The sequence below is a fragment of the Gigantopelta aegis genome, chromosome 9 (genome assembly GCF_016097555.1).
Source record: "Gigantopelta aegis isolate Gae_Host chromosome 9, Gae_host_genome, whole genome shotgun sequence".
NCBI classification, from domain to species: domain Eukaryota; kingdom Metazoa; phylum Mollusca; class Gastropoda; order Neomphalida; family Peltospiridae; genus Gigantopelta; species Gigantopelta aegis.
Window position 1 is genome coordinate 29,679,454 of NC_054707.1, and position 63,257 is coordinate 29,742,710.

General features: G+C 36.7%; 2 protein-coding genes and 1 long non-coding RNA gene across 3 annotated transcripts; 2 read left to right on the forward strand and 1 right to left on the reverse strand.

The window, feature by feature from the left end:
• The first annotated feature begins 1,320 nt into the window (after positions 1-1,320).
• On the forward strand, positions 1,321-25,593 carry LOC121380597 (apoptosis regulator BAX-like). The gene is made up of 6 exons (XM_041509485.1): positions 1,321-1,453; positions 20,148-20,300; positions 21,817-21,901; positions 23,169-23,304; positions 24,034-24,132; positions 24,832-25,593. Exons 1-6 carry the CDS (start codon positions 1,420-1,422, stop codon positions 24,940-24,942), a joined length of 618 nt encoding a protein of 205 aa, XP_041365419.1. The 5' UTR covers positions 1,321-1,419; the 3' UTR covers positions 24,943-25,593.
• A 7,038-nt stretch (positions 25,594-32,631) lies between these two features.
• LOC121380770 lies at positions 32,632-39,804 on the reverse strand. Its single transcript, XR_005958998.1, has 2 exons — positions 39,744-39,804; positions 32,632-33,185 (listed from the first exon to the last, which is right to left on the reverse strand). It is a non-coding gene; the product is annotated as an uncharacterized LOC121380770 (long non-coding RNA).
• Positions 39,805-39,910: 106 nt separating this feature from the next.
• On the forward strand, positions 39,911-56,204 carry LOC121380768. Its single transcript, XM_041509737.1, has 5 exons — positions 39,911-40,134; positions 46,769-46,880; positions 49,818-49,931; positions 52,079-52,157; positions 54,779-56,204. Exons 1-5 carry the CDS (start codon positions 39,926-39,928, stop codon positions 54,868-54,870), a joined length of 606 nt encoding a protein of 201 aa, XP_041365671.1. The 5' UTR covers positions 39,911-39,925; the 3' UTR covers positions 54,871-56,204.
• Positions 56,205-63,257: the final 7,053 nt, after the last annotated feature.

Consider the following 63,257-nt stretch of genomic DNA (forward strand, 5'->3'; position numbering starts at 1 on the left):
ATCTGGAGACAATCTCACTGTTCCATACCAGAACTTCTTTCGCCAGTTAACATGAGGTGGCAATACTTTGAATCAAGTGCCTATTTTGATGTCCCGGAGTCCCATTCCAGCAGCTTGCTTGGAAATAATATGTTGCTCATGCAATATGCAATGTAGGACCCTCCGATGCAAATGCAGAAAATCTGGATTAATTTGTACAACACTGTATGGCTGCAAAAGTCACAGTGAAGACCAGGACACATGTATGAATACCATATAAATTGCAGTGACACATAAATGGACATGCCACATAACAAACGTTTTCAATGATCATTTGAGCGATGGGACAGAAAGATATTCTTACTTTGTAAGTGACATTTCTATATAGCATTAATTATGCATTAGCAATGTGGACCAAAGGTACCTTAAATAGCAGCTTAAATGTGACATTTTTGGGTTTAGTAACAATATGGTGGCCATCTAGAAATTTTCAATGAAATATCACAGAAATATGCAATATCAATTCTAGGACACAAAAGAGATAAGAATAGCTAATAATATCATACCTTTACTCATTCAAATGCCGAAATATTACATTATTTTATTTTAGTAAAAATATAGCGGCCATTTTTGTTTTGCCATTTTTATTTTGTTTGGTGATAAAGATTTAGTAGGTCAAAGACATAAAATTCAGCTTGGGAACGACTATTTTTTAAATCAGCATGTTCAAATTGTCTTAGGAACCCATATTTCCCACTTTTAATTAACAATGCTCCTAAATATTATTTTTTCGGAAATTTAATCTGGTGGCCATCTTGGAATTTTCATAATGTTACTAATTAAAACATTACATAAATATCAAATAATAATTAGATGACATAAAATAGCCACCAATGTAGCAAAAGTACCTGAATTAAAAGCCCAGATGTTATATTTTCAGTTTTAGTAAACAAATGGCGGCCATCTTGAAATTATTGATAAAACATTAAAGTAATATCAAATATCAATTTTTTTGACCTAAATTGCTTAGGAATAGCCACCAATATCATAAATATACTCATTTATAAGACAAAATATTACATTATTTTATTTTAGTTACCATATGGCGTCCATTTTTGTTTGGCCATTTTGAAGGTAAACGACTCAAAATCCTGCTTGAGAACCGACAAATTTGGATTCAGCATATCCAAATTATGTTTAAAAGTTTGGTTCCCAACTTTTACCTAAAAATGCTCCCAAGAGTCACGTTTTGAGATTTCTCGTCTTGACTGTAATGAAGTTTGATGCTCTATCCTTTTGGAGAAAATTATTAACCAAAAAAGAAACTGTTAAACGCAACACATTAAAGGAAACGGTTGAGTATTTGGAGTTAATGGTTTTGATTTTGTGTATTAAATTCTAAAATAAAGAGCCGATTACTGCATTATAGATAGAAACAACATGAGACAAGAAAGCAGACATCCTCTTTCTACAAGTAGGTGTAGTTAAACTGATTATCTTAACGATCAGTGTTGAGTCAGCTGCATACAAATTACATCCTTGTATCGAAAGTTGTCTGGTTGATCACAGCTATCGTCAACGTCCCTAACTGCGTTATGCTTGAAACTCTGTTCGGTTTGTTTTGTCGTTCTCGGTTTACGCTGTCACAGTTTGGGAACATGTCCATTAACAATGAAGTTTAAACACGTATCATGAAAAACCATGTACCGGACTACACTGGTGGCACCTAAGTCTGCGCACCTAAGCATTTGTGTTCTGTTTTAAAGTTAAAATATTTCTTTAAAAATATTTGTTTCACCGCCACAGTACAATGGAACAATAAACGTTTTACAACTAAAGTTATTTTAAGTTTAATGTTTTTTAAACTCGTGTAATGAGCGCATTTTTAGTGGGACCACCCCCCCCCCCCCCCCCCCCCCAGTATTTACTGGCCTGCATGACGGCACATAAGTCTGCACAGCAAACATTAAAACAACCACTTCTGTCGCTAATGTTTACATAAAACAGCAACAAACAATGGATCCGACTTTTATAAGTTCTAAATGACAAACACTTCCTGTTATAGTCTGTTTCAGAAACATTTAGATTGTGCAAATGAGATAAATATAAATGGTGTTCCATGCTCCTTAGTTTGGACAACACAAAATGACAATATAAAAAAAAAGCCAATGTAAAAAATATTTGATCATTATTAAAAAAAAATTGTGTAAATGAGCACAAATAGTGTTCGTTAGACATATTCTCGGAACCGAACATACAGGTACTTCGACCCCTGGCCGCCATTGTTTATCACGTGACGCGGTGAAGCTTCTTCTTAGTTACGTATGGTTTGATAGTGAAATGAGGCAACTTTGGTCGATCATTTACAACAGTTAACGGTCACGATGCCTAACACATGTTGCACAGTTGGCTGCATAAACCATAACATGATGTTAAAAAAATATCGTTTGACAAATTTCCAAAAGAAGAGACTAGGCGCCGCTTGTGGGTAGGGTCATTAAAACGACAAACCTGATGGAATTCCATGGCTTCCCTCACAGAATGTGACTACGTTGACTTTAATGTTGTTGCTTGTTGACACCAACAGAGATTAATTTAGCAAACAAAATGGTTAAAGCATGTGCAGTAATAAAAATCCCACATTATACTGTAAATAAAATACACAATTCCATCATCTTCCATGCCCCCCCCCCCCCCCCCCCCCCCCCCCCAAACAAAACGATGCATCCAGTTCTTGAATAAAGAGTATATTCCTTTATCATTACATTTGTGTGGTCTTTATTTTTCATTTAATCTTACTTGCTTGGATATTATCTATAGATACTTGTATTTATTGTGCCATACCACAGCTACTACGTCTTATTTATTTATTTTTTAATTTTAAAATAAAAGTTTATACTGCTAAATTACACACATATAATAATTATAACATAGGCCTAAATTCTTGTTTAGACTTTATTTTTTTTTGGCAAATGTGTCTGCAGTTCTTGCCTGCAGTAAGAAAATATAGGTCGTTCCCCTCCCCCTATCAAAGTTCACAGCATATTCCAAAGGCAAGTTATGTTTATTGTTAGAGTTGACAGCTCGCAGAACGGTATCGCCAATCCGACGATTCCGCTGTAAGGAAATCTTATCTCTTGAAGAGGAGTGGACAGGTCACATAACGGCATCGTTTCCCCCGACTCCGACTCACGAAAACTAACGATTTCACCCGAATGATATTTGACGACTCCGTTGAACGAATACACTCACGAAATCACCTCACGATATCACTGAGCGAACTCATCGCTGACGGTTCCGTTAATCAAACGGTCTCGTCAAACGAACCACTCCATTAAGAAATGGCTTCGTCACACAAACGGTCATATCAAACGAACAACTTCGTAGAATCACGAATCAAACACATTTCTCATCAAACGACGTCGTCCGACGACTCCGTGGAACGAACAATTTAGGAAAACGAAACAGAAACTATTTGCACACTTATATCCAATTTGACGTGAGGAGAAGAAGCGTAGTTCTCCTCCCTGAATCACAATATTGTTGGTCTTTATATAACCTCTACCAGGATTGGAATCTTGTTGACCAGTAAGAATTAACTACGCATTGGAAATAAACTGCGTCTTGAAAACCACGTGTATTTTAGGAATGTCGGTAAACACAATTAGTTCAGACAGAAATATAGCCTTGTTTTCAAAATACAGTTCCACCTGGTATCCATAAAACTTTACGCCCACACCAACATAAAATACAAATAAGCTAATTAAATTGGTATCAACATGGGTTCGTTTCATTACCCACGCCTTCGACTATATCTCGTCCCCGAGATAAATAATGTCACGCTACCAAATTCTTATTAAATGTTTAATCAAATAAACTGCTGTAAAGCTTACAATTAAAATACAAATATTTAGTAAATGATAAATTAATCAAATTTATCACTGAATATAATCCATGAAATAGAAAAGTACAAAACACGACACGACACCACAAAACGCTAATTACACCGTTCTATGCTTATAAGAAAAACAAAAAAATCTATCATTATAAAAACTAATAAAAGAAATATCTATGGTTATAAGAACTAATTAAAAAGTACAACGTAATATGAAAAAAATACACTTCTATAAGTCTGGATGGAATGTCCACCATGTCTGGGTGTGGGTGTGCTTTATCCACGTCCCTGGTGTTGGGATCTCGGCTGGTGTTGGGATCTCAATTGGTGTTGGGATTTTGGCTGGTGTTGGGATCTTAGGGCTGTCATCGGTCTGCGTATCAGCTGGTGTCGTGACTATGTCCAACGTTTGGGTTTCCACTGAAATCCCACTAACCTCCGCTTCTGACGAAATGTCACTGAACCAATTACTTCCTGCACCCGTTTTGGCATTTCGTGGATAGGAATCGGTTGGGACTATACTAGGAGATCCAGATGAACTAGGACTGTTGGACGAAGTATTAAAGTATTTTTCTCAGTGGTCTCGGATTTTTTTGAATTTGATGAAGATGACGAAATCAATGGCACCACCTGACTACATACAACACCCGAAATTGGTGATGCGGTGTCCTCCAAAATTTCAGGAACCGCAGACGTCACCGTTGCGGGCGCATTGGAAATGCGGGCCACAGTGACAGTTCGCGGCCCTGCCCACAACGGAGAACGTCTTCTCACCTCCCGTTCTACGACTTGGTTAGGAGAACGGCTCTGATGTCTAGAACTTCGGAGTGGCTCGCGACGTCCAACAGTCATCGGTGTTAATTCCAACGAGGGCATAACTCCATGGCTATTTTTACAATGTTTCCTCACCATTCTGCTCTTGTGACAATACTGCACCTATTCCACGATCACAGGCATCGGTATCCAATATAAATGGCAACCCAAAATCAGGATGTGTCAAAATAGGAACTGAAGTCAACAAATGTTTTAGTTGATCAAATGATTCCTGATTCTGCTCAGTCCAATTAAACAATCTTCCCTTTTCTGTCAACCTATGTAATGATGATGCTATTGCTGCAAAATTCTTTACATACTTTCGATAATACGAACACAAACCAAGGAATTGACGTACTTCGGTCACTGAAGTTGGTTGGGGCCAATCTCTTACACATTGAATTTTAGCACTATCTGTAGCTATCCCCTCACTAGAAATAACATGTCCCAAAAACGAGACTTCCTTGGCAAACAAATGACATTTGCTTGGTTTCAGTTTTAAACCAGCAGACTTCAGTCGCAAAAACACTTCTTCCAAACGTTTTAAATGTTCATCGAATGTTTTTGCAAATACGATAATATCGTCCAGGTAAACCAAACAAATTTCCCATCGTAAACCAGCACAAACAGCCTCCATTAATCTCTCAAAAGTTGCTGGAGCATTGCAAAGTCCAAATGGCATCTTTTTGAACTGAAACAATCCCTGGTGAGTAGAGAATTCTGTTTTGTTACGATCTGTTTCATCCATTTCCACTTGTAAATATCCACTGACCAAATCCAAAGTAGAATACCACACCGAACCTGCCAACGAATCCAAAGAATCATCAATACGAGGAAGTGGATATGCATCTTTAATAGTGATGTCATTTAATCGTCTGTAATCTATACAAAATCGAAGACTCCCATCTTTTTTCTTAACTAAAACCACCGGACTTGCCCAAGGACTTGTAGATGGCTCTATAATATCCCGTTGTAACATTTTCTTAACCTGGTCAGCAATTTCTGCACGAGCCCATCCCGACACTCTTCTGGGATTTTGTTTTATCGGGCGTGCTACTCCTGTGTCAATCTTGTGCTTCACCACAGTTGTTTTTCCAAGATCAGCATCAGTTTCAGCAAACAGATCTGAATATTTCGATAGGAAACAAGTAGCTTTCGTATAGTGTTCTTCATTCAGTACTTCCTGTAGATTGTTCAACAGTGGAATCAAATGTTTAGGCACTTCGTCCGTTCTCTATGTATTTTTGTATAGTGTTCTTCATTCAGTACTTCCTGTAGATTGTTCAACAGTGGAATCAAATGTTTAGGCACTTCGTCCGTTCTCTCTGTATTTTTGTATAGTGTTCTTCATTCAGTACTTCCTGTAGATTGTTCAACAGTGGAATCAAATGTTTAGGCACTTCGTCCGTTCTCTCTGTATTTTTGTATAGTGTTCTTCATTCAGTACTTCCTGTAGATTGTTCAACAGTGGAATCAAATGTTTAGGCACTTCGTCCGTTCTCTCTGTATTTTTGTATAGTGTTCTTCTTCATACTCAGTACTTCCTGTAGATTGTTCAACAGTTGGAATCAAATGTTTAGGCACTTCGTCCGTTCTCTCTGTATTTTTGTATAGTGTTCTTCATTCAGTACTTCCTGTAGATTGTTCAACAGTGGAATCAAATGTTTAGGCACTTCGTCCGTTCTCTCTGTATTTTTGTATAGTGTTCTTCATTCAGTACTTCCTGTAGATTGTTCAACAGTGGAATCAAATGTTTAGGCACTTCGTCCGTTCTCTCTGTATTTTTGTATAGTGTTCTTCATTCAGTACTTCCTGTAGATTGTTCAACAGTGGAATCAAATGTTTAGGCACTTCGTCCGTTCTCTCTGTATTTTTGTATAGTGTTCTTCATTCAGTACTTCCTGTAGATTGTTCAACAGTGGAATCAAATGTTTAGGCACTTCGTCCGTTCTCTCTGTATTTTTGTATAGTGTTCTTCATTCAGTACTTCCTGTAGATTGTTCAACAGTGGAATCAAATGTTTAGGCACTTCGTCCGTTCTCTCTGTATTTTTGTATAGTGTTCTTCATTCAGTACTTCCTGTAGATTGTTCAACAGTGGAATCAAATGTTTAGGCACTTCGTCCGTTCTCTCTGTATTTTTGTATAGTGTTCTTCATTCAGTACTTCCTGTAGATTGTTCAACAGTGGAATCAAATGTTTAGGCACTTCGTCCGTTCTCTCTGTATTTTTGTATAGTGTTCTTCATTCAGTACTTCCTGTAGATTGTTCAACAGTGGAATCAAATGTTTAGGCACTTCGTCCGTTCTCTCTGTATTTTTGTATAGTGTTCTTCATTCAGTACTTCCTGTAGATTGTTCAACAGTGGAATCAAATGTTTAGGCACTTCGTCCGTTCTCTCTGTATTTTTGTATAGTGTTCTTCATTTTTGTTCAACAGTGGAATCAAATGTTTAGGCACTTCGTATTCATTCAGTACTTCCTGTAGATTGTTCAACAGTGGAATCAAATGTTTAGGCACTTCGTCCGTTCTCTCTGTATTTTTGTATAGTGTTCTTCATTCAGTACTTCCTGTAGATTGTTCAACAGTGGAATCAAATGTTTAGGCACTTCGTCCGTTCTCTCTGTATTTTCGTATAGTGTTCTTCATTCAGTACTTCCTGTAGATTGTTCCGTTCAAATCTCCGTTCTCTCTGTATTTTTGTATAGTGTTCTTCATTCAGTACTTCCTGTAGATTGTTCAACAGTGGAATCAAATGTTTAGGCACTTCGTCCGTTCTCTCTGTATTTTTGTATAGTGTTCTTCATTCAGTACTTCCTGTAGATTGTTCAACAGTGGAATCAAATGTTTAGGCACTTCGTCCGTTCTCTCTGTATTTTTGTATAGTGTTCTTCATTCAGTACTTCCTGTAGATTGTTCAACAGTGGAATCAAATGTTTAGGCACTTCGTCCGTTCTCTCTGTATTTTTGAGTTCTTCAACCAAAGACTTTGAATCTACTGGCTCTAATTTCCCAATAACACTTCCCTTTTTTAATATCTGAATATCTTCACACAGATTCATAACTCGTACTGGAATCAGTCCATTTTTAGGCATGTTAACCAACGTTCTTGCAATAAAACACTTTTTTTTAATTATTTTCCCCATGAATCAACTGGTTCTACTATTCCCCATGAATCAACTGGTTCTACTATTCCCAGTGTAAGACAATCATGATTTTCATTTGATGATCTAAGTTCACAAAGAATCGTGGCTTCACTTCCAGCGGGTATTACAACATCTTGACCAGTTGTCACACGATAACATGTGGGTTTAACACACATTTTCAATGAAAGTTCTACACCATTCATCTTCATGATACCAGTACTAATATCCAGTACACAATTCTCATCTCTCATGAAATCCAACCCAAGAAATCCACTTCCTTCAATATCAGCTACAACAACATCTCGAGTGAAAGAAAGATTACCTATTCTTATAGAAAATAGTCCCACACCATCAGTATCCAAAGTTGATCCATTTGCTTGTGTAAGTCTTTGGTATGAACTTAATTTTGGTCGTTTTAATTCTGGAATCTTTTTGAAAAAATTTCTTGATATCAGTGTCACTGCTGCCCCTGTATCAATCACAAAATCAATTCCTACTCCATTAATTTCACTTCCAATATACATGTCACAAACAGTTAATCGCCTCAGTGAATCAGAAACAATGCCATCTGTCTTCCCTACTGGTAGATCATTCTGGCGTCAGAGCTTTTGTGGATCAATCTGCTGTCGCGGCTCGGGACATTGCCTGGACATGTGTCCCTTCTGTTGACAGTTGTAGCAAACAATCTCTGTTCCGTTTGTTCTCCTATAAGGTGCACTTCTTTGTTCCTTTTTTCATCTTTCTCTCTCTTTATTTAATTCCAGACGATATCGTTTTTCCTGCTCCTCAACCTTATTCAGCATTTCTTTCATGTATCTTCTTATCTCGTCCATCTCACTCTCGTTATCAGACGACTTAATATCAACACCTCGAATTTTAGTCCTGTTGTAACGACGAGCTTCGGCCGTGGTACAAGCATCCAGAGATACAGCAGCTTGAATAGTTTCATCAAACGTCTTAGGTCGACCAAGTAAAACTTTCAGTCTCATCTCCGAATCTGTCAAAGATTCCAAGAAATTATCTTTGGAAAGAGTATCCATAACATCCTGGGGTGCAGAAGGATATGCTAAGAAAACCAAACGCTGTATTGCTTGCCCTAATTCCAACAATGACTCCCCTGGTTGTCTTCGTCTCATTCTCAACTCTGATTTATAAAGTTCTTCAATATTTGCGGGAGCAAATCGCTTCTCAAGTACCTTCAGTATGTCCACATACTTGGCCCTTGATCCACCAGGAACATGACTCAACATCTGTTGTGCCGACCCACGTAATGCAACAGCTAAGTACTTCGCTTTCTCTTCATCAGTCCAGCCATTGATATCAGAACAAGCTTCAAAATTAGTTTTATAATCAATCCAGGGAGTTTTTCCATCATAAACAGCCGGGTTCACAAGTGCCTTACGTAATCCTTTCTGCCGACCTACAGAAGTAACTACTTCACTATGTGTTCCCTTCTGTGGTAATTCCACATTTTTGCTTTCATTCTCTACTACCAATGGGCCTGGTGTAGAAGTATAGTGATCATGGTCTCCCATCTGCAACCTACTAATCTCCATCTGCAATTTGGCAATATCCCCCTGCGCATCAACAACTCCTCGTTGCATTTGTCGCACCTCATCTAAAGTAATGTCGTCTTCAGAATAATTTAACGGTCTTCTAAAAGTGACTCTTCAGTCCACTTCTCTCCAGTCAAAGTCGGCGTAAGCTGAATATCGTCAGGTTTCTCCTCGACAGACAACCCCAACCCTGATTCAGATCTTCGAGGCGGTCGGTCATCCATCTCAATCGTAGCAGATAATTCAGCTGCAGCTCTTTTCCTTCTCTCTCTTCGTTTCCCCATTTCCAAATAGAATCACAACACAAAAACACAAACTGCTTCAGCTATCGTTTCGACAACTATCTCTAAACTATAATTCTTCAAATTGTCAAAACTATCTCCACTTCAGAATGTTCCCAACTGTGCTCCTTTAACAAACACAAAGTGAAGCTTTGAATCAATAAACGAACAACAAACACACAGACACGATCTCATATAAAAAAAAACCCACACTTTATCTTTATAACAAAATAGAACTCCTGCCGTTTTCAAACTGCTTTTGTAATCCCACCGCTGCCACCATAATTTTTGTAACGGGCCTTCCCTTATCCAACAACACTGAATAATACAAGTAGCGTGTGTTCAGTAAATTAAAGTTGGCCTCATCACAATAGATACACACTTCGGATCTAAGGCGTTGTTAACCCGGTATAAAGTTAACTTAAGATTCCATCAAGAAAACAGCGAAGACAAATATTGAATCTAAATAAAAGAATAAGTCATGTGAACACATAAGATCTTTTATTTATAAGTAGAAAGAAGAAACCAAATGATAATCCAAAAGAAATGTTCAATCACCAAACAGATGCGAATGTTTAGAATTGGCTGTTTATTTAATCCATAGAAGAAAATATCAAAGTTCACAGCATATTCCAAAGGCAAGTTATGTTTATTGTTAGAGTTGACAGCTCGCAGAACGGTATCGCCAATCCGACGATTCCGCTGTAAGGAAATCTTATCTCTTGAAGAGGAGTGGACAGGTCACATTACAGCATCGTTTCCCCCGACTCCGACTCACGAAAACGAACGACTTCACCCGAATGATATTTGACGACTCCGTTGAACGGCTTCGTTGAGCGAAATCACCTCACAATATCACTGAGCGAACTCATCGCTGACGGTTCCGTTAACCAAACGGTCTCGTCAAACGAACCACTCCATTAAGAAATGGCTTCGTCACACAAACGGTCGTATCAAACGAACAACTTCGTAGAATCATGAATCAAACACATTTCTCATCAAACGACGTCGTCCGACGACTCCGTGGAACGAACGATTTAGGAAAACGAAACAGAAACTATTTGCACACTTATATCCAATTTGACGTGAGGAGAAGAAGCGTAGTTCTCCTCCCTGAATCACAATATTGTTGGTCTTTATATAACCTCTACCAGGATTGGAATCTTGTTGACCAGTAAGAATTAACTACGCATTGGAAATAAACTGCGTCTTGAAAACCACATGTATTTTAGGAATGTCGGTAAACACAATTAGTTCAGACAGAAATATAGCCTTGTTTTCAAAATACAGTTCCACCTGGTATCCATAAAACTTTACGCCCACACCAACATAAAATACAAATAAGCTAATTAAATTGTTATCAACATGGGTTCGTTTCATTATATACATACATACATACATACATACATACATACATATATATATATATATATACACATACATACATATATATATATATATATATACACATACATACATATATATATATATACACACACACACACACACAGTGATTTCCCTAGAAATTTGTCAAGGCATGGTATTGGTAGACCACTTTTGGGGCATTTTCACCATTTTTGGTGTACTTTTTTTCATTAAAAATACACAAAAATTAATTGAAATAAACATTAATGTAATTTATGTGCTTGCTTTAATAAATGAATGGCAAAAGATGTAAAAGGCATATTTTATTAATTAATAATACCTTTTTTGGCGTTTTATAAAGGCTATTTTAGAATTAATTAGTGAAAAAGGCTTATTTAATCTCAGGGCAGCATGGCGCTGATTAAGGCAAGATGGTGCTAGACTATTGAGGCATGGCATGGGGAAAACACTACACATACATATACATAAATCTAAAAATACATAAAAATCTATTCTATTGTGGATCAATGTAATTTGGTGGTTGTGGTACATTTGTAAATTTTACTTGTTCAAGTTAGAGGACTTACCTTTTTACATAGATATGTAGTTTCATGGTATTCTACAGTTCAGTGTGTGTGTGTGTGTGTGTGTGTTTGGATGTGTAATCTGCTTTAGAAATTACCTGCAATAAAATGAATGGTCAACTGCCATATCTGATATTTGTTTTCCATTTTGAAAACACTGTTTGACATGGAGAATATAGCATTTAACTATCTCATTCATATATTTTCTTTGAATATGCTACATAAGTGCATCTACATGAGGTAATTTAACCCGGGTTAAAAGCAACTTAGGTTAAATATGTGTAGTCTAGTAGAAGGCATACCGATATAGATCAGTTTATTAACAACCATATTTGCCTCCTTTCTCCAGCTGTATACAATTAAAAATTAGTTTTGTAGATATTACTTAAATTGAACTGCAATAACAATTCCAATACAGCACAAGACTGAACAAGAAAATATATGCAATATCCATTGTGACTAGATATAAAACAACACCAATATTATACATATATATATATTAACCATTATTTACTCAGGTAAGTTTTTTTGTTTTATTACTAAATATACCAGGTTAAACCCTATTATTAAAACATTTGCATGTTTGTTCGACGAGGTAACACTTATGTTTTATTAGGTTGTAGACCTCGACATAAAAATAACTGAGGGAACTGATTATTTGCTCCATAATGTAGTTTATGGGGGCAGTTTAAAATATTACCTTATTGTTACTACATGTATATAAATTCACATGCCAAAGGAAACTATATATTATTCTCCTTGAAACTAATCTCAGGTGTGATGGGTAAGTAGAGATATTGCTCCCCCTAGATGTCAAGGTCTGAGGATGGCTATATTTTATTATTGCTATTTTTTGTTGCCTGCATTTAACCGGTAAGGAAGGGCAACATCATGTGGTAATTTTGCAATCTGTAAAAACAAAAGCATTTCATTATTTCAAGAAACTGTATTTTGTTTTAAAAATAAAAGAATGTATTCAGTGGAACATTATACTGTTGCCAACACATCTATATAATAAGAATGACAATAATACTATTGTAATTTTGAACTTGTAAAGTAACAACTTTGCCATTGTTTAATTATTACATATTTGGAAATAAAATAATTATTAAATCATAAAAATAATTAACTTAATCATGCATACAAATTTTATTATAAATACAAATTATATATTTTGTAGCCCACATCATAATTATTATATTAATAATTATCTTATCATTTCAAAAATTATAATCTGCCCAACCTGCCCTGTCCCCTCGACATTCAAAGTACATGGAAACACATCGGTACTAAATGTAGATTATACTAATTCAGATTCCCGTTGTTCGTTTCTCTTATATGGCAACCCAAGCTGTTACAATACACATAAGACGTATTGCAACTATGTGTTAGCTACAGAAAATAAATGACAATATGTAAGGCATGTAAAAAGTTAATATGATAACTTTATTCTATGTAAACCAGTAATCACTAAGGCTTTGCTTCACCCCCAAAGACCCGGATGATCGGAACTAGGCCGTGTGACGTCACGCCGGTTCCGAGAATAGGACAATCAATGATACTTTTGAAACAGACTATAGCTGAAATAGGCCATGCTGTAAGTGCAATCTTCAAAGTCTGTGTGCAGCCATTTTGCATTGTGTCACTCGGAGGGAAATTCAAAGTATGCTTGGATGTTTTACGTCAACAGATAAAATAAGACATTCATTTCATTTATGGATTCATAAATTACAATAAGGTATGTATTGAAACTTCTATGTAAAGGTTGATCATTACAATGTTGACAGGTTATAGAAAAACACATTGATCGAGGCTGACAAAAGTATACTTTTAGTGCATTATTAATTCAGAGTTTTTTTTCAATAAAAGTGTTATCGACCAGTTTTATACATATATATTCACAATCAAGATGTGTTGTTTTAACAACGGTTTTGTGAATTATGATGAGACAGACTATAGATGGACATTTGAACAGTTGTTAATTAATACTCTTACACTACAGTCAGAAACCTGGGAGAGTGGCAGTCCACCTATAGGCAGTGCAGAAAGGATGAAATAGTCGTGTGTCGTGCTCGCATTGGTCATACCCATTCATTTATTCTGAAGAAGGATCCTCCACCTCATTGTGAACACTGTCAGTGTACTCTGACGGTTTGCCACATTATGGTGGAGTGTAATCATCTCAAGGAAACTAGAAAAGATATATTCGGATGAAGAAATGTGATGGATTCATTTCGACTCCATCCTGAACTTTTTTTTACAATTTCTTCGTGATACTGATGTACAAATTTTAATTCTATTTATCTGTGATATTTATATTTTTGGCATAGTTCTTTACACTGTGTTTTAATTTATCTGTTGAAGGGCAATTCCATGGTAATGATTTAAGCCAGGATGTGGCATTCTGACTCTTATGGTCTCCTTCACTAAAAATCCTTTTTAAATGGAAATGCAGTTTTATTATTTATAGACTCATTACATATAGTAGTATAAGCATGTCAGGCATAATTTGGTTTTTGTATAAAAAAAAAGACTTATAAAGTGAAAAGTAAAATGTGCCAGGACGTGACTAAAATGGACATCACTTAACACTGCAGTAAATTCAAGAACTCTGCTCTCCTGATAGAATGTTTGCATGTTGAAATACACTGTTTAACACAATATCCAGTCTATTTCTGAATGCCATGTAGAAATTTACCAAAAAAACATTCTTTATTAATTACATTACTTTTTAAAATTTCAGTACAAACCAGGACGTGACTTTTTGTCCAGTTCACTTATACAACTAATAAATGATATGTATATTAAATACTAGTAATGAAACACTGTTAGTTTATGAAATCAATGATATTTACTTGTTTTAAGTGTTTTTATCATCAAAATAAGTGCATAAAATCCTAATTAATTGAACTGTCATTATGTAAAAAACATTCTCATACAATATTCATATATTAATATACTTTTATAAATATGTTATATGTGCTGACTTCAACTTAGTACTTAACCCTGATTTAGATATAAGAAACTACTTACATATTAATAATCCCAAAGCTGGAGATCTAATTTTAGAAAACTTTGAGAAATTTAGTTTCGTAGATCCATTTCGCAAACTTTACTTGAATTAAAAAAAATATGCATGGACTAAAAAAAATCCTATTAAAAAAGCTAGATTAGATTTTTTTCTCCTATCAGAAAATTTAATATCACTTGTAAATAAAATATCGATTGAGAGCAGTTATAGATCTGACCATTCCGGAGTGATACTTTATTTAAAGGTACATCATAGTAAAAGAGGTAAGGGGCTGTGGAAATGTAATAACTCCTTACTTAAGGATAAAACATATCAACTCCATTAAAGAGATAATTGAAAATGTTAAATGTCAATACGCAATTCCTAGGTCAAATTCCTAATGAGAATATCCAGTTTACGATTAACGATCAACTTTTTCTAGAAGTTCTGTTAATGGAAATTAGGGGGAAAACTATCTCATATTCCTCATTTAAGAAAAAAAACGAAAATATATTGGGAACAAAAATTTGTGAGGAAATAAAAATACTCGAAGAAAATATGATATAATCTTAGACAGGAATCGGGTGCATGTGCAAGGGGAGGGTATTGGAGGTCGAAACCCTTACTTGCCCAAGCTTAAAAAAAAGTTGAAATGTATTTTCTGGGGGAGCATGGCCCCATATAAACTTCGCTCAACACAGTCTATAACCCCAACCCCGCTGAAATCCCTGCACACGCCCCTGGGAAACCCGCAACATTTGTTTTTAGCAAGGGATTGTTTATATGTATCATCCCACAGACAGGATATCACATACCATGGTCTTTTATATACCCGCCGATGGGGATTAATCCTAGACTGACCACGCATTTCCAAAAAACATCTTTTTAGGTCTAAGTAATGAATAATAATAACATATAGTCTTGAAATATGTTACGTAAATCGAACACGGTACCCTCTTCCTCTACCCCTAGAGCGTTACATAATTAGTAACACCCCTTTACATGTAACGTGTAACGAGATATGAGATGACCCCTCAATCAAGACAGTTAAATTTGTAAAAAAAATTGCAAAATCTCACGTGATCTCTTGTTGGGGAATTCCACACTTGTGATAAGCCAATGAAAACCAAGATCAGTACGAGTCTGTCAAAAGTGTCCCACTTTCGAAATACTGGCTTTGTTTTTGATCTGAATAAGCCAGCGTGGTGAAAGCAATGCGGAGTGCGGCATCATATACATGTATGCACCAAATGTAATTGGATTTTCTGTTCTATATGCTTAAATAATAAAAATATTCCGGATACTGCTGCTTTAAATATTCTAATATGCTCCTCCGAACGTCCAGTTTCTCAGTTTCCGATTATGAGAGCAAAAATATTAAAAATAAAAGTAATTTCTTTTAGGTACATGTGCATTATCTAGTCAGTTTTGCCAATTTCTCTATATAGAGAGATTTAATACATTTTTAATCTTTGCTCAATTTAACATGCTATCTTGAATGTCATGTCCTGGCTCAATGTCACGTCCAGGCTCAAAGTTTGAGGTGCTTATTTTAATCATTTAATACAACCAGTCATCATTATACCTTTTATTTATACTTGGAACATTCAGAAGGAGGAGGATTAAAAAGGATTTTTATTTATGAACTTTTATATGTCAATTAAATCAGCCAGGATGTGACATTATATATTTTGAAAAATAATTTAATATGCTAATTATGATATGAAAGAAGGGAAAGTAGTATTTTCATATGCAGTATATTTTAGATATGATGTCCTGATACCTAATTTGTAAATTTGACATAACTAATGAAATATTACCAAAAAACAAATGTCACGTCCTGGCTTACAAAAATAATTTTTTCAAATAAAATTAAAACCCATAAAACAAAAGTAAATTGGCAGTAAAAGTATATTTGTATGTGCTTGAGGGTGTTGACTTTAAGCTATAATAAAAACTTAGTTTAACAGATCATTTTGAAATTTCCACACCCATGGACCGCTCTGTCATTTTGCCTTCCAGGGGTTGTCTCATACGACTCAAGGCTACAACATGGATTAGTTTTGTTTTGTTTCTGCAATGGAATGCCCATGTTGCAAAGAATATTTCGAACATAAAAGTGGACAATTTCAATTTTCAGAGAACAGGAATTCATACACAATTCAAAGGTGGGCCCAGTGATGCACAAACATTTAAGTGATGTTTTTGATGTAACTGTAACTTCCATAAAAGAATTGTTCGTCTCAGTTGTTCATCTTGTTACACAAAATGGTTTTTTAATATTACATATATATATATATATATATATAATTGCTGGGATGTCATTAATATTTTTCGCTGGCTATCGAATCGGTTGTCTCCGGGTACCAAAATTCCAATAAACAGTTCTTCTCGAACTTTCATCGAGTACAGCCAGCCGTTTGTCGCAAAGCCATGTTTAAACAAATCTTTTTCTCTACTTCCATAAATGCTATTTATAATTGAATAGTCTTCATATATATGTACCAGGGCTCAAAGTTTGAAATTGTTTTTAGGGAACACTGTGCTCCTAACATTCAAATTTTAGGTGCACAGTTGCATATTTTATGAGCACTGGGGAATAAGTTTGGAGCACTGGTGAATATTCATAGGGGGCATCCAATAAAGTACATATTTTTTATGTTCTACGGTAGACTACCCCACCAGTGATGGAAATAAGTAGAAAATTTCACTAGTCCACCGGACAAGTACATCTAAAAATCTACCTGTCCACCTATAATTTCACTTGTCCAAATAAATTATTTGTTTTATTCAAGTGCAAGGACAATGTTCTTGATTGCTCAAAATGAAACTGCATTGAACATTTTTATTTGTCCACCAGATAACCACCAAGGTACATTTTGCTTGTCCGAGTGGAATTACACCTGTCAGGACAAATTGACAAGTGCTTATTTCGAACGCTGCGCACATGTTTGCATAAACTATTATTTTTTAAACTATTTTATGTACATCATAAGTCAAGTTAAAAATTAAACATTAAATTTACAATTGGTTATATCAACTCTTTATTTATGCTTATATCCAATTAATGTTCAGGCATATCCATCCCTGGCCCAGTCTCTGGCATGGCCAGTGGCTGGGTCTTAGACAGAATAACAATTGGTTAATTAAAATTTCTGGGGTCCTCTCATTCTGTGGCTTACTGTAAATAAAAAAAGTTACAACAGTGTTTAAAATTTAGAAGATAAATAAAATATATTTTATTAATACCCCCAAAAAATAACCCTTAAAATAGTAAAGAATTATCATTCAAAACTGAAAATAACAAGGCCACCTAAATTTTAAAATTTGGTGGGAGATGCTATCTTTAAGTACACTTCACTTTGTTGATATCTGTAGTTTTATCAAAAGAAAGAACCTTGAAAAGCATCCCAAATCATTTGTAAATTAATTACAAAATTTAGCACTCACACACCAGGCATCTATTTTAGGCTATTTCAATTTCAAACATTTCCAAGTGAGATAATTTTGAACTGGTAAATTAAGGGAGCAATTTTTGAGTAAAGATAAAAGATATAATCCGTAATAATGAGGGGGACCAACCCCCCCCCCCCCCCCCAACCCCACAGTCTCCCAACTCTGATGCCCAAGATCATCAATGAATACTATAGTAGTTATTTGTAGGCTTTAGAAGAATGTAATGATTATAGTTCTACCAGTAGTTCTACCAGTACTTCTTAATAGCTAATTTATTATTTGATATTAGTGATATAAAACATCACAATACAAAAATGAGTAAATACAAGTTTATTAAGTACAAATCTTCCACGACCATCAGAATGACGGTAACTGTAACAGTTCTCTCCTTCACCTTATACGATGGTCACATGATGCCGAATTATACATTTTGGCCAATAGTCGGCCGCAAATAGATCACATCATGTGTAGACATTACAGTTTAGGCTTTGGGTTAAAATTAAAGTAAATGTAACAATGTCATGTGCATTGTCTTACACTTGCTTTTAAACTAAAGGTCTTTGAAATTGTGCACATGTTTAAAAGTTGACTTGCAAATGGAGCCACGTAGAAAATATGGCATATTTGTAAGAAACATTTTGAACCGCGTTACTGTGATTTTGTAGTCGCTTGGCGTTATTTCGTTTGCAGTTATTATTAACTGTTATCATACAAGAATCCTAATAAAACCGATTAAATCGATATACATAATTATAATTTTGTTCAAACTGGGCCTATTTAAGGTACATCTCATAGTATGCGTCAATGCAGTGGCCACTTTCCAACCAGCAAAACTAGTTATTTTGTTTGGTCGCACTCGTGAAAAATCCAGTTGCATATACGACCAGTTGGTCAAGATCTTTAAGCGCTGTGTACAAGTCATTAGATGATTTATTAAAGTTGTGAATTCATTAATGTTGTCTTTTGTGTCCACTGACTCCCGTCAAATATTTTGATCTCAACTGCAGATTTAATTGGTCGTAACTTATGATTTTTACTTACTGTCATTTGTTTATTCAGAAATTCCTAATGAAATATTATAAACTTTTAATTACTGCTTACACTAACAACGGAAGTGGTAGTGTTCATCATTAAAATAATTTATCTTGGGTGCCAAATAATATATACACTGCTTTTACCAAAATGAAACTACTTTTATCGGCTGGCGATATCAATGCGATAGATTCATTCAAGAAGATAGAAATAAAAAGAACAGAAAAATGTTATCCCACATTAGGGGATCACTTTGAAAAAAAATCTTGATTATATTGACATATTTATTAAAATAATATTAAAACGTTGATTTGTTCACCCAGCGAGAACACCGTGTACTAGTATAGTCTCCCCTGTCCAGGCTTTACATCTCACAACAAGCTTTCTGTCTGTTCTGAGCACACATACATGTAGGATGTTTGTACTTAATTTGGACATATTTATTTTGGGCACATCCTTTACAGCTTCAGTTTTGGTCCTGCCTGTGTGTGTGTGTTAGAGGAGGTGTGAAGTTCACTTTTATTTAAAAAATGCATTTATATTATAATTTCTTCTACATGTACTATACCAGTTACAACAAAATATGGTGGAATGTTTCCTTAACCCATCGAGAAACAAAATCATGAATTTGATAATTCCGACCCCTCCCCTTGAAAAATGGGTATGATGCATTCCATGAATTTTACTTGTAGAATGCAGGAAATTGCATTTCAGACATCTGATTAAAAAACTATTCTGGGGAGAATGCCCCAGAAGCACCTAGAAATGTGGTTAATTGGTGCTATTGATCTGTCACCCAATCAGATACCCCCTCCTCTCCCTCCCCCAAAAATAAATTGTGTATTTGAACATTGATTTGGTTTGACTATGCCTGACAAAGGTCCTTTTTCCCAGTTACACACGCACCTTAAATAAACCCTACATACGGGCCTAAAGTGTACATGTACATTAGACTGTGTGTAAATGATTAGTAAAATACAATGATATTGATATTTTACTTAACCTAGTTAGTATTTAACTTATTGTTTCAGGTCCAATTCGCCTAGATCATCAAAGAACTACGGAGGACATTACCAATCAGGGCCGGTACTTGCTAAACACATTTATTTATGAACGCATGGTCCAAGATGGCATACAAAACGTACCAGCACTAGATGAGCTGCAGGAACCGGGCACTCCGACTGGTCAGTTAAGGGTCTACATGGTTTGCTTACAAGTCGAACATAATCCTGCTCAAGTGTATACTGTTTAGGGAGTGTAACAAAATTAATTCGAAGACATGTCAAAATAATTTTGTTAGTGAGAAGTGTGCAGATATTTTTTCCATCTCAATTTTTTCTTAAATCAGGAAAAATTTGACGAAGAAGCTAATATTTAAAACATCTTCTCTATTTCTAGAAATGCTCTTACCCAATTAGTCTTCATATATGTACATGTAAATTAAGATCAGAGTCTGGTTTATCTAGGTCGCCAGGCATTTATCCAGGCATTCTGCAGTACTTACCAAACATAGGCCCCTACCCAACAGCCTAGCCTGGAAATATGTGTACGGTCACAGACGTCATCCAGCGTTCAGAAAACAAAAGTTTGACATCATTTCCATTCAAAAAGACACAGTACCACCTATTCTTATGTTATTTGAATATCTAGTAATGGCGGACTAGAATTAAAGTTGCATGTACAGTTTAAAAAACCATGTATTAAGCTTGAGATTATATGATAATGAGATTATTACCCTCGTGTGTTTTGGTATCATCAATATCATATATTAGGAATAAAAAATAATGTATTATGCTCCCATAATACAATACAATTTTTATTCCTAATATATGATATTGACGATACCGAAAAACACTGGTAATAACCTTTGTTTTAACCCAGTTAATAATGGTATGCTAATTTAAAAGTACTGGGTACATGCAAATTTGCACGGTCTCTAGATAATAATATGTAGCTGTGAATGATTCATTTGTTTACAAGCCATGAAGATCTGTATACCTGAATGTAACGTTTTCATAAGATTTAGTTAAAATGCATGATGTCAAAGTAATTTGTGCAAATCGTGATGACGTCATATTACTGATGGAGGCAACTTTAGTACTGTGATTTACTGAAAATCTAATTAAAATGTTACTTTAGAAGTATTATAGGATAAATAGAATTCACTACTCCTGTGTTTTTTTAATATGTAAGATATAAACCTTGTCTAGTTAATAGGTATATGTCTCGGCAGACCCGCGACAAATACCAATTAACATAGACAAAGTTGCTATTTTCCATATTAAAAAATACTTGTGACGAATCCTCTATTTATTCATATTAGCATTACTACCAAACAGCTATATAGGGTTGCAAACGAATCAGTATGAATTTTGAGGGTAGAATGGTGGAAATACCTTGTAAAAAGGTCTCAGGTTTAAATTAACACATTTTACCCGAATATCTGTATCATTTACCACTGAATTTGAGTTTTTGCTCCAGCCCCCCGTCTCGTACGCTTATGTGTATTGTCATGGAACATCTTGTTCAGTATCACATCACAGTTTGTTATGCATGTTTCAAACATTACATATTTTATATATTGTTAATTAAATGTTCAAATTGATTAGTTAATCACAATGTTTAAACAAAATATTTCCAATATGTATATCACTGTTGCTTTTTTTAGCTCTGAGTAATTTTGCAATCTGCCTTTTTCAGGTCCACCAATGCAGCATGTTACAGAAATAGCAAGAGCTCTTCGTTGTATAGGAGATCAGCTTGATGGTGATGTCAGACTTCAGAAGTAAGCTTCAACCCATGTTGTGACTACTTTCAAAATCACTTTTCTTTTAGCTAATAAAGTAGTATATTCTCATCAGAATAAACAGTTTTAGAGTCTAGACTCAAATCTTTAATGATGTCACATGTATGCAATTTGTATGACATTGCCATGATGTTGGAGTCTCAGACTTTGTTAGAGTCTTATGTCTAGACTGACAGCTTTTCACATGCTTGGGTCAGAGACTTGTTACAAAAACCATGAGTTTGCATGGGCTACCTGGTGAATGGTGATCCTTATCGGTCGGAAGATGTGTAAAGGAGATCACTCCACAAAAAAAATATACTGAGTCAAATTAAAAACTTCTCAATCTAAAATTTGAATAAAGTCAATGAGTGTTGAAAGCAGGTATTTTTCAGAAATAAATATTGTAAGGGCAATTTCTTCACTCCATTTGAAGCCTATCACAGCCCACATGACCAGATCCATAGCACTCTACAGCACCATTGAGGCAAAAGTGGTTTTGCACGTGCCACTGGTCATGTAACTACAATAGCACACGTTTTCATTGTTACTTGCTCACAGTAGTGTGAAACAATGAAAAAACACAATAAAACAATATTTGTTATAATCTGTTTTGATGCCATGCCTCACAAATGTGCAGCGTGAATGTGCCGTCGGCATGTTGCACCCGGGAACGTCAGTAGCTAATGTTGCAAGGGCGTTGGGTTGCAGTCAACGGGCAATTTATGATCCTGGAACCAGTCAGCGTATTAACTTCATATTTGATATTTTAATTTGAAATTGGTTACCAATTTTCAAAAGTTTTTAAACAATTTTTTTATAGACTGAATTTGTGCATATCCAAAAGGGCAATTTCTACATTGTTCAGCCAAATGTTCTGATACATTAAATTCCCTCAAGGTTTGTAATCAAACAATTAAAAAGCCCTAACAATACATTTGTATTAACAATAGGGTTCCAACTGAAAAACGTTTAATTATACATGTACCAGTGTGCTGTAAGTTTCTACTTTTTTACATTTCAAGCTGATCTTTCGAATATATCTTTATTGTGTGAAAAAGAAGTTAAAAAATAATCTTATTTTGATAAATTTATTTTACAGTACTGCTGCAAGACTGTTGTTTTACAAGATAAAATTCTTTTCATAAATGTTACAGCTTTTTCAGCTTTACTACATTGTCTGCTCAAGGCAGATATCTCATTCATATGTGATTACATTCATTTATACTTGACAGTGTAAGGTAATTTGTGAATTGCTTTCTTTCAGTGCAATTAATCGAGTGGCGCCTGATGCTTCTCGGAGCACATTGATGAATGTAGCCCAACAGATTTTCGCTGATGGTATATTTAACTGGGGAAGAGTCACAGCTTTGTTTTATCTTGCATATAAACTAGCTGTTAAGGTAATGTTTTATTCTGGAAATTTATTTTTAATGTTCTCGCTACTTTTTGTTCAAATTATTTCATTTTGTAAAGTCTATTAATAACCCTGTGAGTATATCTATATTACATTGTTAGTTTTATTATGTAAAAAGCATAGACATTCTGTTTATTATAGGTTACATTTTTCATTGTGCTCCAAAATGAGGACAAAAGTGCCTATTTTATTGTGATACAGTCTTCACCAGGAGCAAAATCAAGATGAGCTGAAGATTACTCTCCTAAAATTATAATGCTACGTAATCACATAAAATTTCAGTTAAAATGTATTTAAAATTTTATTGCACGGCAATCAGTTTGTTGCTCCCCAAAAACGTTCCAGCCGAATGTGGAGGGGAGTGTGGATGATCACTCACCAGTGTTCAAGATTAAAATTTTGGGGCAGTATCCCAGTTGGATACTAACATTTCAAAATCTGGTATCCCACCTGAGAATTTAGTATTATATGGTATCCCGGTGGGATACTGGGTTCTTGAAGTCTGGTATCCAAAATTAAATTCTGGTATCCCCGGGATATCGGGATACCGTTAATCTCGAACACTGCTCACCGGTCCTGGCTAAGTCTAATGGATAGATATTTATTGTAATTTTCTTGGGAGTTATGTGGCGTTTGAAGTGGCTTAGTACTGTGTCTATTTATTTAAATAAAAAAAAAACCATGATAATTTTCATAAAGTAATATTTCCTTACAGGCATTAGACAGAATCCCTCTTATACGAGCAACTATCAATGTGATTGTTGACTTCATCCGAGACAAGGTAGCGCGGTGGATTATCGAAAGAGGAGGCTGGGTATGTCATATGAAATACAGATATTTACAGTGAATTTAGTAGTTACTACATTTTAAAAGATTGAATCTTCAAATAGAAATCTTCATATGCTTTTCTGAAAAAGAACAAGACCAATAAGTAAACAAAATACTGTGGTGAATTCTGAGGATTGATTATTTTGCAATCCATTGATAGCACTGTACAGTAATCTTACCATGTTATAAAAATGTCTCAACATTTTGGTTGCAAAACAAGAACAAACTATTTTTAAAATATGTTCAAATCAATTAAAAGAAAATTGATATTGTAATACCCACACCCACCCCACACACTCCTTAGCACTATGCTAACACATTTTCTGCTGCTTTTGAAGGTTTTGAAATCTGGTTACCAAATAACAGTTATTATTTTGAGTTAAATAACAAAACAAATACTTAATTGTGTTGCAAATGAACCATACAGTGATACAGTTAATGACTAAATGTAAGGATTGTTGTTGAAGTGTCTGCATGACTATATAGCATTGCTTTAATTTATTATTTAAAAAGTTAAACCAATTTTTTTGATGACCCTGAAAATAAAAAGTTTTGTAAAAAAAAAAATGGGAGGAGGCATGGCCTGTAAACATAGTTCTTAAACAGATGTTGTGAATGTTTCTGAGACAGCAAAGATTGTGCCTTAACACTTAACCAGAATATATTCTTTATTCTTGTTTTCCAGGAAGCTATAGTAGAATATTTTGGAACCCCAGCTAAGCAGGTGATGTTGGTATTTGGCGCAGGTGTTGTACTTAGCATTGGAATTTACCTCTGGAAAGGAATCCAAAGTTAACATGATGTGTTGTATTACCAGAGTGTGTAGGGAATTATCAAATACTCATGTGTATATAAAACGGGAATGTGTAGGCAGTTAAGAGTTAACATGAAATGATATGTAAGCTGATAGTTATTTGTTAACTTGGGAGTCCTGTCTTACTTGACTGAATGTAGTGAACGAAGGTTTAACACAGTTTGTGAACTGATAGTGTATTAAGAGTGAACATGGAGTTTGTCTTAACTGCCAGTGATTGGGCACTTGACAGTGTGGTGTTAACTGACAGTGTTTTACACTTTGTGTGTGTGTTTGGTAATTGTGTGTGAACTGCTTGCATACATTGCATAATCATCATACCCTTACAAACAAGTCTGTACTTATCACCTTTTTAACAGAATAATTTCTTAAACACATTTCTAAAGCATTGTGCAGTTGGTGTGCAATGAGACCGTGTTACAACGACCATTTGTTACTGGGCCACTTTGTTTATCATTGTACAAAATTTGTCAGGAGTTATTGTTCTTACCTAAATGACATACCGGCTTTGGTGGCGTCGTGGTTAAGCCATCGGACATAAGGCTGGTAGGTACAGGGTTCGCAGCCCAATACCAGCTCCCACCCAGAGAGAGTTTTAACAACTCTGTGGGTAGGTGTAAGACCACTACACCCTCTTCTCTCTCACTAATCACTAACAACTAACCCACTGTCTTGGGTCTTGGACAGACAGCCCAGATAGCTGAGGTGTGTGTCCAGGACAGCGTGCTTGAACCTTAATTGGACATAAGCACAAAAATAAGTAGAAATGAAAATAAGGGGAAATATTGCTTGGTAGTTATTATAACATAATTATAACAGAAACTGAATAGCATTTAAATACTTAATATAAATAATATTATATGTAATAAAATATGTTATAAAAATGCATTAAATATATGAATCAATAGACCTATGTCAGTGTCAATCATTCATTGGTTAAAGACATCTAATCTGTGATTAGTACCTGCTTCTGTCCTGTACAGTTACAGTTTGCCATTCAAGTGACACTGTCGGGTCATGGTGAGATCTAGGATGCCAAGTGGCTGATTGTGTATTGCTGACTTTGGTCATTGACAGTACCACATTCAACCCGTTACGGCATCTTTAAGTATATAATATCTTGGCAATGATGTCATTGTAAAAAGGTATTTTCAGACTTCAGATAGATGTATATTTGTTTCTAATTTACTTTGTATTGTAAGCTGTGAATTCTGGTGTAATGTACAGAATAGCTATAATGTAAATTTTTAGATGCATGATGTAAATGTCGGAGTAGCGATGGTCATCATAACGAGATCTGACCATACTACATTAATAGAAGACAGTGTTTTATTTTCTTGTCACTCAGTATGTGACCATTGTTTTTTCAGTGAAATACAAAATGCTGAAAATTATAACTTTGAATTGTTAAAACATAAGTTTAACTGCACTGAGAATAGTGACAATTCTGTGGATTAGAATTATACCAAGATTGGTGTATACTACTCGTGTTTGTGATCATGTGTGTGTGTGTACATGCATGTTTTGGCAGCATTTAATATCCAGTGAGTATTGGTAGTTACTAGCATTGATAAGTGACAAGTTTTGAGATTTGTTTTTAGAATTTTAAATGTATCTCTATCTCCATTAATGCATTATTGGTTAGTTGACAGCTTTTACAGATCTACCATATTTAAATATCATGTGGGCTTACCTTAGGCAGACATTTAAATTGTGTTTGCTTTTAGTTTTTTTAATGCAGTCAACACTAATAACTTTGTATCTGTGTTTATTATATCTTCACGATCAGATCTTGTCAGTGTATGAAATATGATTTTCAGGCCTCCCAGACCTATATTTCCTACATTTCCTATATTTTTATAGGATCCTATAAAACTCCTATATTGAGATTCATTTCATATATTTCATATATTTGACTCGATTGCTTTGTCAAAATGCTGATGAATAAAATATGTCACCGCAGTCAGAAATTCAGAAGATGCTTTGAATGTGGGAGATCTGTATCAAGTGCCAATCAAGATCCTGCTCACCTGATGAGGTGAGGAGGATGTATTACTGATATAAGATGCACCAACTTTCAAAGTATCCTGGATATCGGCATGGACTGCTGGCTGTTGAGGTAATAGATGGTATCTTGTGTACATACGCAAGGTAAAAATATACCATTAGTAATGTAAATATCATGTAAAATGCCTATAATCATAATAATCGGTCCAAATTTTCCTATAAAATATTTGACCTCAAAATTCGTATATTTCCTATATTTTAATATGTACAAGTGGCTGGGAGGCCTGGATTTCTTATAGTGTCATGTATCTTTAATGTCTGTGTCTGCACCAAAGTTAATTAGCTGATCCACAAATTACTTTTCCACAACAATATTAAAGGGACTGTCCTGTGTTTGTTCCATTGTAACATGTTTTTCACTGATAATTTTTGATGACTAAAACTACATATTAAATGTACTTTTTGTTTAAAATATCAGTATAAACAAGGTGTTTGTTGTCATCCTCTTTAATACTTTTGTTCATACAGAGACAAATTAATACAAAGTAAACTAAAACAAATTCTGCTACAAACATTAGCACATGACCTCAAATACACTGGATGTACCGACACTGGTATTGTAAACAAGAAGATGTGTGTAATGTGTAAAGTTAGTCGCTAAAAAGGCTCTGTTAGTCAGAAACATCTTACAATGGCTGCTAACTCGGGACAGTGCCTGAAGAAACCTCTTAGTTTGTCCTTTATTTCTTTGGCAAACAAACCCAGGAATGAGAATCTTTTACAGATTTCTTTTTGTTTAAGTTAGATTTCACAAATACCTAAATTCAGTGAGAAGTTTGTTGAGGGGTTGAGGATTTTTTTTTCATTCTATTGCTTCTGTTGTCTGACTTTCTGATGTAATGCGATACATGTCTCTTATTGGGTCCAACAAACTTTAATATTTCCTATGTTTAAGAACTATAACTCTGTCAAAAATGAGTGAATCCCAACAAATGTCAAACTTGTTCTGTAACTCCAAATTTCAGCTCAATATCTACAGCATTGGGAAAAACAAAGTCTTGAAAACTATATGGGATAGACAGACAGATGGGGACAAAACTGGTAGGCCCATCTCATTTGACCAGTAGGGGACTAATAAAATAAAACTGTAAAATGTTTAATACATTTAACAACCTGTAGCTTTAATGTTGACTTGGTGGACCAGTGCCAGAATGTAATAAGTATAAGATTGGCTTATTGATGACTGAACAATTGATCTATATTTTATAAGTACTAATAAGCACATGACACTTCTTGCGGGTTATAGATGACAGTCATATGACATTGTCTGCGGCAATGGTTAAAATAATTAAGAAATAGACAAAAGTGAAAAATTTAATTTGTAAGTTGTGGTTGAGCAAAACGTAGGTAAACATATGAGCAAAATAGTAGAAACATTGGCCAATTACATTGCTAAAACTCATATGCCAGGAAAGCTTGGTGCACTGTCCAGAATCTTAATTTTGATATAAAAATTAACATGCTGGGTCCAAAGCAGCTATATCTATGTCAGTGGATGAGATCATACAGCAATGAGTTAATCTGGGGGGAAATGAATACTCATGAAAACCACAATATTATACAATTTCTATGTAGTTCTGTACCAAAATGTTAACAATGCCAGGCTTTAACTGTCCTAGTTTCTCAATATTTTGCTGCTGTTTTATTTGGAAATAAAATTAAAGTTTATTTTGTTTAATGACACCACTAGAGCACATGGATTTATTAATCAATGGCTATTGGATGTCAGACATTTGGTAATTTTGACATATAGTCTTAGAGAAGAAACCCACCACTTTTTTCCATTAGTAGCAAGGGATCTTTTATATGCATCATCCCACAGACAGGATAGCACATACCACGGCCTTTGATATACCAGTCAAGTTGCACTTGCTCGAACGAGAAGTAACCCAATGGGCCCACAGTCTGTGATCAATGCTAGATGGACCGTGCATCAGGCGAGCACATTACCACTGAGCTACGTCCCATCCCTATTTGGAAATAATGTGTAATTACAAGAGTGGATCTAGCATTTTATTATCAGGGATGGGTTCGGTTTAACGTTAATGGGTGGTGTTGATAAGCAAAACTCCTCACCTAATATAAAGGTTTGACTAAAAATTGGGGTGGGGCTGGTCCCTTGATTCCCTGTCTAAATCCATGCCTGTATTATTTTGAAATAAAGATATTCAAGAAAATATATACACTTTTTATGCCATTGAATATGAGATTCAAATAGAATTTTGAAGTATCTATAATTTTTTGTCAGTTTGGCTTACACTTTTCAAATATATATTTATTACTAACATAAGGCTTATTATTTTTAATATTTTGATATCCAATTACATGTAAGCTGTTTAATACCTATATATGACAACTTAAGGACTTTTATGCATATATGAAAATGTAGAATAATTTTTGAATGACCCCAAATAATCGTATACTTTAAAGCATAATATAAAATGTCATCCATAAAAAAGAGCTGCATGGAAGATTGCTTGTAACATTCCATTATGCCTCTGTGATTTTCAGAGATTATATTTTCTAGTCTAATATAATGTGCAATGATTACACCAAATGGTCATTGGCGCCCAAGATATATTTCTACACTATACAGAGTTAAGGTAGGTAGGTAACTAGTTTAACGTGCTCGTATACCACTAGGGTTTTGAACACGCTTATCCTGAGTGCGACAAGATCGGGGGCCTGACTCGGGACAGGAATACAGAGTCGAATGAAAGTTTTGACAAAGCCGTGAATACACGCACTCATAAATAAATGAAATCCTTGAAATGATACCTCATATTATGTGTAGGTTTCACCACTGGTGAAAAATACACCAAAACAGTCATCCATTTACACAGAAATATAAATAAAGGGCTGTTCAACAATTACATAATGCTCTAGGGAAGAGTGGCTGTTGTGAGCTGCATCAAAAAATGTTAGTGGAGTGGGTGTTTGCCAAGAGTTATGTAAGTTTTTTTGTTAAAAACATTCAAATGTTGGTCTCATAATGTTATACAGTACAAACGTGCCTGTGTGTTAGATTAACATTACATCATTTTTAAAAGGGAAGTGGTCTTGCCGTTACAAAGACATTATTTAAAAGGGAAGTGGTCTTGCCGTTACAAAGACATTATTTAAAAGGGAAGTGGTCTTGCCATTACAAAGACATTATTTAAAGGGACTACATTTTGCATTACGTAATTGTTGAAGGGTTTTAGGTGACTAAAACTAATTTTAAAAAATTTAATCAAACTTTATATTACAGTATTAAAATCTATATTATTATTATTTTCAAATATCAAGAAGCAAATTTGTTTAGTAATGCTTTTGTATTGTTGAACTGTGACATTCATGATTACATTATATGGTGTTTTTTATGTTCTCTTTTTTTATGAAATAAAAATATACACTAGACAGCTGAAGTGATTACTATTAATTTTATTACCAATAATTATCATCCAAATCAGACTTCTAAATGTATTATCCATTGGAGTTGTATTAACTTTATAAATTTAGAATAAAGAATGGCAGCATAACACCTATGTTCTTGTTTATGGATTTTTAAAACACTTTTTTGTGGTTCCCCTGTTTGGTTACTCGGTTACTGTATGAGTGGACTTTGGACGATTTTTGGTACAGCGTTTTCGCTATTTTTCTTACACTCCAATAGATATCCGGAGAATATTTATCACATATATAAAGCAATTTGCATATTTCATCACGGTTGAAAATTAACATGAAGACCATGGTCGCCAGCAAGGCCAGTTGAAGAAAAATCATACTGGCCCTTCTCAAATTCAACTAGCCTTCCAATTATCACATTGAAATTTAAATGAAGAGCCAAAATCAAAACTAGAATTAAAAACTAATAATAATAACCATGTGCTCACCAAATTTATAAAATATTTAAAAAGAAATCCAGTATGAATAAAAATGTCACTTTACAAAATACCATTAAATTATACATATTAAATCTCAGTTTTAATACAGGGATGAAGATGCTAGATGCTTGACTTGCATTGTCTCTGAAGTAAAAGATAATGCAGTACAAAGAGACTAAAGGTAGAACTGCGCGTTCTTTAGTAAATTAGTCTGGGAGTGGTAGTCCTCTTTGTGGTAATGCAAGAGGGATGGAATAAACTTTGTGGCGATGCAAGAGCGGAGAAATCCCCAGTAAATTATTTCCTCAGGAATGATTGTTCTCCTAGAGACAAGGCATTAGATAGAGATTGATGGAAAAGGATCAAACATCGGCCACAAGAACAACAACAACGTCGGGAACCCCCGGAACAACTGCCTTGCCTACCGGTGTCCACACAATTGCACGAGTCTCCCCTGGGTTGTCATGCCACGACCAGAAGCGGTCAGGCCCTTTATAAGGGCACTACGGGTAACCTAGGGAGACGCCCAGTATCATAGAGGTCTATAATTAACGAGCTACTCTCGATTCACTAATATCAAAACCTATATTAGCTCGGCCATTTACCTTTCGACCGACCGTTCAAAAACTGCGCCAAATTTCCTCAACCAAAACTGCGCACCTTTTCCTCTTTGGCATTAACGGCTCCATTCTAAATTCCATAGCACCACCACCCACCATGGGCGTATGGGGACTCTTTGATTTAGAGGGGTTGATTTGCCCGAAATTTTACCCAGATAAAAACTGCCCGAATTTTCCCCACTGTTTTGCCCGAATTTGGGTGGGGGGTCCCTCCTCTCCCCTCCCCCCACTTTTCGTGTCATGGACGGAGGAGCCGGCCAAGGTCGGCTCGTGTGCCCACGACAGGCGTGCGCTACAACAGCTTGTTCTGAATGTGCACGTAAAACCCTATGACCTGACCTGACCTGAGGGCGTATTCACTGGAATGGAACAAAATGGCTGCGCCCGTTATATCTAATATTTAACCGTTTTATTAATTAAATATAATAATATACTTGTTGATATTAAGCGGTAATGTGCATTATATATCTTTGAATATGCATACCAGTCCAAAAGCCTTGCTTAAGCATTCCTTAATATACACGTTAGGATCGAACCTCCTCGGTGAATCTGGCTACCGTTGAATCTTTCCCGTTCTCACCAGTATCCCATGGCTCGTATACCAAAGGCCGTGGTGTGTAAAATAGCCCTTGCTGCTTTTCGGTAGAATTAGAGTGGCGGCAGCGTGTTTCCTCTTTTATTATCTTTGTGGTCCTTAACCATTGGTCTGACGTCATATAACCGTAATAAAAATGTGCTGAATGCGTCGTTAAATAAAACGTTTTTTCTTCTCCTAATATACATTTTCAAACAGGTTAAGAAAGAGGAGCTATACTCTGTCGGTAGCGCGTTTTCCCTCTCGTGCTAAATATAATGGACAGGTGGTTGAATTGCATACCCAGAACTACGTACTTGAACATTAAAAATGTTTTTAAAAACGATCTGTAGAAAACATTACTTAGTAAAATATGCAGGGTGAATAACAATTTTAGCATGTTTTATTAAATGAAATTCACCAGCTTCATTATAAACAGAATGCATGTAATTAAATAGCATGTATTCTCTTTAGTGTTTTCTCAGAGTGCTTATGTTTTGTGTATTACATATCTTGGCATATTTAAATAATAAAAACAGTGGGATAGACAAAAGTACAGTTTAAATTTGAGATCACCTGAAACGCGTTTACATGGCATTTGAATCACAAAATTAGCAATTTTAAACGATTATAAATTGAACGTTAGTACAAAATAAGTTCAGTTTGCTCCAACATCTCCATCGATTTTGCCCGGATGAGGTTTGCTCCAACACAGGAGAAGAGCTGTTGCCGCTCACCGCCCCGTAGGCTTATGTTTCTGCATCGCGTTTCCTTTTTCAGTAGAGACCAAGTGTCGCAATAACCACGTCAAACCAATTAGCCATATTTTAAAAATGTGCTGGAGTGTCTCTAAACAACAATGAAACTAACACTCAAGTATACTTTAGGTGTTGCCACATGGAACCTGAAGCTAGGTCAGTGGGTCCAATGGGCAGAGAAACGTACACAGTCGTGGTTAGGTTAGCGAGAGGGGTGTTCAATGTGCCAGTTGCTGAACGATCAAAGAAAGGAAAAAATGCATGTATTCGATAGTACAATCATGGAAATCATCTAACTGTTAAAGACGATGTTCTATTTTTTCATGGCAAGGCTGTAGTCCTGAAATAAAAAATAAGAAAGGTTATTAAGAAAGAGCACACTCGACTGAAAGACCCTGGCGCTAGACATATTTATAGCTCATTAAGGAACAAGATATCTGGTATATCTGAAAGGTATATTCAAAAGATTTTAAACGAAGACTCATCAAACCAACAGTTAAATATACAAAAATATTGCTAAACCCATTTTAGTTAACAGGGTGAATGAAAAACACCAGATAGATCTTATGGATATTGGAAAAAAACATGCCACAATGCATGAGGGGAAGGAGTACAGGTACTGTCTAACAATAATTGATGTTTTTTGTAGGTTTGTTTGGTTAGTACCTCTGTCAACAAAACATAGTTTTGATGTAGATAAAAGTCTGGAACGAATATATAATGTATTTGGGTATCCCAAGATCATTCAAAGTGATAATGGGACAGAATTTACGGGTGCAGTCGAAACATTTTGCATTAAACACAAAAAGCAAATCAGGTCACGCCCATATCGTCCGCAGTCACAGGGTAAAGTTGAGAATGCTCATAGGGCTCTTCGCAGAAAGATGAGATTTGATGAGTTCAAGGCAAAATCACGAGTTAACTGGATTGGAAATCTAGATAAATATCAATCAGCTCTAAATTATTATTCAATACGACCATTAGGCAACCAATCACCAAGTGATGTATATTTTGGCAGTGGAAAACGAGTTCGCAAGGGATGCCACCAAAAATGGCATCAAAACACCATACAGCGATCCAGTAAGCAAACAAAACGTTATTCTACAGGAGACAGGGTATGGTTCAGGAATAAAATAGGTAAATCCCAAGTAGATGTATGCAAAGGCACTGTCATCAGCATAAAGAAAGGGAGGGGGAAATATGAAGTACAGTGTATTAAAGGGAACGACGTATTCACAGTGGTCGCAGATGTTTCTGATCTTGCAAGTCGCGCTGTAAAAACATGTATTACCAAAAAACAAAAGCATAAAAGTAAGTATTACATGGTAAAAGAACCTTTCTTAGACCAGATGCTAACATAAACATAATTTTCAATCCTCCCCTTGATGGAAATTGTATGTTTAGTGCATTAGCATTTCTGCTACAAAATATTGACATTTTTCGTTCTGCTACATCTAATGAAGATCAGGTGGCAATGACTAAGATGATCTGTCACAACAGAAACCTGAAGCGGAGTTAGGTGACAAAGCAGCACCAGAGTACCAGGATCTCGCAGATGAGTTGATTCCTGGAAACACCAACAGTGTGTCATTCGACAGCATGCCAAGTGAAATTGTGTTGCATATAGCTAAATTTCTTGATTGTGTTACTTTGCAAAAACTCATCTGTGTAAGTAGACAAATGTCTAATATTGTTTCGCAAATTAGTAGGCCAACAGTTTATTTCAGGCCAAATTTGGAATCGCAGATAAAAAATTTGTATTCAGTTTCAGTTACTTTACTGACACGACGAGCTGGCAGAAATAGTGGTCTGGCAATAAGTATCAAAAAAAGAATAAACCAGAGAAACTGGTATTTGGCCTGGTTACAACTGCATAAAGATGAAACCAGACTAGGCTGGTACTACATTGTAAGAGTCTATTGGCGGTATTAGAAACTGTAAAACATGATGCTGAGTTGTGATTTAATTGATCTTTTAATATTCATATACATGTCTTATATGGTTAAATAAAACAAATTAGTCTGCATACATATAATACAACATGCTATTATAATAGGTAATATTTCATTGCAATTGTAGTATTCGACAGAAATAATAAAAATAACCATTGAAGAAATAGTGTGGTTGTGTCTTTTAAACATGCATTTCTCAGTTTCATTTCCTTCACAACTCGTTAAGTTTGGCGTTCTCCCTTCCATTTCCCTACTGTTTCCTTTTTTCTCTTTCTCTTAAGTGGTAAAGCGTCCGCTTGATGCGCTATCGATCTGGGATCGATCCCCGTCGGTGGGCCCATCGGGATATTTATTACCTAGTTCACCACGACTGGTATATCAAAGACAGTGGTATGTGCTATCCTGTCTGTGGGATGGTGCACATAAAAGATCCCTTACTACTAATGGAAACATGTAGCGGATTTCGTATCTAAGACTATATGTCAAAATTACCAAATGTTTGAAATCCAATAGCTGATGATTAATAAATCAATGTGCTCAAGTGGTGTCGTTAAACAAAACAAACTTTAAATTATTAAAAAAAAATTGTTTAATGGTTATTAGTTCAATCACTGGTTATCAGATGTGAAGAATTTTTTTTTATATATTATATGTTAAATAAGTACTACGTAAAATTATACAAAACTACGATCAAGTCAGAAGGGTTACCCTTGTCTACAAGCTTTTGTATATGTACATGTTTGGGACCAGTGCAATAATTACGTGGCACTGGTTTCGTAAAAATAATAACCGCATGATCCCCATCAGTCGAGTACCTGCCATCCATAAAGCTAACAGCTTAACCATTACGTCAGCAGTATCAGCCTATATATCGTTCGCATAACCAACTCAGTGGCGCAGAGGTCTAAACCATCGGACTCAAGGCTGGCAGGTACACATCCCGATACCGGCTCTCATCCAGAGCGAGCTTTTAAGGACTCAATAGGCAGATGTAAGGCCACTACACCTACCTGCTCTCTTAGTACAGAGGCGGATCTAAAGAGAGCACCAGGGGCCCGCTCCCCCCCCCCCCTCTAAATTTTGCGACAGTTATAATTTTATTATATATTGTTTGTTTTTTTTCATTGGAGAATCCAAGGAACAACTAATAAAAAGATCTGGCCTTATGCATGTCCGATGTTACACACCTAGAAGTCCTACCCCTCCATTCGAAGATGCAAATGAAACAATGTTTTCGGTTTCACAGTTGTCCGTGACGCAAGTGCAAATGCAAGGTGATGCAGTTTTATTCGTGTGCGTGTGCGTGCGTGCGTGCGTGCGTGCGTGTGTGTGTGTGTGTGTGTGTGTGTGTGTTAGGGCTGCATTGGTATTGGAATATATTAAAACACAAAACGTAGTTATTAAATATTTTCTCGGAATGGGAAAAGAAAAAAAGAAATGTTTTATTTAACGACGCACTCAACACATTTTATTTACGGTTATATGGAATCAAACATGGTTATAGACCACACAGATAATGAGAAAAGAAACCCGCTGTCGCCACTGCATGGGCTACTCTTTTCGATTAGCAGCAAGGGATCATTTATATGCACCATCCCACAAACATGGTAGTACATACCACGGACTTTGATATACACGTGTCCGGTGTATCAGCGCGTCCGGTGATTCGGCGCACTTGGTATTTTGCTTAAGTATGCTTAGGAAGTTGTCATATTGTCAGTGTTTTTAACGAATTAAAGTTCAATTCCTTTTTCAATGGTTAATAAAGTATCAACATATTTATTGTTAAGTGTGCAATTAATTTTTTTTTTAGAATTATCAATAATTATATCATAATTTCAAAATAAATCATTCACCTGTTTTCGTATATAAAAACGCGAAGTAGGTCATCCTTATTGATATTAAAATGTTAAAACCAGTTTAAAAACACCTTTCCCGCATTAAAAAAATTATAGTAAACAGTATAAATGTAATTATTTTTGTTCGGTTATTTTTATTTAAATTGAAAAGGTGAAACACAGACAAATGCAAACAAAACAAAAATTTTACACCTTAATTGACAGTCATTCCAGTTCACAATTGTCACATTGTTATAAAAAAAAAAAAAAAGCGAAATAAAATCCACGTGTGTGCACAATCTACCTGAGAAAAGTAAAATTCATGTAGGTATCTTAGTCATGCATGATAATGAACATGTATGCATCTGCAGTACTGTGCCACTCAAGAAAACGATTCCGAAACTGATCATGAGATGGGTCATATGTGATCGTTCATTTTCATAGTAATATTTTTAACAAGACAAAACAGAAATGTATTAAAATAATTCTGGGACAATAGTGTAGCGTTTATGGGCTAAAAGTGAGGTCATGGGCGGTTTATAAATAGCGGGGTCAACGATCCACATCTACTGCGCCGAATCACCGGACATGCAAATCGTTTTGGATACAAGAGGGTGCCTATATTTATGCACCATTTTAAAATGTTTATTTACTACAGACATAAAACAATTTGTAGTGTATTTCAGATTATGCACTGCTTCATTGGTGAGAGACACATTTTATTAAGTATTTCACAGTGTTCACATAGAAAATGGTCCTTGAATGCTTAGGTGCGCCGATACTCCGGACAACACTGTACCAGTCGTGGTGCATTGGCTGGAACGAGAAATAGCCCAATGGGCCTACCGGAATGGGAAAAGTATGAAGGAATTAATATGTAAAATACCATCTCCGAGGACATTTTTTATATTTAAGTCGCCTAAAACACCATTTCATGATATGCAGAACTAGAAATATTTTTTTTATTTTTTTATTTTTTTTAAAGGTTCGGGAATTTACTGGACGGGGGTAGTTATGCTATAAATGTTTTATGGAAACTGCTTTGAATAAGTGCGCATGTGTAATTAGATGGCTTGTTCTATTGATTGAAATATTATGAAAATATAACCTTTGTTATAATTATGCAAATGATGTCGCCACACAAACCATTTTTTGTAGATAGCTCATTTTATTGATTATGAAAATATAATTTGAACTTTACTATATGCAAATGATGTTACAAAGCAAACTTATTTTTGTCTTATTTTGTAACGGCGACCTGTGACGGACGGTCGTGTGTGTGTAAATAACCAGCGAAAGAAAAAGGACTGAAGACCGAAATTGAGTTTGTGTGTGTGTGTGTGTGTGTGTGTGTGTGTGTGTGTGTGTGTGTGTGTGTGTGTGTGTGTGTGGTTTTTCGTTAAATTGACTACTTTTTCTTTGCATTTTAATGCCCGAACACCTCTAAGAAAAAGTTTGTTTTATTTAACGACGCCGCTAGAGCACATTGATTTTTTATCTTATTATCGGCTATTGGACGTCAAACATATGGTCATTCTGACACTGTTTTTTTTAGAGGAAACCCGCTGTCGCCACATAGGCTACTCTTTTTACGACAGGCAGCAAGGGATCTTTTATTTGCGTTTCCCACAGGCAGGATAGCACAAACCATGGCCTTTGTTGAACCAGTTATGGATCACTGGTCGGTGCAAATGGTTTACACCTACCCATTGAGCCTTGCGGAGCACTCACACAGGGTTTGGAGTCGGTATCTCGATTAAAAATCCCATGCCTCGACTGGGATCCGAACCCAGTACCTACCAGCCTGTAGACCGATGGCCTGCCACGACGCCACCGAGGCCGGTAAACACCTCTAAGAAGACGAGCTGTTGTATAAAACAGGTACCACAAGGTGGAAATTCATCTAACTTCCCGCAAAGTGTTGAATGATTCGAAAGACAATGCATTGCAAACGAACATGGCCAGTATGAACGTGACGGAAAGTGTTAATTTCTTCGAATGAACACGTGATCATCAAATAAAAGTGAAACAACGGACATAGCCTACCTTCCGGATTTCAATGTAAGTTATGACAATAAAAGTTCATCGCATTATTCATCATTTTTGTTTGTTTGGTTTTGTTTCAAATAGGCCTACAGGTGTAAAGTTCAATAAAAAAAAGTGTAGGTATATCATAATACACCTCCACGTTTTGAGGAAAAGTGTAGGTGTATCGGTGAATAGGTTACACATATACTTTTATTAGTTTTAATAAAAGAAACTATGACAACGAGACCGGTAGTAGGCCTAGTGCTTTTAATATTCCGCGCTAGGACATCGGTTTGTTTAGCATTTAAAAACATGTTACATCAAACGTGGGGTAACCGGCCTCGGAGTTGTCGTGGTTAGACCATCAGCCATAAGGCTGGTAGGCACAGGGTTCGCAGCCCGATACCGGCTCCCACCCAAAGCGAGTTTTAACGACTCAATGGGTAGGCCATGGGCGTACATAGGATTTTGAAAAGGGGGGTTTCAATACATAGGATTTTGAAAAGGGGGGCTTCCAAAATAGATTGCAGAGATATTGGGCATATATTTCTATGTTGAGTAAATATAATAATGTCATATATATTAAATTATAAAAAAAGCGATTTCAGGGGGGGGGGGGGGGTTCGGTCGAACCCATCGGCGTACCCCCCCATGTAGGCGTAAGACCACTACACTCTCTTCTCTTTCACTAACAACTAACTCAATGTCCTGGAGACAGCCCAGATAGCTGAGGTGTGTGCCCATGACAGCGTGCTTGAACCTTAATTGGATTAGTTCAAATGAAATGAAACGTGGGGTAGGCCTACTGTACTGAGCCGAAATAATTTGGCCTATTATATCAGGCCTCAGACCACAATTAATTTCGCCTTAGTGGCTATAACATTTTTATTAATATCAGCAGGCCCGTGATGTTTTGTATGTACCTTTGCCTGCATGGGGGACACATACCCTACAAAGGACAACCCCTGTTGTCCAGCTCTTTCTCCCAGCATATTGGTTTAAACAGACACACCCTCTAAACCAGGCCGGAGTACACTCATTTTACACAAAAAGCACTACTTTTGCATGGGCCGGAATTACCACAAACAAGTCTTCAATGTCAACAAGTTACACATGTTTACAAACTACATGCTATCCCCTGTCACTTCAGTCAAACAGTTGCCACTTCAAACAGCAGACTACTTGCGCGGTGAAACTTCCGGATTTTGGACAACCAAATGGGAAGATAACTGTAATCTGAGGCCATATAGACTTAACAGGAAATGACCTTTCCCAGCGCCGCTCCACGCTTGGTGTCACTTCGTTTAGCACGTGACTGCCGACTTGATAAAGAGTGTTTACCAACTCGCTGTTTTCATTCCTCTGTCATGCTGAGCCCGATGAAGTCGAGTAGCCTTGTGGTAGTTGTGTTGATGGTGTTTTTTCCCGACCCAGTACCAGCTCCACTACACGCGTCTTGCAATGTTGACTGGTAAGTATGTTCGCAGATTATTACTCGCACTGTAAATAGTAAACAACCCTGGCTATTATTAGCAACCCGCTCATATCCGAGTGTACTGACATCATCGGAAAGTTCAAACCGAACTTCGCAAAATGTTTAATATTTGTTAATCGATTTTTTTTTTTTTTAAAGGGGGAGGGGGGGGGGGGGGGGTTGCATGGTGGAACACTATGGTAACCCGGTTATTGCGGGAGTAGACGTTTACCGATTTTTGGTAGCGTAGTAAGACCAGTTACTGTGAGTATAAGCATTCGTATCAATATATACCGGCGTCGTGGTTAGGCCATCGGTCTACAGGCTGGTAGGTACTGGGTTCGGATCCCAGTCGAGGCATGGGATTTTTAATCCAGATACCGACTCCAAACCCTGAGTGTGTGCCCCGCAAGGCTCAATGGGTAGGTGTAAACCACTTGCACCGACCAGTGATCCATAACTGCTTCAACAAAGGTCATGGTTTGTGCTATCCTGCCTGTGGGAAGCGCAAATAAAATATCCCTTGCTGCTAATCGGAAAGAGTAGCCCATGTAGTGGCGACAGCGGGTTTCCTCTCAAAACTCTGTGTGGTCCTTAACCATATGTCTGACGCCATATAACCGTAAATAAAATGTGTTGAGTGCGTCGTTAAATAAAACATTTTTTTTTTTTTTCGTATCAATATTTATAAACACAGTTGTTATCCAAATAGCTGCCTATTTCTTCTCAAATCAGTACTAAATATTGCATGTTAAAATAGATGCACATCAAAGTATTACTATCCTACCCAATTTCAATGTTGCATTAATACATAGAGGATTATCATGGGTTTTTTTCTTTTTCAAATATGATTTATATCTCTTCGAGTGAAGTTAGCAATCATATCTCACGAGTCGTGCATGCGCGACGAGTGTGATATGATTGCAAACTTCACGAGATGAGATATAAATCATATTTGTCCAAAAAATATGAAATTTTCTATTTATTATATAACTTTTGGCAATTTACCTTTATTTTTAAAATGCCAGCAGTAAAATAGTTCCGGCTTTCTTACAGTGAAGATAACACTTTCTACAGTGCCGATAACATATTTTAGAGTGAAATAGTGAATTTTCACTGTAAAATGTGTTACCGTTACTGAGTGACTGATAACACTTTTATTTCACTGATATTTTAAGATATTTCACAAAATGTTATACTAAAAATGTGTATTTACATATGTTAGTATAAATTATTAGTATAAACGGGTTTTTTCGATTGTCGCCCAGCAGTTTATGACGTTGCCGATAGATGGCGTAACCGTACGGCCGCCATTAAGGGAGTGAAATTCACGTAACAATAACATGTTACGGCATTGCAGCTGGGTGCAATTTCAGTCTTTTTGACTTTTTGCAAAAGCAAAACCAGTCTCTCGGATAATTCAACCTTATTTAAAGATTGTATATTCATATCAATATCGGTGGAAATCTGTGAATGATTAAAAACATAAATAATAAAGCACCTATATACGCCAATACAAAAGCATAGGGAATAAATTAAACACACGCAAGTGTAAATAATTTTGATGGTTATTAAGTGAAACTTTACTGAATGCATCCTAAAATATAGAAAAGTATTTCAGTTATGTACATTTGTAGAAAACGTGGTGTACCATTTTTAAAAAAGAAAGACTGACCTTAGATCTAGAGTAGATGTCAACGTTTAGCTGTTACTATTATTAGCTCTGGGATATTCAAGATGTCACATTTACTTTTATTTTATTTATTTTTATTTTTTATAAAGATACGAGTTATTATGATGTTAAATGTGTGCGATAAAATGATAAATAAATAATTTACTAACGTAACTCGCATGCATGCCACACCAAAAATCGCACCCCCACCCATTTCGTCGAATTTTTTATTTTATTTATTTTATTATTATAATTAATTAATAAATAATAATAATAAAAATAAATAATAATAAAAAAATTATTTATTTATTTGTTATTATTTTATAATTATAATATATATATGCATATAAAAGATTCCTTGCTGCTAATGGAACAATGTAGCGGGTTTCCTCAAAATTACCATATGTTTGACATCCAATAGCCGATGATCAATAAATCAATGTGTTTTAGTGGTGTCATTAAACAAAACACAATTTCTAATAGTTTTGCACGCCTTCTTCCCCCCACCCCACCCATAGACGCCCGCAATTTTTTTAGAGGGGGAAAGACATGTTGGCACAAGTTTACTAGTAAAACATAATCAGAGATGGCGACAGTAAGTGAACATTTGTAGAGGGGGATGACTAATTAAGATTTTCTACTGGGGCTTGGAACATGCTCCCCCGGGAGATTTGAAAGTAAGATGGTCTGAAATGCATTTTTATGCATTCTACAAGTAAAATTCTTCATTACACATACCGGTACTGACAAATGCACATTTTAAAAATGCTTTTTTTACGATGTATAACCTTTGTATGGATGTATATGAACAACTGTACAATCCAGTCATTACTAATTTAGTATGAAGGACTTTGTATTAAAACGTAACAACTCTGGTTTGGCTCTTTTGGTGGCGCATTTACGTCATTTGTAGAGGTACTTTAGATCGGGTTAATCCTCCCGCGGAATCGGCCTCGGTGGCGTCGTGGTTAGGCCGTCGGTCTACAGGCTGGTAGGTACTGGGTTCGGATCGCAGTTGAGACATGGGATTTTTAATCCAGATACCGACTCCAAACCCTGAGTGAGTGCTCCGCAAGGCTCAATGGGTAGGTGAAAACCACTTGCACCGACCAGTGATCCATAACTGCTTCAACAAAGGAACAAAGGTCATAGTTTGTGCTATCCTGCCTGTGGGAAGCGCAAATAAAATATCCCTTGCTGCTAATCGGAAAGCGTGCGTCGTTAAATAAAACATTTCTTTCTTTCTTTCTTTCCTCCCGCGGAAAATGTTAAAAACTTCATGTTGTAAAATGCAATTTCCTGCTTGCTTCAAGTAAAATCCATTATGGCAAATGGCAAATGTAACTTAACTTATTCTTTAACAGACAAATATAAGTTTAAAAAAAACAAAAACTAAAGTCGGGAATGTGTATGTGTGGATGATCGTATAGAATAAAGATATTCTACTACTAACTGGAAACATTTAGGGTTAGGCGGATAAACACAGCTGTTGAGGGGGGGGGGGGGGGGTCTACGACTTAGAATAGGCGGCTAAATATGAGCTGTGGGGGTGGTGGGGCAGATGGATCTGGCATAAAACAAAAGTAGATTAGACTTCTTAGTGGAATGAATGAATGAATGTTTAACGACACCCCAGCACGGAAAATACATCGGCTATTTGGTGTCAACTATGGCAATGCAAACAAATAAGGTGATGATCAACATCCAATATAAAAATTCAAGATTTAAATAAAAACAGTGTAAAGAACTGTGCAAAAATACAAATATCACAGATATACTGACTTTTACTCAAAATTTCAATTTGTGCTCTATTGGCCATTCTCAAAGAGAATGTTATACCCCTGCACCACGGTGAGGTTACAGCAAGCGCAGGGATCTTAGTGGAAAGTGTAATTTCGGGGGGGGGGGGGGGGGGGGGGGGGCTGGGCCTATATATACATTTGTTTCTTCTAAAATAAAAAAGTGGAAGGGGGTACATTTCTGCCCCCCCCCCCCCCCCCCCCCCCCAAAAAAAAAAAAAAAAAAAAATAAGCTAAACTCAGTCCAACGAACGACTGCGATCACTCGCCCTTCAGAACATGCCTTGGGTTGGAATTTCTAGGTGTTATTTTAGTCTGTTAAATGAATGTGCTATGATGGAACACGATGTTACCAGTCGGATTGTTCGCGAGCGCTTGGCCTCATGAACATACCACTGGATGGAACCAGCTGGTCACGCTATAGTCGAGCGTATTATGCTGTATAATTATTGCATGTTGTGTTGTATGTTGAGGAAAGGTTAGGTAACCAAACAGCTGTGAGTAAAAGGCTGATGTACATGCAATCTGCAATGTTTTAACCATGTCTGTAACCTGTCACCGCCACTGCATTGCTGTTTTGTTCTTTCTTTCTTTCTTTTTTTTCTTTTTTTAAAGATAACATTTGATACTGGCCCATAACTGGTATACTTATTTGACCGATTATAGTGACCGATCGAAATAGAATACTGCAACTAGCATGAATCGACCCGTATACTTTGCACTAGATCATTAATTTCAATACGGTATAGGAAGCAATATGAATTCTTCATTTATTAAGGGGTGGGACGTAGCGCTCGCTTGATGCGAGGTCGGATTGGGATCGATCCCCGTCGGTGGGTCCATTGGGCTATTTCTCATTCCAGCCAGTGCACCATGATTGGTATATAAAAGCTCGTGGTATGTGCTATTCTGTCTGCGGAATAGTGCATATAAAGATCCCTTGCTACTAATGGAAAAATGCAGCGGGTTTCGTCTCTAAGATTACGAAATGTTTGACATCCAATAGCCGATGATTAACAAATCAATGTACTCTAGTGAAGTCGTTAAACAAAACGACAAACTCTTCACTTATTTCTCTTTTTTTTGTAGATTGCAGGATAATCTGTTAATGATATAGCTTATTGGCTCATCCGTTCAGTCTAGCGTTATTCTCACATATAATGGAATAACGCCAGAGGATAGGATACTCAGCTGGATAAAGCCGATAACCTATATTATTAACCTGCTATTCTCTCTATATAGTCCAGATTGGATTTTATCAGGATAATTCCAGTTAGATTTGGCCAACATGTTGTCTTGTGGTCATCAAGTTTGGGAATTATTGTCATAACACTGGCTGAAGATATTGTCATCAGTGGAAGATAACACTGGCTGAAGATATTGGTTTTATGGAGACCAACATATTCTAGTATCTATCTCGGTTAATGGGACTGGTGAAAACCAACATGTGTGTATCCAGATCCATGGTGTACTAGTGTGTATATTTGTTGGGTGGTTGGTGAGTGTAGGGGTGTGTTCTTTGTCCCTATGTTTAGAGTGTTTGAAATGGCCTGGATCGTGCACCCCACGCCACTACAAATATGTAATAGTGTCCTGCATGAACTTAATGAATGTATCTGAATCATGTCGTATGAGTAATTAGTTACAGTATTTTAATGCACCTTTAGACTACTAAAATGCACCTATCCTTTTTTTATGAAATACGTTTCATAAACATATACTAATACAGATTTGTAACTCATTTATTTAAAATTATATTAGATATTTCAAACTAAAACATCGTTTAACAATGTAAAGAAAGCATTAGTTTTATAGTGGAATAAATATTCAAGTAAATGAAAGTTAAAAGTTTGTTTTGTTTAACGACACCACTAGAACACACACACACACACACACACACACACACACACACACACACACACACACACACACACTAATCATTGGCTATTGATGTCAACAATTTGATCATTGTGAAACGTAGAGTAAAACTCCTTACATTTTCCCATTAACGGCGAGGGAATTTTTATATGCACTTCCCACAGACAGCATGGCTATTTCTCGTTATAGCCAGTGCACCCCAACTGGTATATCAAAGGCCGTGGTATGTACTACCCTGTCTGTGGGATGGTGCATATAAAAGACCCCTTGCTGCTCCCCTTGCTGCTAATTGAAAAGAGTAGCCCATGAAGTGGCGCCACGGGTTTCCTCTCTCAATATCTTGTGTGGTCCTTAACCATATTTCGACGCCATATAACCGTAAATAAAATAGTGTTGAGTGCGTCGTTAAATAAAACATATACTTCTGTCTTTCTTTCTTTTCGATTAGCAGCAAGGTATTTTTTGTATGCACCATCCCATAGATAGGATAGCGCATTCCACGGCCTTTGAGGTACCAGTCGTGGTGCACTGGCTGGAGCGAGAAATAGCCCACTGACGGGGATCGATCCTAAACCAACCGCGCATCAACGAGCGCTTTACCACTGGGCGCTACAGTATATAGACACCGTAGACACCAAATAACACAATCTGATTAAAATTAGCTCTACTGGGTCTACCAGTAGATCTAACAGCATTGCGTGGACTCCCATGTCCAGGTGACATTTCAGGTGACATTTCATCTATAAATAACAATTTTAATATCGACCAATTACACTTCGCCTTTTACAGCCTTATTCGGGAGCATACAAATTCTAAAAATATCGGACGAGACTATTTATGCAATAGGCGAACTTGTTGGTCTATTTCAACATTGAAAAAACAGGGGGAAACGTGCAGTAATAAACTCTGGATTGTATACTAGTATAAACAGATTTTATGGCTATACCATCACGGTTTTTTGTTTGTTTTGAAACGAATTTTATATTGCAATTAGTTTCCGGCATACTTCGTAATTCACCCGAATCATTTCGCATAATCCCGAATGTTTTCAAATTCTTTTCAAATCACTGGCATGATTTTGCAAGAAAGGTTTTGATTGGTCGAATGAAAGGTCAGCTGGACATGAGCTCCAACGGGCTGCTGTTAGATCCACATGTAATAGTGGAGCTAATTTTAATTAGATTGCAAATAGGCCTAGCCGTAGTTTAAAATGTGCTTCGGTTTTGTTAAATCATCCAATGCCTTTGTTTTCTATATGTTATGACTAGTATATTTACCACAGGACGTCAGGCAGGAAATGTTCTTCAGTGGTCGACAGTCTTGTTAAACAGATACAGGCATGGAGCGGACGGAAGAACTGTCCAAATCGCGACAACGAAAAATGCCTTTACACGGTACGCACTGGGCGAATAGTTTTGTTTCTCTATACTACATTACAAATAATATTTAGAAATTGTTTTAGGCTTTAAAATAACTGCATCTGTAAAACAAAAACCGTTTGGAAAATATTCTACTTTATTTGCTATTTGTAAAAACACTGGTCAGTATATTAACTAAACAGCAGTACTCACAATAAAGAATGTCAACTGCTTTCACGAGGTTGAAATTAATTTCCTTGATTAGTTTATGCTACAAATATCTACATTCGAATTTTGGGGTTAAATCTATCTCTACTACTTGGAAATTTGTTTCTTATAAGTGTATTGGATTAAAAAGTAGATGAAGCTCTCAGCACTATAGAGTATCGCTATTTTATTTACGTCTTGACCAATGAGTCTTTTTGTTTTTTAAATTGCACATAATTACATTTTGTTTTCCAAAGCAGGTTTCCTTTTCTTTCTTATATCGAGCAAAACTGGAATTATTGACAAAAAACACTTAATTTTGTTTTGCTGGTACGAGGTAAAGTTGTATCTGTATGTACATAATTTATGCGGATACTCTGATACGGTAACGTCGTTTGATTACAGAAAAGGGTATCCTGGTACCTATTTATTTACAGGATTTACTGTTGTGTGAACTAGACTGAAAAGTAGGTCACAGTGACCTAGTAATAGTACGCGATACGGCGCCATCCCATGTTGTTTCCTACATGTGAGGTCTGACGGTCCTGTATGCAAGATATGGTCCGGACAAGGATTCACTGTTATGTGCAGTGGACCGTGACAAATAGGTCACAGTGACTTAGTAATAGTACGCGACACCGTCATCCCAGGTTGTTCCTACATGTGAGGTTTAATGGTCCTGTATGCAAAATATGTTCCGGACAAGAAAACGTTAACAGACGGACGGACGAACAACGCCATACCATATTACGACCCATCATAGACGGCGGTATAAAATGATTAATCCAATGCAATAGATAATATCTGTTCATCTTGTTGTGTATTAGTTGCAGTTGCAGTTAATCTTAACTGAAGGCCATAAGAAACTTTACCACTTTAAAAAAAACCCCTGAAAAACAAGTTCAAACTAAATCAATCCAAAAGAAATAGTCCAAACACAAGAATACTGTATGCAGAAAATAATACCCGTCCACGGCACGTTTTGGAGGGAACACGCGAAATAGTAAAAAGCACGTGCCTCATGAGCAACCGCAACTGCACGTGCAATAAGGGTATAAAAACGGTTTAGACGGCATGTCAGACATCCATAACGATAAAAAAAAATCACCGTAGGAATACCATAACTAACACCCGAACAACGTGAGCGAGCCCTGTGTATGGTACAGATGGGAACCACCCATGCCCACATCGCAAGTACCTTCGGTTGTTCCCGTATTGCTGTAACGAACTTTATGCAACGTTACAGGCGGACAGGGCAGACATCAGACAGGCCAAGATCAGGCAGACTCAGGGTGACCACGCCTCATGATGACCGGTACTTGCATACCTTGCATCTCCGGAATCGCTTCCTGACAGTAACGTCTCAGCGACGAATGCCTTAGGTCACAGGGTTAGTCAACAGTAGCCAGGCGACTCGAGGCTTATGGAATAAAGGCTTACAGAGCACACAGAGGACAGTTATTAACAGCGCAACATCGTCGTCCGAGATTGAGATGGGCATTGACTGTACGACGTTGGCAGAGTGGATGGAAGATGACGTGTTTATCTGCGAAAGGGAGAACAAACGGCGGCCTGTTGCGTTCAGGAGGTCGTGGCATATGGTGGATGGAGTGTCATGATGTGTGGGAGGAATCTGTGGGCAGGGGAGGACACCACTAGTCATCGTTAATGGAAACTTGACAGCTCAGCGTTACATGGATGCCATTCTCCGTTCGATTGTCCTACCATTTCTCCAACAGAAACCACGTGGTGTACTTTATCAGCATGACAACGCCAGGCCCCATACAGCCAGAATCGTACAGAACTTCCGTGGAGCCAACAACGTCAACGTGTTGCAGTGGCCTGCATTTTCGCCAGACACGTTCCCATAGAGCACCCATGGGATGTCATGTATCGTCGTGTTCGACAACGTCCACACCCTCCAGCCAACCAACAAAATCCAGGCCCTCCAAAATTGTTTGGAGTTATAAATTTATGAATGGATTTATGGATGTAACCCAGAGAAAATGTGCATGAAACAGCTCAAAGAAATGCAACCAAGCAGTTGTTGCAGCGATTGCATGCTTTGTGCAAGAAACATGGAATATTCGGGCGAAATGCTGTCCAGTGTTCATCATAAAATGCCAGACATTCAGTCGCAAATCATTGACACTCTGTGCAGCCTCCAGAAGTCAGAAAAACACCATTAGTGAACTGTTTGCTGCAATTTTGTCATGCCACGCATCAGTGAAAATGACAGATGGTGAGTCATAGGGATGCTTGGATCTGGGACCCGCAGCGTGACGTCGCATGGCAATTCAACGTCCACAGAAACACCATACGGCACTTACGGCAACGATATCAACAAAACAACCAGGTCAGGGACTGTCCCCGTAGCGGCCGACCACCCGTGACAGCCCCTCGCCAAGACACATGGATCCGAACGACGCATCCAGCAAGCAACCCTCACAGCCAGTACCATCCCTTTCTCCAGCATTTAGTGGCCTCAATGAGATGACGGTGCCAGGCCTGTATCAATGCTCAAGGTGGACACACTCACTACTGACTGTGTGAACTTCGCTCTGGACCCCCTTTAGTCATGTGGCTCATTTGCATATGGCAGGTGCGCCCTTTTCATGGACTATTGCTCATTTACATACCTTCGGACATTTCTCTTTCCATGTTATAACGTTTCATACACGGCAGTAAAAACTTATCATCAATTATCTTTGTCTTTTGTGTGTCACAATAACTTTTGACTTTTAGTATATAATGAAACGCTTTCAGCTTGGTGTCAACACGACGTCCATGATAACGGCCAGGCACGAAACTCCCACCAAGGGATATGTGGACGACTTAAAGTTTGACTTCACACAAGACAACACAATATGTAAAATCCACGTGAGTTATCCATAGAAGGTATATTAATATAGACCGTGTTGATAGCTCAGCTTGGTAATGTTAACTCATATTTCATAGTATTTGTATATACTGTTTTTATTATTTAATTGATGTTTAATTTGTTATTGTAATATTGATTATTTGATATGTACAACTATATATAACTGCATAGTAGAATACTTCGTAGTAGTGGTGACGTTACTCTGGCGCCATGTATACAAATGAACTAAGTCGCGTGACCAAATGCGGCTTTCTGATTGGCTGACCTCACCCCCTACCACTCCCTACTTAAATGTATGCTGACGTGGCATAAAACTCGTGACACTGATTTGTTCTACTTTTCGCGCGACCATTTGTTATTAATATAATTTTATTTTCTTCTAGTATTTGTGTTGCAACAAATACGAACGCTGCATTTTACATTGTATTACAACGTGAGACAGCTAATGATTAAAGCTAGATTCATACTTCACCGCTTTTGCTTCTGTTCAAACCTATTCCTCATTTTTCAGTGAAGGGAGGAAGAAGGAAATGTTTTATTTAACGACACTCTCAACACGTTTTATTTACGGTTATATGGCGTCGGACATATTGTTAAGAACCACACAGATATTGGGAGAGGAAACCCGCTGTTGCCACTTCATGGGCTACTATTTTCGATTAGCAGCAAGGGATCTTTTATATGCGCCATCCCACAGACAGAATAACACATACCACGGCCTTTGCTATACCAGTCGTGATGCACTGGCTGGAGCGAAAAATAGCCAAATGGGCCCACCGACGGGGATTAATTCCAGACCGACCGCGCATCAAGCGAACACTTTACCACTTTACCAATATAAAGACGGTCTTACTGGACCACACTTTGAGTGACATAGTAAAGTTGTCACCTCCCCAAGTTTTACAATCTTTATCTTTTCGTTAGTTTAAACCTGTTACCATAGAATACATAATAAATAATTGTCCTTTTATATCTTTCACAACGTTAGTAATAACGCTGGGTAGTACTCCGTTAGGGAGATTACCAACGTTTGACATCCAATGGCCGATGATTAATAGATTGAAAACATAGTTTATTGCATAACATATAGTATACATGTATATACAAAAGGATTGGGCATAAGTTATCCAACTTATGAGGCCCTCTCCGAATCACAACCATTAAATTGTACAATAATGGCGACTGCAATTTTCAATCAATCGGTCAATCAATCATAGTAAATGTTTGAGAAAAACGACTGAAAGGACAGAAAAGGAAAAGAAAAGAAATAGAAATAATCGGTGGTTTAACAGTATTCATTATTAACATTTTATCTTCTCAGACAGCCCAACTGGTAAGTAATAACAATATAATAGTAAAAGTAACAACACATAAATAAATGAATAAATAAATAAATGATTCCACACCACGAGATAAAGTTTTTGTAATTCAAATCGTTGTCTGTTTAATGTATTTGTGATCATGCTCAAATATGTGTTTATTGGTATTATCATTAAACGTGTCTTGACCGTTTAATATCAGCTGAAGTGTAATTGGTTCAAAACGGTTTAGAAATGTTAACACGATTTGTCTTTGCTGGTTAAAAATTGACGTTCAAAGAAATAATGATGATTAATAAATCAAAGTGTTCTAGTGGTGTCGTCAAACAAAACGAACTTTAACTCTTTTGAGGGGTGGGGCAGGCAGAGTAATAGAATAGTTTATCTTTCAATGACGACAACCAACTGAATCATGAGGTTTATGGTCAAACAAAACGAACTTTAACTCTTTTGAGGGGTGGGGCAGGCAGAGTAATAGAATAGTTTATCTTTCAATGACGACAACCAACTGAATCATGAGGTTTATGGTCAAACAAACACACTCTCGTCTGCTACTAAAATGTTCATGGGCTTTTTCTTTATCACAAATGCCTCTACAACTACACACAAAATACTAATTAAAAAGACGGACCTAGTTACAGTAGCTATAATAATCCATTCCAGTGGTGTTCTGCCATTGGATAGCTCGCATATTCAGTTTCGTTGATTGTTTTTAAACAGTGTACTGTTTGATTGAATTACGATATAACATTCTGTTATGATTTTGTAAAATAATGGCAGTACCTTACTTACTGTTTGTTGAAAGTGTACCCATGTTTGTATTGCAGGGTTACAGCACATCTCGAACATGGTATGCCGTTTTGGACTATGGGACAAACTACTGTAACCTCTTTAACCTGATACAAGGTGTGTGCACGTGTTTACATTTAACATAAACAATAATAACAGCTAGTATTACAGGCGAAAGTAGTTTCTTCGGTAATCGAACAGTAAGATCCGAATTGATGAAACCTGTTTTACTTAAACGCAGGTGTTTAAGCATTGCAAATATATTCCTACTATATGCATTCAGATGCGTAAGAAAAAACACCTTTCGGATATTCTGCCACTGGTTTCCATAAGCGTACGAGACGGGTGGGGGACCTTAAATTCGAGCAAACATGATAGAGATATTAGGGCAAAATGTGCTGACCTGAGACCTTTTAACGTGTATTTCCATCATTCTACTCTCAAAATTAGTAATCCATGGGAAAATGCAGAGTGGTTCGTTTGCAACCCTATATAACTAGTGTAGCGGCCGAGACCCAAAACATTAGATCCACCCCAAGCGGAGGTATAACAAGCTGAAAATTGTCTCATTTGAACCGTCTAGATGTCTGGGTTTTTGGAAATGGAGATTGTTGTAGTTGAAATACTGTGCAACATATTGAATTAACCCCTTAATACTGTAATATGTACAAACAAGTTTTCAAATATTTGCTTATTTGATGCAGTAAGTAGTGGTAACTTGTAGAATTGATGAATATTTCAGAGTATTTCTTTGAAGTGAAAATGTTGCAAGATATTTTAGGAGTTTGATGCTTCAAATAAGGGTTATTTTCATTATAAAAAAAACAACTAAATTAACAGTATTTATTCATTAAATAGGCTTTTTAAAAATATAATGTTTTGCTGTTAAGGGGTAATTTATCAGATTGTGCACTATACGTCTGGGTTTTACTGAATTTGTTAATCAAAAGGAATCTTAGACGATGACTTACATCAAGTTTGATACCGTTATAACATACAATGCAATTATACTGAGAGACAAATGGACTTATTTTAAAAGACAATTGCCACATTTGGGGGCTATTTTAGTGGGGGGTGTTAACCCTTATTAGAAGCATCAAACTCCTAAAATATCTTTCAACATATGCAGATCTGAAATATTCATAAATTTTACAAGTTAACAGTTCTTCACACGTTACAGCACATAATGGGTTAATTCAATATGCCGTGTAGCATTTCAACAACTACAACCTCCATTCAGACGGTTTTAATGTGACAATTTCAGCTTGTTATACCTCTGGTTGGGGTATTTCCTTAAATAAAGTCCTGTTTTAGCCTTGGCCGCTACACTAAACGGTTTGGTAGTAATGCTAATAAAAATAAATGTTGTTATCCAGATTTGGGCATGTTCGTTTAACTCGGGCAAAAACCAGCCCCCCCTACAAAAATGGGAGCCTGTACGCCTATGCTGGTTTTATCCTGCAACTGTTATTTGAATCGACCAATTATCGTCATAGGTGTACAGGCTGCTATATTAGTTATTTCTATGCATTTGTAGAACATAACATTGAGCCTGAGATTGGGGTAGTAATACAAATACTATGTCTGCATCATCTTACCTTTCGACTGCCTCACTGGCACTGAAGTGCAACAATAGTCCGTCCCATCATTCTATAAATAGTTTTTTTGTTGTAAATTTCAGTTTGGTTTGGTTTTGGAAATAACAAAACAATTTTAAAAAATTGTGTACAATTGACACACCAATTGGCTCATAAATAAATAATTATAATAAATTCCATAGCATGAAAAAAACGTTCCCTGTGAGACGGACTATAAGGTCGACGACAGTCATTTTTTGCACCCTTGTTTTGGCTTCGTACACAATAGATAATATAACATATCTTACCGTAATTTCACTTGAAAATCCTTATTTCGTAAAAGGTACAATTTTTTAATCACAATATTTTCTTCAAAATACATTCAGGTGCACTAGTAATGTTCAAACAAAAAAATTCAACAGCAATTTTGCACTGGAATTTTTCCAGCCTTCTTTTTTTCCTCCTTATTATTTACTTATTTAATAATTTATATTTTTAATTTTAAAAAATTAAATTAATCATTCACAATATACAACACTAAATTACCCTGAAAACGCGTCAGTGATTAGTCGTATACAATTTTCTATATAGTTGATTGCAAAAACGAACCCCTTACAAACGTCCTTGTAATTCCCACGATAAATACAAATAAAGTTGGGGTCAGTGCTGGGGGTGGGTGTTGGGTGGTTCTAACGGACCCCTGTGGAGAACCAGAGTTTTGTAAAGGGGGCCCCACAAAATTGCAAAAAGGGTAGCCCACAAAATTGCAAAATGAGTAGCCTAAGTACTCTGACGGTAAGAGACCTAGACAGTTATCAACTCTCTTGCCGTCAGAGACCAATCTATATACATTCTGCGCGATCGCTGCCTACCAAACGGTAGTGAAGGATTTCCACTCTAATACCAGAACAATCCTATGTTTGACATTAAATACCTTCATCGATCATTTTCAAGCTCCCCTTGATAAAAAAAAAAAAAATCATATATTAATCACTAATGCAGAAAAAACTGTCAGCAAATGCGTATTTAACCGGAACTTTATTGAAAGGGGGTGCTGTTTGAACATTAATTCGAGCTAAGCACGTTTCAATTCCGACATTTGATCTCAGTCTTAATGTGGGCATACATCCATATTTTAATAATGCATGTTTATCTTTTCAGGAATTGGTCTCGACAAATCTGCTAATTACACTGAAACTACAAATGACAGCATTTGCACCCAACATTCCACGGCAAACTGTGATAAATACTAATTGAATAAAAGGTGGTTTTTTCAGCATTCTACTTGACGTTTCTTTAAATTTATTTATAAATGGATAATGAAACTCACCAATATTGTTTTTGTCAATTAACATACTTGTTCTTTGTTCTCTGGTATCTTGTCACTGAATATAGATACCCAATTGAAACCTAATGACTTGTTAAGGCTGGTGTCAAAAGAAAACTTTTAACTGTTATTTATTCACTGTATCTCAATGTGTGTAGTTGTATAAACATTATTGGTTATATATCGGATTATTTTGCCAACAATTTGGGTTTAATGCAAGGCGAAGTGTTATCACCTATTTTATTTTATTTGTTTATTAATTACCTTTATACAAAACGGTTGTTTATCATATGAATGTAAGATATTACTCTATTCTTATTGTTGTATGCAGATGATTTGGTAATATTTTCTGAGTCTGTTGATGGTTTACAGCAAATGTTGGACTGCTTATATGAATATTCAAATCAATGGGGTATAGAAGTTAACTTAGAAAAGTCAAAAGTAATGATTTTTAGAAATGCTGGAAAAATTAAAAATGGGGAAAAGTGGTTTTATAACCATAAAGTTTAAGAAATAGTTGATAAATTCCCCTATTTGTGTTTCATTTTGCATTACAATAACAAATTCACAGTTGCTGAAAAACATCTAGCAGATCAAGGAAGAAAAGCAACGTTTGCATTGTGTTCCAATACAAAATCTTTATACTTAAATACTGAAACTTTGATATCATTGTTCGACTGTTATATCACTACTATTATGTTATGCCTCTGAGGTTTGGGGTTTCCACAAAGGGAACACAATAGAAAAGAAAATTTGAGAAATAGCTGTATTTAATAGTTTCTATTATGCACTCTCCACAGCTCGTATAATATAATTATATCAATTTATGTACATCACCACTGTTTACCTGTATGTATATATCATTATTCTGTACTGATAAAAGCTCAAGTTAATAAAGAAATTGAAAATTGAAATTGACTAATGTTGAGAAGGGTAATGGAGATACAGGTTGAGCACAGTCAACGAGAAGTCGCGAGGCACTTTAATGTCAATCAGAGTGTGATTGGGTGTGGATGAGGCAACTATTTAAATGAATGGATCCGTTTCCTATGCACAAAGACCAGGGCAGCATCATACAGAATTTTAAACATGGGTGCGTTGAGACAACCCATTTGTTAGGGTGATAGTAGGTACATGTGTTTGCATAACTTTTACCATTTTGTTGTGGCCTATAACCGGAAGTACCATTACTCATATTGAAATCCAAATGCTACTGAAAATAAAATAGTTAACAACTCGACAAATAAAATATCAAATACACAAGCTTGACTGTTTTGTTTCATTGAATACTATGTTTTGATGTTTTTAAAGCATTAAGATAAACTTTCTTGTGAAAAGCAAAATATGCTTATGCATTCGAGATAAAGTGAAAGTGAGACGGGGAAATACAGCAGTTTTACAAAGGTATATGGAAATCGTTACGTGTGACATTGTAATAAATATAGAGATGGTGAACAAAAGAGTGAAGTATATGAACTAAATTTGAGGTTGTGCTTATCGGTCAGTAGTTTGAAGCGGTGTTCCCATCTGCGTCTTAAAACGTTTCAGAACCGTTTTGGAAATGTTTTAACGACAAAATTGTTTGGTCGTTCCTATACAGTGCTGTTATAACGTTGTGAAAACTTTTCAACCAAAAAGCGTCTAGACACTTTTCACACCGTTCCAGTTGAAACGGATAGGCTGGAACAGTTTAGGTATTAAATGTGAACGCTTTATTGTGTTTTAACTAAGGCGTTTGCATCTTGGAATAATATATGATGTAATACTAATATTGAAAGAAAGAAAGAAATGTTTTATTTAACGACGCACTCAACACATTTTATTTACGGTTATATGACGTCAGACATATGGTTAAGGACCACACAGATTTTGAGAGGAAACCCGCTGTCGCCAATTCATGGGCTACTCTTTTCGATTAGCAGCTAGGGATCTTTTATTTGCGCTTTCCACAGGCAGGATAGCACAAACCATGGCCTTTGTTGAACCAGTTATGGATCACTGGTCGGTGCAAATGGTTTACCCGTTGAGTCTTGCGGAGCGCTCACTCAGGGTTTGAAGTCGGTATCTGGATTAAAAATCCCATACCTCGACTGGGATCCGAACCCAGTACCTACCAGCCTGTAGACCGATGGCCTAATCACGAAGCCACCGAGGCCGGTATATTGAGAAAGGAAACCCGCTGCTACCACTTCATGTACTACTATTTTCGATTGGTAACAAGGCATTTTTTATATATATAGAATCCCACAGACAGAATAGTATATACCACGGCCTTTGTTACACCAGTTGTGGGGCACTGGCTGGAATGAAAAATAGCCCACCGACGGGGATTGATCGTGTATCGAGCGCTGTAGCATTGATCTACGACCCGTGTTGAAGCCCAAAATGCCCCAATTGGGACATCTTGGGCTGTACTCGGCTTAAATCGTTCAAATTGATTTTTGTTTAACGACATCTCAAGAGCACATTAAGTAAACATTGGCTATTGGATGTCAAACAATTTCCATTAACAGCATTTTTGTTTTTATTTGCACTTTCCCCCAAAAAGGACGGCACATAAAAAAATCCTTTGATATACCAGTCGAAAGGCTCTGGTTACACCATTTAAAGGCATGTAGACATTTTAAAACTGTGCGTGCCCAAACGATTTTCCTATTCCAACCAGTGATTCATGAATCATAGAAAATAGTATGAAATATGCTCTGTAAATAGGTAGATACTTTATATGTGCATGTATGTGTGTGCGTATATCTACTATCTAAGTATATATGTGTGCATGTATGGATATAGGTATGTATGTATGTATGTATGTATGTATGTATAGATGTAGGCAGGTGGGTGGGTGTATACGTACGTACGTATGGATGGGTCGATGGATGGTTTAAAGTCTGTTTTGTTTAATGACACTACATATACATAGTGCATATAAAAGATCCCTTGCTACTAATTGGAAAATGTAGTGGGTTTCCTCTCTAAGACTATGTCAAAATTGCCATATGTTTGACATCCATATAGCCGATGATTAATAATCAATGTGCTCTGGAGGTGTCGTTAAACAAAACAAACTTTTTATACTCTCGGTGAAGTGTACCGGGGCCCAAAGTATAACATTTGTCACCATGGTGGAAATTAATCTCATTCATGAAAATAAAATTCATGAAAATATAAGATGACATTTTCTAAAGTTGGTGCGAGCAAGATAGTGGCCATTTTCCAAAATGGCCACCAATCCATCAATAAAATTGTATATCTTATGGAGTCGATAAGTTCATCAAAACGGTTTGTTATACTGTCCGATAATTGGTTCTCAAACAGTCAAAATGGCTCATGAAAATGGCGGTGTTTTGGCATGAAAATCTAATAATTTGTTGGAAAGACACATTTAATGTTAAATGTTAAATATTAAATTTTAATGGTTGATAAGTTTAGTTGACATGTTTTGAAGAATATTAAAACAAAATTTAACCTACAATTGTAAATGTTTGTCTAAAATGATAAACCAAGATGAGATATAAATGCTATGCCATTTAGTCAATTGATTGCTCATTGGGTAAGCATTGTTGTCATTATAGAGCTATTAGCACTCACAAGTTACCACAACGACAATACCACACCATGAATGAATGAATAATGAATAAATGAATAATGAATGAATAATGAATGAATGACCTGCTAACACATCCACAGCACGAAAATCACTGAGAGTAATATATAAATTGAGTACACAGTGCTATGTATACTACCGTCCTCATATCCACATAGTAGTTATCATCTGGTACACTGGCGTCTTCATCTTTCTATCATCTTCACACACAACATAATCATTTATTACCTGATGTTCTGCGTGGTTATCCATTGTCAAAGCATGATCACTTTGAAGCACAAGAAATGGGCGGTTACTTTCGTATCGGATTGTTCAGCAATTCTGGGTAACATCAAAACTGGTTCATTAGCTTGGATACCACATACCCATAAACCATTTTTCTTTTCTCACGTTTGGGTGTGGTGACGTCTCGCAATGTCATCAGCCGGTAGAGGAATCACTGCACTGCTATGTAAGTCTTCATTCTGGGTAGCTTATTTGGTGAATTCCATCGTGCCTTATGGGACATTTGATAAATAATTCCCAAATTGTAGAAGAACATTTTAAACATTTAAATAACAAATAATGGTGTGGATATCACATATCAAATGAGAAATATTTATCTTTCTAAAAATTATAAAACCGTATGGCAACTTGATTCGTCTTGTTAAGAAGACACGTGGGACGTTTACGGACCACGTCTGTACTGACGTTATAATCACTATCTCAGCTTGAAAGATATGATTTTTGTTTACAGACCTTTTACTAGCTAAATATCGCAATTCTGCATTAAGATCAGTTTTGAGAGAAATATCTCTTTCACTTTTAATACTGCTTTCTTTTCTAGTAAATAACTGATGGGACAAAAACATGTAACTGACGAGATGCTATCTTTACAAAACTATAAATCGTTTTTGTGATGCATATGGTTTGTCAATATTCTAGTAAGCCATTAAAAAAAAACGAACTGAATACTATGCTTGTTTCAGAAAGTGGAATCATTATACATTTCATTTACGTGCATGATTTATCAGTGAACTAAATTTGAAATCTTAGTGAAAATGCAACTTTACCATGGAATTACCATTTGCAAGCACACTTTTCTTACTGGCTACCTACTATTGAAGATTGTTCAGCTAAGCGCAATATGCATTTTCATACAGGGACCCAACGTTTGGTGGCCGCCAACTTTTCTTCCTAAAACAATATCCCTTGTGTTCCCAAGTTTGCAATCAACTGTAACTGGTCAACTTTCTTTATCATTAAATTGAACATCTTCTGTGCCACAGCCAAATAATGATGCTGTATCGCTTATTCCATAGCTAATCATATATATCATGTGCTGATGTAAACCACTTAAGACTGGCATGGGGTCATGGGAAACACTAAGTATACTGATAAATAATGAAGAAAGTTACGGTTTTAGTCGTTCCCAACCTGGGAACACAGGAAATATTGTTTTAGGAATAAAAAATGGTAGTTACCAGGTGTTTTGGGCCCTGTTCAGTAACGCTGATTGCGCATTGTTAAACAATATTCAGTGAGACATGGTCTGTAAGAAGAGTGTCTTTGCGAAGAAATGGCCACTAGCTGAAGACACATACACATGCAGACTGCACCGATACCAGTTGATATAGCGATAAACACCATGCCCATAACCTTGACACTGTCTGTTTGATCTGGGGTAATAATAAAAAATAATTTAAAAAAAACCCCAGCATGTCCATGAATGAGGATTCCACCAAGTTTGATTTTGAGAAAACACTTGATGGGTAGTGTTTACCAAAACAGACTATTTGCATTAATCGATCACAAATTGCTGAACATCCTGGTGTGTACTAGTCGACCCTTTTATATACACATGTACTTCAAAGTGCTCATGTCTTGACATTGAACAACCTTGCACAGCAGCATGCAAGTGTATCCAAGGGATGCACCAGATGATTTTATTGTATGTGTAGATCCAACAACACAAGTTATGTTAATTGAGTTAAAGTATGTTTTGTTCAACAACATCACTGGAGCACATCGATTTATAAATCATCTGCTATTGGATGTCAAACATTTGGTAATTTTAACATATAGTCTTAGAGAGGAAATCCGTTGCATTTTTCTATTAGTAGCAAGGGATCTTTTTTATATGCACCATCTCACAACCTTTGATATACCAGTCGTGTTGCACTGGCTAAAACGAGATATAGTCCAATAAGCCCACCGACGGGGATCGATCCCAAACCGACTGTGCATCAGGCAAGCGCTTTACAACTGGGCTACATCCCACCCTGTCAGTTAAGAGTGAATCTGAGGACAGTAGTATGTATTATGTACAACACATTGAGGTCTTTCATCCACACATTCATTCATTCATTCAAACATACACTCACTAATTCATCCATTCGTTTATTTTGTTTTCAGGCTTTAGTGGTTAGGTGTTTGTGGATGCTGATAGGTGTATAATTACAACAACGCTTTTTAACTGGGGAACCATTGATCAATAGCATAACATATGTCGGTATCTTGATCTATTATTTTATACAATTATTTACAATTTGCAGTTATATTTTATTTTAATAATTTTTAAAACATCCTAACTAAACTATCAACAATCTAAAACTTACATTTGACATAAAAAAAGTCTTGTTACAAATATTTTCATTCCATAATTACCGTCCTTTTAGTCAGCCATTAGTCAACACACTACCTGACAGTATTAGAAACACCAGTTTTGACACCAAGATCACATTTCTAAGCTTTGTAGTTCTGAAGATATACAGTTTTCATGATGAACTGGCGGCCATTTTGAAAAACGGCCGCCATCTTATTCTCATCAACTTTAAAAAATGTCATCTTATATTTTCATGAACTCCACACCCTAGAGATTAATTTCAGCCATACTTCCGGCCCCTGTTACTAAAAAAATAGGCCTACGGCTCTGATGCAGGACTAATATCCGGGGGGGGGGGGGGGGGGGGGGGGGGAGGGGGGGTTAAAATAAATTTAAATTAACGGTCCTTTCGCTTATAGTTATCTTGTGTCAATTAGGAGATAAACATAATCTGAATTCAGATTGGAGGTAATTTATCGTGCATTTAACTCCGCTATTTTTTTTTTTTTTTTTTTTTTTTAACACCGCTAAATGACATTTCAAACCGAACGCGTTAGGAGCAGCCAGTGGTATGTCTTTAAAACGTTATCGCACGTATATGTGTTAACAAGTATGTGTTATCTAAAATAACGAATGATGTTCTCACCAATGGGTGTGTGAGAAATTATTTTTATTTTTAATATATACTCTTCAAAAGAAGAAACGCAAAACCACATTGTCGTAACATTTGGAGAATTGATTTAATTATTGAATGGTGAGTCCGATAATTACCAAATGTTGCAGGATTGTTCACAATTCACTCTAGTCCATTGTGAGTAAGTGATAGGACACACCACCAAGGTCAAGGTCATCTGGAGTCAATACCGGGTGTGGCCTCCGCGTGTGTTGACAACTGCCTGGCACCGCCTGCCCATTGAAGCAACCAGAGTACGGATGACGTCCTGGGGGATGGTGGCCCACTCGGCCTGCAAGGCTGCTGCCAGCTCGGGCAGGGTCTGGGGCTGTGGTTGTCGCTGTCGGAGGCGTCGGTCCAACTCGTCCCATAGATGCTCAATTGGGTTCAAATCCGGTGATATCGATGGCCAAGGAAGGACATTAATGTTGTTGTTCTGTAGGTAAGCCGTTGTGAGACGTGCTGTGTGAGGCCTGGCGTTGTCATGTTGGAACACTGCGTTGGCGTTGGCCATAACTGGAACGATGTGTGGCCGGAGGATCTGGTCAATGTAGCCCTGTGCATTCAGGTTGCCCTGCACGTGGACAGGTCAGTTCTGCCAGTGTGTGAGATGGCTGCCCACACCATGACACTAACCCCGCCGAATCTGTCCACTTCCTGCACGCAGTTTGCCGCATAACGTTCACCACGACGCCTATACACGCGACATCTTCCATCATGACGTCGGAGCAGAAATCGGGACTCGTCACTGAGCCACACCTGTCTCCATCGCAGTTGAGGCCATTGTCGATGAATCTGGCACCACTGCAGTCGGAGTCGACGGTGTTGTGGTGTTAAGATGACACCTCGAACTGGACGTCTGGCACGAATTCCTACCTCACGTAGGCGGTTCCGTACGGTCTGGTCGGATATCCTGCGCAAACCTGGTATTGCTGCGGCTGTGGAGGTGGCAGTAGTCAATCGTTCCCGAAGGTGGCGTACCCGGATGTAGCGGTCCTGCCCGGGGGTAGTGACCCGTGGTCGACCGGATCTAGGGAGGTCACGTGTTGATCCATGTTGCTGGTAACGGTCCCACAGTCTGGAGATGGTGCTTGGGGACACATGGAATACCCTGGCAACGGCCGTTCTGGATTCGCCTGCGTCTAGTCGGCCGATGGCATTGTTTCTCTGCGGTTCACTGAGACGTGGCATGTCCTGGATTGTCAACTGTCGGCCAGATACAGAGGCCAGGCAAGCGAACACCCTGCACTTTTATACTGTCGGTGTTCATGTTGCACGTGCAGACAACGCACGTGCAGTTGTGACATGGTTTGCACGTGGCTGCGTTTTTGCGAATATTCACATTTTGGAACTTTATTGTACAGTAGCTGCGTTTTATCGAATGTAACCGTGGGAATGTGTTTGGGACATGCAATGACCTTATATTCACAAAGCATGAACCGGTAGGAAACA

Excerpts from the sequence above, each read along its gene's own strand:
- LOC121380768 (XM_041509737.1), top strand. The coding sequence starts at position 39,926 with ATGACCTTTCCCAGCGCCGCTCCACGCTTGGTGTCACTTCGTTTAGCA. Across the intron at positions 40,135-46,768 it reads GCGTCTTGCAATGTTGACTG|GACGTCAGGCAGGAAATGTT; the intron begins GTAAGTATGTTC and ends TATTTACCACAG. Across the intron at positions 52,158-54,778 it reads CCTCTTTAACCTGATACAAG|GAATTGGTCTCGACAAATCT; the intron begins GTGTGTGCACGT and ends TTATCTTTTCAG.
- LOC121380597 (XM_041509485.1), top strand. The coding sequence starts at position 1,420 with ATGAGACAAGAAAGCAGACATCCTCTTTCTACAA. Across the intron at positions 20,301-21,816 it reads GGAACCGGGCACTCCGACTG|GTCCACCAATGCAGCATGTT; the intron begins GTCAGTTAAGGG and ends TGCCTTTTTCAG. Across the intron at positions 24,133-24,831 it reads TTATCGAAAGAGGAGGCTGG|GAAGCTATAGTAGAATATTT; the intron begins GTATGTCATATG and ends CTTGTTTTCCAG.